We start from the raw sequence: 72,089 nt of genomic DNA, 5'->3' as shown, positions 1-72,089 counted from the left end.
TCTGGCTTTAGGAGGTAACTAAAAATGACATGAGCAATTTAATATCTATCTTGCAGAAAAGTAAATGAGCAAAACTGAAATAAATAAAACAGTGCTGGAACTAAGAACTAAGAAAAATAAATCAGCAGAAGGACAAGAATAATTCCATGTCAGTAGTCATTATAAAACTATGTGCAATTGCCCGGGCTGCCTACTGTAATCTGAAACAAAGACACTGATCAGTTAACAGCATTAGAAAGCATAAAAACTATGGACAGCAATCAACGTGAATACCATAAGCAGTGCAATATATACAAGTAAATGATTATGGCATAAGGAACGTAAAGAAATAAAGCATGAAACTATACAACAATTAACAAAACCTCGGTGTGTACAGGGGCCCTCTGCACAACCTCAGGCAGTCAGCGATCAACCACGAATTGAGCTTATAAACAGAGTCTTCTCATGTATTAAAATGCAGTCATAACACAGAAATAAAGTCACGGCACAGTGGGCTCGTTAACAGTCAATATTACATTCCAAAAGCTAGTTACCATGCGTATGAGAACGCTTTATTTATAACAGAGGATGACATAACTACTTTCCTAAAATCTACGCTGATAAAAGACACGTGAACAACCACGTCCAGAAATCTAGCATTATGGTAGCCGTGAAGATTAAATCTAAGGAGGGTGGTTTTTTATTCGGTTCATGGAGCAGTCCACAGGTGTTGATATGTCCCCTGAAATCTAGGAATGGCCACGCAAGTCTTCACGTGGTGAAAAATAGAGTTTTATCACCGTAGGACTCTTAGGTTGACCACCGCTTGATTATCTTTGACCATGGCCTTCTTTGGTGAATTCGACTGAGCTAATAGGACTCGATCCATGTCCACGTCATCTGCAACTTGCCCATCTGGCCGGATTTGCGTGAAGACACCTATAACATAGACTTTAACAAAAAGGCTGCGGAAAGTTGAACTCGCTGCGGAAAGTGACAAGATTCCGCAGCTGAATGAGCAAAAATCTAATTCAAACAGCAGACACAAGAGATAGTTAGGAAACCACTTTATATGCTCTTTTTAAACTAATATGCAATGATTTGACAGCGTAGGAAGTCCAGGTAAATGGAAAAAGGCTAGAAAGGTGTATAGGGAAGATGCAAGTTTGGGGCTCAACATACCCCCACTGTGAAGGTGTTGCATGTCCTCATTCAACCAAAATTTTTATCATCCTTCCTTTAGTTCATGTGCTCTGAAGCTTCTGCCAGTATAGCCAGCCTTCTCCTCTTCTTCTTTGGTGCTGCCAACATCCTTGGCTTCCTCATTAAACATCTGAATTTGAGGTTGACCAATGCCCTACTCAACTTCCTGCACTTTCTCTTTAATTTTCTGTTCTTTTTCTGCCATAGTCCCAGATGTAGCATAGTATTATCATGAATGATCTTGTCCAGTGCACTTTGTTCCTTTCATGCTTCATTTTCTTGTTTAATGTGTCTATTGAGGACCTCTAATTCAAAAATTTCCTGCATCAATGATTAGATTTGGATGTCCTGTGCTGAATGAAGCTGGATGGATGAAGTGCTTGGACCTGTGGCTCTCTTTTCCAAGTTTTCTATATAGTCATACATCTCCTATTGATTCAGATCTACCTCGGGTGAAATTTTCCTTGGGCTGTCCTCAAAGTTTTGTTGAGGAGAGCTGATTTCAAAGTCTGGCCGAGAAGGACTTATGTCAACATCTGGAGGACTGGTTTCAATATTTGGCTGCTGGAAATGAGGTGGGCTACGGTTAGCTGGAGGTTTCTCCAGTGTGTCCCCACCCAAGTCAATAAAATCGGGTCCTTTTATTTGTGCTTTCCTCCACCTTCCTTTAAGCCTGTTGCTTCTTCTTAAATGTTGTGGGCTAGTGCTCTCTTCTTCTATACTCTGTTTTCTTTTTTCTTTCTTCTTGGCTGTAGCCGCTTGTTTTCGAAGATGCACTAGTCTTCAGACAACACTTGATAGTCTTCTTCTAAAGATGGTTCTGGTGATTGGTAGACATCCTCTATGCTTCTTTTCCCTTTCAATTTTCTCTGTTTTCTATCCTTGGTTCTTTCCTCCCTCTCTTTTTGATCAACTTCTTTGGTTTTACTAATAGGAGGGCCTTGAATTATTGCACTTTTCTCCTTTCTTCTAATCCTTCTTGTTGTACTGCTTTCAGGTGCCTCGGATGGCTCTTGAAAGTAGTTTCTCACCAAAAATCGTTCCCAGGTATCCCTACTTTTCTTCAATTGGTCCTCAATTAGAATTCTCACAAGCCCATGATGATATAAATGAGGTTCTATGTCTTCTATGTTCTTTTGGACTGTTGTGCACATCTTTTTCAAGCTCAGCAATAAAAAGTAGGGCAGATTGAGGGTTTGGTTCCCTAAAAAGTTCATCAATAGCCGAGTATGATACATGTACATTGCCCCAAAACGGCCTTCACAAGTAATGAACTTTTGAATGATTAACAGTAAGCTGGCCCACTCCTCTTTTAATGCATGAACAGGAATTCCTCTTGTGAATACAGTTACGTCCATACCTGGGTTACGTAGCATGACTCTCCAAGCCTGCTCGTCCAAGCTCTTGTTCTTGAACCAGTGTTCACCTTCCTGGGGCAGGTCTGTAACAGCTGCTATGGATGCCTCGGTGACTGTAAACTTAAGGTCCCCAATTTCCACCACCTGGCCGTTAAAAGACCTTGCAAAAGCTTTTGTAATATCCTTATCATGGTTTAATAACTATGCAAAATTGTGCTTTTGACTACTATTTGAAAGAAATTTTTACTCATACCTTGGAATCTTTGCCATTTGTTTTCCATTAGCCCTTAATCAACTGCTCCTTATTGATGCCTTTGGATGCTCCATGTCTTCATAATATGTCCTCAGTCATACCTGCATTTGCTTTCATGATTATTGAACTTACATCTTGACTGTCGGTTTGAAGAAACAGAGTGGTGGCTGCGGAAACTCTGGCTGCGGAAACTGATTCTAGCTGTGGAAACTGACACAACAACCACTTGGCTGAATGAAGATGGTCAGATAATAACTAACTGAATGAAAATGGTCATGAAAGAGACTTTTATTGATGAAATGAAATGAAATGGATGAAATGGAGTGGGATGAAATAAAATGGAGTGGAATGAAAATGAAATGGAGTAAAATGAAAATGAAGTGGAGTGGAATGAAAATGAAATGGAGTGAAATGAAAATGAAGTGGAGTGGAATGAAAATGAAATGGAGTGAAATGAAAATGAAGTGGAGTGGAATAAAAATGAAATGGAGTGAAATGAAAGAGCGAAAATTTTTACTTTTTTTTTTTTTTTTTTTTTTTTTTTTTTTTCTGGAAAATATAGGGTGTCAGGAGTTCCTGATTTTCACCCTGTATTTTCTGCATAAGACTGCCAATCAGTGATTGGTTTTCAGGCTTATACATTATTATTATTATTTTTTTTTTGAAAAACAGAAAGGAACAAAGGCTAGGCTGGTGGAGAAGAAGGATTCTTCTTCACCAGCCTTATTGCAGAATTATCTTGAAACATTTTGACAAATTCCTCTTTTGAGAGTGGCTTATGATAAACTTTTAATCTGTGGCCATTCACAATAAGAGGAGTTTGAAATTCATCAATGGTTTTGATTCTTACCACTCCATTGTTAAAGACTTTGTCAATCTCATATGGCCCAAGCCAATGAGTCTGAAATTTACCTTTAAAGTCTTTAAACTTGGAATCAAAGAGCAATTCCCAATCTCCCTCTTGAAACTTTTTCTCTTTGATGTACTTGTCATGCCACTTAGCTCTGTGATACTGAACTAGATCAGTTCTTAAGATTGCTTCTTGTCTGATCTCATATAGCTCATTCAACTACTCCATTCTGTGCTTTTGGGCTTCTGATAGATCCATCCTCAATTGAACTGTCATCTTGAAAGTTTTGACTTGGAACTCAATGGGGAGCAGGACTTCTTTCCCATAAACAAGTTCATAGGGAGAATGTCTTGTTGTATTCCTCCATGTAGTTCTGTAGGCCCACAAGGCTTCACGAAGCCTTTCTGCCCAATCTCTTCTGTGTAGATGGACAATTTTGGTGATGATGGCTTCAATGACTTTGTTTGTAGACTCCACTTGGCCATTTGCTTGCGGATGGTAAGGAGTAGATTTTCTGTGCTTGATTTTGTATTCTTCCATCAGCTTCTCCACCATGTTGGATGTAAATTGACTTCCTTGATCTGTCACAATTTCTCTTGGAACACCAAAGCGAGTAAAAATATCCTCATAAAGAAAATGAACAACTGAATTTTCAGTAGCAGCAACTAATGCTTTGGCTTCTACCCATTTAGTGACATAATCAATACATACCAATATATACTTCTTTTGTTTAGATGGTGGATTAATAGGTCCAATGAAATCTAAAGCCCATTTTTCAAAGGGTTCGATGAATACCTGTGGTTGCAATGGCATTTCATTTGAAAGGGTATGTCTCCCTACTCTTTGGCAGCTGTCACACCTTTTGACATACTGTTTTGCATCTTTGAAAATGGATGGCCAATGATATCCCAAATAAAGGATTTTATAGGTTGTCCTTTCGTCAGCAAAGTGTTCGCCGCATGGTTCATCATGACATGCCTTGAGGATGTCAGGCATTTCATCTTCCCTAACACATCTCCTGATCACAAGATCTGGCCCTGTGTTAAACAATTCGTTAGAAATCCATGAATATTTTGAACTCTCCTGAGTAAACTTTCTTCTTTCACTAGGAAATAAATGTGGAGGTAGTTTCCCTGTAACCAAATAGTTAGCAATATCTGCATACCAAGGGGTCTTAGTAGTTACTGCAAATAAATATTCATCAGGAAACTTGTCCTCTACAGGAGAATCTTCTTTAATATTTTGGATCCTAGACAAGAAATCAGCTACTGTATTTTGTTTCCCTGGTCTATCCAACACAGTAATATTGAATTCCTGTAAAAGTAAGAGCCATCTTGTAACTCTGCCATTAGTAACAGGTTTGTTCATTAGATATCTAATAGAAGAATGATCAGTATGGATAAAAGTTTCATAGCCTGTTATATAATGTCTAAACTTATTGATTGCATGAACAATGGCTAAGAACTCTTTTTCAGTCACAGTATAATTCAACTCAGTGGGAGTCAAATTTTTACTGGTATAGTAAATGGCATAAGGAACTATTTCCTTTTGACCCAACATAGCCCCTAGAGCTGTATCTGAAGCATCTGTAGAAATATGGAAAGGAAGTTTCCAATTTGGTCCTCTCAAGATGGGTGCTTCAGATATTCTTGTTTTCAAAGTTTCAAAAGCTGATTGACAATCAGGATCCCATTTGAATTCATAGTCTTTAGTAAGCAATTTGAAGAGTGGAGATGCTATTTTAGTGAAGTTTTCTATAAATCTTCTATAGTACCCAATAAATCCCAGAAAAATTCTAACATCTCTTTGACAATTTGGAATAGGCAACTTGGAGATGACTTCAACTTTTGATCTATCAACTTTAATCCCATCCCCTGAAATATGATGTCCTAAAACAATGCCTTCAGTAAACATCATAAAGCATTTTTCATGACTTAACGAAAGGTTTGTTTCTTTACATCTTACAAGTACTTTTTCCAAATTCTCTAATGCCTCTTCAAACGAATCACCATAAACTGTAAAATCATCCATATAAACCTCTACACAATCATGGATTAGATCAAAAAATATTCCTAGTAATGCCCTTTGGAATGTTGCATGTGCATTACATAATCCAAAAGGAAGCACTCGGTAGGCAAAATTTCCCCATGGACAGGTAAATGTGGTCTTGTCCTGATCTTCAGGTGCTACCTGAATTTGATTATAGCCACTAAAACCATCCAGAAATGAAAAGTACTTTTTGCCTGCTAGAGTATCTAATACCTGATCGATAAAGGGCAAAGGAAAGTGATCCTTCAAAGTTGCTTTGTTCAATTCCCTGTAATCAATGCATACCCTCCATTTACCATTCTTTTTAGGCACTATAACCAAAGGAGAAACCCATCGGCTATCTGAAATTGGATAAATGAAGTTTACATTGAGTAGTTTTTGGAGCTCTTCTTTCACTATCTCCCTAAGGTTTGGATTCATCCTTCTCTGAGGTTGTCTAATTGGTCTACTGTTTTCCTCAATGTAGATGTGATGAATGCAAGTCTTAGGGTCAATACCTTTCATATCAATATACTCCCATGCAAATGCAGTAGAATGTTTTTGCAAGATTTTGGTTAGCTCTCCCTGTTGTGACTTTTCCAAATTTTTGTTGATATTCAATGTTTTTCTTGGAAAAATCTCAATGGTAGAACTACCAAATTCTTCCATAGAGTAAAGAGACATTTGTCTGGATGATAGATACTCAATGTCAGAATCTAACTGAAATTGTGTGTGGTCATATTCTGAAGATGTTTCAAAGTTTTCTAATGTGTTCATAATTTGACTATCTTCACTAATTTCAGAAATGGTAAAGACAGGTTGTATAGTGTCCTCATCATCGACCCATTCATTGTCTCCTACTTCTGTGATTGCTTTTGCTGGAGGATACAAATTGAATTTCTTTGTCGAACTACCATCAGAAATGTACATATCCCCTGATCTACAACTAATGAAAGCATCAGTTGTGGCTAGCCAAGGTCTTCCTAAGATAAGTGGATGCCCTCCTAAATTACTCTTGGGAGTCAAAATCATGAAATCTACTGGATATTCCCAAGAATCTAAGGAGACTGAAATATATTCTAATACACCATCTGGTTTGATTATTGATCTATCTGCAAGTTGCAGTAAGGTAGGTGTAAAAAGAAGATTAGGAAGTTTTAGCAGTTCCATAGTCTGTCTACTCATAATGTTGATAGCAGCCCCTAAGTCAATCAAATTATTTGGAATTTCTACCCCATTTATATGTGTCTTGACAATTGGATTACCGGGATCTACATACTTCTGCATGGTAATTTTTCCCATCATGATATCTGCACTTTTTCCTACCAGGTGGATTCTTCTTGTATCTCTTGGTTTCCTTCCTGGTCTTTTGAGACTCATCTCCTTTATTGTTTTTGCTAGAATAGGAATCTCTCTAATGGCTTGTAGCAAGGGAATATTGATACAGACATTCTTTAATTCATCTAGGAAATCATAGTCAGGCAACAATATTTGTTTTTCCACCCCTTTGTCAATTTGTAATCTTTCAGGGAAAGGAGGTGTGGATGAAGATGCAGGTTGCTCAACTATAGGAGTTGTGGGGGTTGACTCTTTTTCTTTTTCTTTTTGAGTGTTTGGGTTTTGAAGAGATGCTTCAGACCCTTTATTAGCTTCAAGAGAATCTTCCTCAGAAATACTTTGCTTTTGAGCATCTATAGAAGGTTTTTCTAAAACTCTACCAGATCTGAGTTGTACATCATTGAGAGGAACAATCATATAGGTAGGAAATTGTTGTCCTTCTACCATGTAAGCATTCTGAGGAATTTTATTATTGGGATTTGGCAATGGCTGGGATGGTAGTTGATTTGTCTTTTGTTGGAATGGAAGCAAGAGTTGAGAATTTTGTTGAGAAGGTTGTTGTTGTTGTGGAAATGGCAATGCAAGTTGTGGATTTTGATTTGGAAGTTGTGGAGCTTGTTGATTTTGAAAAGATGGAGGATATTGATAAAATTGAGCAAATCTTCCATAAGGATTTTGCATACCTTGTACCCATGATTGATATGGATTTTGAGGTTGGGACCAAGGTTGTTGCCAAGGATTCCAATTTGGCGGGGGTTGAAAGTTCATAGGATTGTTAAATCCTTGATTTTGTTGCCCCTGCCAAGGTCTCCTTGAAATAAAACAGAGAGACTCTACTGAATTTGGATCTTCTTGAAAGACAGCTTTGAGCCCAGGAATTGAAGGACAATCCTTGGTCTCATGGTTTTCCGAGCAAATCACACATGTTTCTACAACTTTTGCATCCAAGGGACATTCCCTCAGAGCATGTTTCTTCCTACATTTTGGACAAAAGATGGCCAAAGCTTCAGCTTCTGCTTTCTGCTTGTTTTGTATTTTAAGGGTGTCTAGTTGTTCACTAAGGCCCCCTAGAATATCAGTTTTGAACTCATCAAGCATATTGCCAATCTTTGCCCTACTTACTGAACTAGTTGCAGATTTGTTTGCTCTAATCAGAGAGGGATCTCTAGGCCCTTTTGTAGTTTTAGATTTTCCTCTTGAGAGATGGACACATAGTTCTGCTATGTCACGAAGTGGAAGTTGAGAGATGTCTCCCTTTTCCATCATGTTTAAAATGTCTATCCATTCATCTCTAATGGCTTTCAATAGAAGGGCTTTCAAGGTTTCCTCATCTAGATTACTCATTTTTGCTCTCTTTAAGTTGTATTGAAATCTTTCAAGTAAATCCTCCAAGTTTTCATCTTCTTTTTGCATCATCTTGAATACCTCATCCTTATGATTGGTGGGCATGCAATAGTCCAGGTATCTATCCAAAAATGTTTGTTTCATATCATTCCAAGTACTAATAGACTGAGTGGCTAATCCCATGAACCATTTCAAAGCAGCTCCTTTCAATGTTGAAGGAAACAGTTTGAGTTTTTGAGAGTCTTCCATATAATCATAGGTTCGACACAAGACTTCAAACTCAAATAGAAATGTTTTGGGATCCTCACTTCTCAACCCATGAAAGTTTGGGAGGACAGATGGTGAAATGTTTTTCATTGTTGTATGAGTTTCCTCATCGGCTATAGGGAATCCAAATGAGTTATCTCCATCCCTATTTCCTCCGTTGTTACCTCTGCCTCCTCCATTGTTTCCTCCTCCTCTACCTCTACCTCTACCTCCTCCTCCAAATCCGTTTAGTACTTCCTCTGTCATGATAGTTTCCTCAGAGATTTCAGAATCCTCTGGTTCTTCTACTAATGGCAAATGAGGAGGAATTTCTCCCTCTTCTTCAGGTGATTCTACTTCTTTAATTACAATATGTTCCCCTGTAGAAGTGAAGAAAGGTTCTTCTCCTAAGTCAGATTTGGTGGATAGTGTGGGAGAGTCTCCTAATTAAGCTGTTGCTCCTTGAATTCCAGGAATCCTAAGGCTGGGAGTGTGAGTTGGAGATGATGGAGGTGTATCTTGTCTATGCCTTGAAGTAGATGGAGTTGTAAAAATCAAACTCTTGGCCCTAGCTATAAACCTTCCCCTAGAATCTCTTGCTCTATGCATGTCATTTTTTATTTTTCTTCAAGTTGGGCTAATAATTCTCTTTCTGATCTTCCAAATCACTCTAGGTGGAAGAAGAGAGCATACTCAAGAAATTATTGAACCAATAACTCTCTTTTCTGATCCTCCAGATCACACTAGGTGCAAGAGGAGAGCATACTTTGAGAAGCTATCAATTTTTACCTTCCTTGAAATTTTTCTGTTTTTTTTTTTAAGAAATTGGCTACCTAGTTTCACTTCCTCGGCAACGGCGCCAAAATGTTTGGTCAATTTAGAGTGTCCTAAATTGCTATATTAATTGTCAATCTGGGAGTTGTAAACTGCTGAAGTGAGGCGCACTATATATGCAAGATAACCGATTTCTTACTTTTTGTTGTTTTTGATTTTTAGTTTGTTTTTGGGTTTATCTTCGTTGATTCCCAAATGTGAAATGGCAATTCTAAAAGACAAGTATGGATAAAAACGTTCAAAGCAATGATGTCTTTAAAATGATTTCCAAAACTTCAAACTTGCAAAAAGGTTTTAAAACATGCAATGATGAAATTAATTTCGAAAAGAGAATGAAAATATGCTACTATTCTAATTAAACAAACAGTGAGCTAGTGATCATGAAACCCAGTATCCTTGCTGCTATAGAAATATAAAAGAAACTGAACTCAAAGAAATCCAAAAATTGCAAGCAAAGTAAACTAAAATCACATTACATCAACTCATATTTTGACCCCTCACCATTTGACTCGCTCTGGCTTTCGGAGGTAATCATAAACAACTTGAGAAATCTGATATCAAAATTGTAGAAAATAAAACTAATATTAAACTACACACTCATTCTTCAATCCCTCACCATTTGTCTCGCTCTGGCTTTCGGAGGTAACTGAAAATGACATGAGCAATTCAATAACTAACTTGCAGAAAAATAAACTAATATCAAACTACACACTCATACTTCAATCCCTCACCATTTGTCTCGCTCTGGCTTTAGGAGGTAACTGAAAATGACATGAGCAATTTAATATCTATCTTGCAGAAAAGTAAATGAGCAAAACTGAAATAAATAAAACAGTGCTGGAACTAAGAACTAAGAAAAATAAATCAATAGAAGGACAAGAATAATTCCATGTCAGTAGTCATTATAAAACTATGTGCAATTGCCCAGTCTACCTACTGTAATTTGAAACAAAGACACTGATCAGTTAACAACATTGAAAAGCATAAAAGCTATGGACAACAATCAACGTGAATACCATAAGCAGTGCAATATATACAAGTAAATGATTATGGCATAAGGAACGTAAAGAAATAAAGCATGAAACTATACAGCAATTAACAAAACCTCGGTGTGTACAGGGGCCCTCTGCACAACCTCCGACAGTCAGCAATCAACCACGAATTGTGAGCTTATAAACAGAGTCTTCTCATGTATTAAAATGCAGTCATAACATAGAAATAAAGTCACGGCACAATGGGCTCGTTAACAGTCAATATTAAATTCCAAAAGCTAGTTACCATGTGTATGAGAATGCTTTATTTATAACAGAGGATGACATAACTACTTTCCTAAAATCTGCGTTGATAAAAGACACGTGAACAACCACGTCCAGAAATCTAGCATTATGGTAGCCGTGAATATTAAATCTAAGGAGGGTGGCTGTTTGATTCGGTTCATGGAGCAGTCCACAGGTGTTGATATGTCCCCAGAAATCTAGGAACGGCCACGCAAGTCTTCACGTGGTGAAAAGCAGAGTTTTATCACCGTAGGACTCTTAGGTTGACCACCGCTTGACTATCTTTTACCATGGCCTTCTTTGGTGAATTCGACTGAGCCAATATGACTCGGTCCATGTCCACGTCATCTGCAACTTGCCCATGTGGCCGGATTTGCGTGAAGACACCTGTAACATAGACTTTAACAAAAAGGCTGCGGAAAGTTGAATTGGCTGCGGAAAGTGACAAGATTCCGCAGTTGAATGAGCAAAAATCTAATTCAAACAGCAGACACAAGAGATAGTTAGGAAACCACTTTATATGCTCTTTTTAAACTAATATGCAATGATTTGATAGCTTAGGAAGTCCAGGTAAATGGAAAAAGGCTAGAAAGGTTTATAGGGAAGATGCAAGTTTGGGGCTCAACAACAACACTGGCAAAAAAAGGCCACAGTTGCCCTGATGTAGGCCTATGGGAGTGACTAGGAACCCATAGTCACATGGAGGCCTTGAAAAGGGAGAAAATGGGGGTCTATGTTAGGGAAAAAGTGAGTTTTCTCATGGCTTGAAAACCAAGAGGGATTGGGTTACTCCTGGACATCCTGTGCCACCTGATGGGAGTTAGTAAGGTCTTGTTGTGTCGACTCCATTTCCTTAAGGTCATATAGGAGGTTGAGTCATATCATAGTAACCCCTCATCTCATGTTTAACCTGGGTAAGCCAGTGAAAGTGGGTAGATGTGAGATGAGGTGACGTTACATTTCCTTTCCCCTCATCTTGTCACCATTTTCAACTTTCCCTTTCCACTTTCCAATAGAGGAGAAATTTTCTTCAACTTCTAGGGCATCTGTTTGAATTTGCTCCAAAGTATGAGACTCTATTTATCTGAGGACAAACCCAAACTCTGGTCCAAAGGTTCCAGCAAAAACCACTTTGGAAGCAACCTATGTAGGTTAAATTTCAACAGGAAGATTGTTGTATAATTTATTAAATCTCCTTATAAATTATGAAACATCTTCATTGTGTTTTTGTTCATTGCATTAAATTATGTAAGAATATAGCCTTAGTCCCTTTTATCACCCCATTTTTACATGAAAGCATTCTCCATTTCCTCCCAGATATTAATTGAAGCATTTGGTAGAGTCTTGAACCATTTCCTGGCCTCTCCATCCAAGGCCTAAACAAAGAGTCTCAATGCAACATCCAAATGTTCTACATTCATATTCTCAACAAAGATAGAAATTCTCTATATGTTTTTGGGCTGAAATATCATGCTATCTAGTGAACCTTGTCATATTTTTAAGGTATCCTTGTGGCATCCCATTCATAGGTTGTGATAAGTTAAGTGGAGCATATATATTAAGTAGGAAACCATGGACAACCATGTTTTGCAATGGAGGTGGTAGGAGATTTACCCCAGGGCTTGGTTGAGATGTTGTATGGATTATCATAGTATGGAGCTAGGATGGAGTGCTAGCAATGCTTTGAGTGGGACTATTTATGAGGATATCTTTGACTTCTTCAGGTTTTGGGAAGGTATAGAATATGAGAGGAGTAAAACTAACAAAAGCTTCTTCAGATTTAACTTTAGAGGGAAAAGAGTCAAATAGTGGGCAAATTTCTTCTGAATATTCAAATGATTTTAAAGAGGACTCAGAGAAATTTATCATAGCTCTCTGAGAGCTAGAAGTCGACACTTTAGGAAACTCTCCCGGATATGATTCTTTCAGGGTCAAGTACAGGAGGGGTTTTTTGTTCGAAAGTATTAGAGAGAGTATGAGGCCTTTTGAAAGCTAGGATGGTCAAAAAGAAGATTTAAACAATGGAGTCGCCAAGATGAGAGATCTTCAGCCCACATTTCCTTCGCTCACCTCACAAAAGGAATGTAGAAAATGTCATACCCAGGGAAAATATTCTGTTTCGTCCTCGACAATGGTGGCAGAAGATGTTGGCAGTCCTAGCAACAACCCTCGATTTGAGGAGAGGTCAGTGCCTAGCACATCTTAGTCTCTCTTGAAGATAATTCATTGTTTCTCAAGAGATAAATGTAAAAATGATTTTAAATCTGGTTCAATTACCTTTCACAGAGGTAGATTCAAACATACACATAAACAATATAGATCATCCCAAGGATAAATTTCCAAGTCTGGTGGCCTACACAGAGTGAATGCAACTCAATTTATCGTTGTAGTAAGGATGGGAAGGAGAAAAATAAGGAAGGATTTTAGCACTGAGGGTTGGACAAACCCATAATCCTAAGCAGTAAATCCCAGTAGAATCATGAAAAAATAAGGAAATGAAGTGAAGAAATTATGGAGCGCATTTTAAGGTTTCCAACTCAATATTTCATAGGTACTTTCTGCTACAATATAACATAGTAAATTTTCAATCTCACAGGTATTGTTTTCTACAATATAACATAAGTAAATTCATGATTTATGAGTGAATCGAGCAGCTACAACCTACACAATTTCTGATGAAGAGAAATATATATGAAGTGACATACAGAGGAAGAACACATACTACACATTACTATGATTGGATTCACCAAATCTTCTTCATTAATATTCAAAAATAGAATCCATATCATAGGCTCAAACTATTGAAATTGGCATAACAATTACCACCTCATGAACAAGCAATTGAACAAAAAATTGGAACCTCTCTCTGAAAACAAAACACATAATCGCTAAAAATATAGAATTCAGACCCATGAGAACATAATTTCATAACCATTCTAATGATTTTCCTCTTCCATTTTATAGGGAGAGAGATCAAATAATAGTTACAAAATATCTTCAAGATGTTATAGTTGTCTGAACTACATAGATGTATGAGTGTGCGACTAGCCTAGTTTTCTTAATGATTATAGAACATACTCGATTCTTTTCTTGACAATGGAAAATTAACAAAACTTTAAAAAATAGGAGGTGTCATGATTGACACGGCAAAATATATCCAATGTCGATTCCTCTCATTTCCTGAAGTGGATACCTACCACTCTTCCTGTCACTTTCTCCCTCTAACTACTTGTCCCTTTTTTGGAACTGGCCATGGTTGTAGTGGCGTTAGAGGAACTCTATAACTTAGCTTCTGATTCATCCACCCTCCATATTCTATGTATGTGGTATCAGAGCTCTATATATCTCTTAACATACCCATAGTGTGACTTCAGGGTCAAAACACCTTGTACTCCATTTAAAACAAGCATTACGAAATCCTAACATTCTGATGCCTCTAACCCTTTTATGCTTAGACCCCTTTAGTTTATCCTACCATAGTGCCGCGTGCTATGACTGGACGCCTTCTGTATGTGGTCGCGTATCTCATAACTTTTATTAAGATTAAGTTATGATATTACAACGTCCCAATTGGCCCTTAGCTCCTTGTTGCTTAGCCCCTCTTCCTATTTCTCCTCCATGGGACCAGGTGTTGTGACCAGAGACTTGGTGCTCAGGTGTTAAGGTCTTTAAGAGCCTGTCGGGGTCCTATCTCATAGTGTGTTTTCTCTTTCCCCCTGGTTCTTTGGGATTTCATAACCAAACGCTATTCAACATCGGAAGCACCTCTCACCGTAACTTTTTTTAAATGCAATTATAAAGGGATTTTGAAAGCTCCAACCTTTGATATTCTCTATAGCACTTAGGTGCTAGACCATCTCTTCTCTAGTTTCTTTGGATTCCTTGTGACCAAAAGCCACTCAACGTCGAAGCCCCTTCATCAGATTGAATATTTTTATGAAACAATTTGACACGAGCTACGAAAACTCCAGCTTCCAAAAAACTGACATTCGAAATGGCGTCATATCGGCATCATCATTTCCACATGGCGCCACCTGAGTGGTGACACTTGTCACCCAAATTTTCCCCATTAGGCCCTCAAATATGTCGAAAATGACTGCCATGTTTCCACCATATGACGACATCACACCGAAGTCATCTTCCTCGTCAGCATCTCAGAGCCAATTAATTGTTGGCATGTGTCCTCCAGAGGAGAGAGAAGAGGTCCTTGGGGTCCTTGGTCTTGTGATGATTTCCTTTCTATTTCCCCTACTCCATGGCCTGCGGCGCTTTGAAAAGAGTTACGATTTATAAGGAGTTATGAAACTCCGATGCTCCGAAGCTCTGAAATGATTGACCCTCTGAAATCCATGTTCTGATGTGTTGAGTTTGTTCTAAAATTGGGATCCATATGGTTAGCCTTCACCTTTTGATTTTGGCTTTGATTTTCAACTCTGCTTTGTTTTCAGCCTCCGATATGCCAAAATTCAGATTACGTTGTCTATTGATCCTTCCGATATCAGACCCCGACGGTCAGCGATCCATTTTGGCTTTCAGAATTAGGCTTTCCCTTTTGGGTTCTCGCTTTGGATTTCAGACTTCGTCTCTTCCTTTGGCTAACCAAGATTTCACCCATCTTTTTTGTATTAGGGATGGAAAATAGGACCATTTGATATAATCACAAGAGGGAATGACAGGTGACAACACCTACCTTGGCTTACCGTTATGATGACATAGGGATGTACAAGGAAATTAACTAGATCAATGTTGTACAATACTTTATTCGTGGCTAAAAAGGAAGCTAAAGTGGATGTTAAAAACAATGCCATAACAAGGAGAAAAATAGTATGCTACACAAGAAGATAAAACAAATGTTATAAAGGAAAGTAAATTGGACGCTAAAAATAATTCCATAACAAGCAGAAAAATAGGGTGTTACACAAGAAGCTAAAATGGAAATTAAAATGAAGCTAAAGTGGACGCTAAAAGAAATTCCATAATGAGGAGAAAAATATGACAACACACAAGAAGTTATAGATGAAGCTAAATTAGGATCTAAAGAAGAGGTTAAACTAGTTGTTTACATCAGTGCTAAATTTGACGTATTTAGTGCTGGCTTTGGCACCGACTAGCTATGATCAGTAAAATAAATGCCAAAAATAACATCAGTTTTAAAAAAAAATGTGGATAAAAATACACTAAAATAGTAAGTGGAATAAAAAAAGGGAGCTAAATAGGAACCTAATCATATGGGATTTGTTGTAGTGAATAAATTCATAAATTGTTTCACTGCATAAGGCATTCAAATTCAACATATTTTTCCATGTACACCACAACAATATGGTGTTTTTGAAAGAAATAATTTTACACTAAAAGAAATGGCTAATTGTATGATCCAATCTAAGGGATTAAGACTTCATTGTTTGGCAGAAGCCATCAAATATGAAAATTACATTGTAAATCACACTCCCACAAAGTTTTAAGAAATATAGCATTGGAAGGAGGATGGACTACAATTAAGCTAGATGTAATCCACTTCCATATCTTTGGTAGTGTAGCATGGGCTCACATTCCAGATGATAAAAGGAAATATTTACAACCTAAAACTGAGAAGTGTATTTTTGTTGGATATTCTGAAGATGTAAAAGGTTATATATTTATTTAACCTCACTCCAATTAAGTAATTATTAGAAAATATGTTAAAGTTGATGAAATTCTCTTATCCTACACTCCTAATTCGATGATTGTTCCCTCTTCGTCCTCTGAGCCATCTTCAACATTTTTGCCACCTTCTCTTCCTATTTTGGTTTCTTCTTCAAATTATGACACTAAGGATGAAAATCCACCTCTGCCTACTCACATTCCTCTAGATGAGTCCATTGAACTAAACCTGCACCAAGACCACAACTTCCCAAATGGGTCCATTCAACCTGTGAAGCAATCAGTGACCATGCCAGTGATCCTACAGATCAAAATCATACTTGTTCAAAGTCCCAACGAGCCTCCTCTATTTTAGCTTGGTATCAGGGACTCGTGATTTGGAAACATTTACAAAAGCTTCAAGCCATGCATATTGGGACACAATGATGAATGAATATTATCGTTCCTTAATGGCGAATAATACCTAGGAACTTATACCTCTTCGAGAAGGAATAAAACCTATTACATGTAAATGGGTATATATAACTAAGTATGCATCAAATGTAAGTATTGAAATATATAAGGCCCAGTTAGTTGCTAAAGGGTTCTCTCAAGTTGAAGGAATTGAAGACACTGAATCATTTTCCCCTATTGCCAAAATAAATTCTATCCACCTTGTTTTAGCCCTTGCTACCTCACATGGGATGGAGGTCCATCAAATGGATGTTTAGTCCACCTTCTTGCATGGGGATCTAAAGGAATAAATTTGCATGGAACAACCTCTTGGCTATGTTCAGAGTGACTCTAGCCTTTTTTGCCACCTTAAAAAATCTCTTTATGGTCTTAAATAAGATCCTTGCGATTGGTATGAAAAAAATCAAATTTTCTTTCTTCTTGACATTGAATTCTCTAGATGTCTTCACGACTCCATTTTCTACACCAATAAAGTAGGAATCCATCTCATAATACTTTTTCTTTATTTTGATGACCTTGTCCTCATTAGTAGTGACCCTAAGATTTAACCCATGAGAAATCAAGCCTTAAGAAGAATTTTGAAATGACAAACTTAGGATATTTTAATTATTTCCTTGGCCTCAAAGTATTTCTCCCTTTTAGGTTGGAGTCAAACTTACTGCTACTTGCACTACACCCAAAGTTTATGCCACTTTGTACCATCAATTAGTTGGTAGCCCCTTATATTTGACTCATACCAATCCTAATATTTCCTTTGTTGTTGGTTTTGTTGCCTTATATATGAAAACACCACATGGAAGTCATTGGAAAGAAACAAAAATAAAACTTGGATATATTCGGGGAACAATTTAATTTGGGATATAATACAGTTCATGAGGGACTCCTTTATTGGTTGCTTTTACTGATTCAGATTGGGTTAGCGACCTTGATGATCAGAAGTATACTATAGGTTATGTTTTTAATCTTGGTTCTGGACTTGTCACTCAAGTTTTTAAAAACTAATAGGCTATTTCACTTTCTTCAATAGAAGTAGAGTACCGAGTAGAAGTTAATGCAAGTCAAGACATCTTGTGGCTTCAACAAATCCTTTCAATGTTTGGATTCTAGTAGTAATAATGGACCACCCTCGGGTGCAACAATCAAAGTACCATCAATCTCACCAAATAACCCATTCATCATGAGTGAAACAAACACATTGAGCTACAAATTCACTTCCTCAAAAAACTCATTCATGATCGAGTTATTTAAGTGCACTTTTTACCTACAAATGATCGAGTTGTAGACATTTTCACAAATTCTCTTACAGAAGTGAAGTTTTCTAAAGTTTGATCTATGTTAGGAGTTAAGGGATTTGTTAGTAAGGGGGGTAGGCTCTAATGCCTTTTTCCTTCTCCTATTGTGTCACCTTTGTAAATCCTTCAATCCTATCCCAAGTTATTCTTAAGGGGGGGTGTAAGGATATTTAGAAATTTAGGAGTTAGTTAAGTTAAAATTGGTCTAATTTGTTTATTATGTAAAAGTGTGTTTCTTTTGTATGCATTAGTTGCATTGTAATCTGATGGTCATGATATGTTATAAACATAGAGTGATTCAACAACTCATATTCTCATCGATACTAATGACTATTTATTTGTGGCTTAACACTCGATTGGTCCATAATCTCTATTTAAAGGGAATGGAGGTTCATGACCAATGATTGATTATGAGAACTCTCTTACGTAAAATATTTTATTTTGCATTAAAAAAAATTCCTCAAGTGGTCACGTTGGCTGGGGCCATGGGTTGTTATTAGGAAAAATACTAAGAGGGGGGGTGACTCAGTATTTACAAAATTTTCATTTCATATTCTGATTTATGTACGTGACTTTACTGAAAGGAACCCATGTGTGTACGCGATTGTTCTTAAGACAACTAGCATACATCTAGTAAACTTATGTTTCAGTTAATTCATCATTTGTTTATCTTCAGCCAGTGAATCAATACTTTATTAAACATTAGATAGATAGTAACTTTGTGCAGTAAGAACAAAATAAACCATCACACATAAGCAACAAAAATGAACACCAGGATTTAAGGTGGTAACCCAATGCGGGAAAAAAACCACCTGTTGTTGTCATCTTTGTCTTCTTTTAATATAGAAAAAAAAATTCTACTATATTGTATTGGCACAGACTCATACCAGCACGTAGGCACCCACTTGCAAAAGGCTACAACCTTCGCTCGTCATCCAACTCATACTAGAAGGGAGCTTCAAGTCCCTAGCTTTTGTACTGGCGTAAACTTGTACCAGTACACAACACCAACTTGTTGAAGGCTACAACCTTCACTTAGTCTCCAACTGCTACTGGAAGAGAGTTCCAACCCCTTCATCTGATTTACCAGCTACTGCTGGAAGGAAGCTCCAACTCCCTCAACTCAGGGGACCGCGTTTCATAGATTTTCATACTAGATCCACCTACTACAACACATCACACCTTGTAGGCCACGTTTCATCAAATTTTTAGACTGGACCTACAACCAAGATTTAAGCTCAATATCAATCATCAAACTATAACTCATCACTATAACTCAATTATCAAACTCTAACAAAACTGAATCAACCAATGACTGAAACCCAATCAACTGAAGCTCAATCAAAACTCAACCAATCAGTCAGATCATTGTAACTAGAATATCAAACATCATACTACACATCACAGGAACCAGATCCTGTTACTGTAACCCTGATAAACCATCTGTCAAAATGTATACACTACTTTACAGTAGAAAACCCATGTGTACGTGCCTTTCATAAATTATACCCACGCACAAATCTTAAACCTATGAAAACTAAAAACTAAACAACTGCCATTCTGAAATAAGAATTGAATCATACTCAGATCTACTACAACATTCTAAACCAATCACGTAACTTTATATGATCTTCAATTTCAATCAACAAGTAACTTAAACATTCTTCAATTAATCAATCCACAATCAGAGCATCACTATTTAAGAACAGATCGTTAAGAAGACTTCATTGACAGACAACAGAAACACATCAAAAACTGATTAACTGATAAGACATTCTTTTTCATCAAAACCCTAGTTTTTGTACACACTTTCCTCAAAGCATATTCGCGTGTGTACACACGTTTTAGGAACCAAATCCGCATGTACGCGACTTACCAGTAACACATCCGCGTGTTTATGTGCCTTGCAGGCTATAAAACCCACATACATATCTGCAAAATTCATATTCAAACCCTCACTGCAACACAAAACTTCAAACTTACCCAGATCTCGGCATACATAGAAAAATCATGTGTTTAACACACAAAAAAATCATCTCTTAATCATGATTGTCAACTTAGATCTATTGGATATGATCCATCATCGAACTCCCAGGTGCATACTTAGTTTAGATCAAGCAAAGCATCAATAGCCCATAAAATGCATATTTCCTTCAGATCTAACTATTCATACGATTTCCATTACTTGCACACATTTCACTATATGTCACATGTTTGATCTTCATCATGTTATATACCTTATCCTTTTTCAATACCACACATCAAAATCATACTCCAGCCAATGGTTTTCTTAGACAGGATCAAAACATCTATTACTGGGCTCAATACCACAGGGAAATACCATGGTAAGGACCCTTGGTATTTAGAATACCATGGTGTGAAAATTGTATGTGCCTTTTCTTCTTTAAACTCACGTGCGTACGTGGCTTTTCTTAACTGAACCCGCGTATACTTCTTGAACTTTCAAATTTATCATACCTCTTCCTCTGAACTGCTATGCCTTTGCCAAAACACTCTATCACATCTGTAAAACACTCGATCACATCCTCTTTACAATTTCAACAAGTAGGTTTCCATCAAGAGACTAATCATCAAGTAGGTTTCCATTCATCAGGCAGGTTGTCATCAAGGACAACTTATCAAGTAGGTTGCCATCAAGGACAACACTTAGTTCATAATGCCAACAATCTCCCCCTTTGGACTTGATGGCAACCACTTTGGTGTTTGGTCACTACAACCTGTAATACATCATGCCAAGCACCAAAATTGTCAAACACCAAACTACTCGCCAACACCAAGCTACTCTCCCCCTTTGACATCAATGGAAAAGGGCTAACCAATGATGAATGAAGACTTCCAAATCTGAACTGTTGAGTATGAACTCTGATCATGCTCCCCCTAAGCACATGCTAAAGTTTCTAAAGGATGAGAATTTAAGTACATGACTCTATGACTCATAAGTATTTTCCTAACACCAAGGACTCAAACTTACATCAATTACCCAATCACAGTGGGTTTGAAATCATTATTAAATCAACTTCCCAAACATATTGGGGTTACAAATTACATCATATGTCCAAAAGGACTTGACTACAATACATGACTGAATTTTACGATGAGTACATCATAGGTCTTTACATGAACTTTACATTAAATGATAGATAATGCATTCATAATCAAGACCAAAGACCCCAAAAATACCATGATAGTCATCAACAACTATCATACACCATATATGATATGCACCATAGACATCTGTCAGCAACAACTCATCATCAATTATAAGATAGAACAATGTAGCTTCAATATCATCAACCTGTGACCTGGTATGTAGTCACAACATCATAAGTGAGAATCATCATAAGATAGGACAATGTAGCATCATTCTTCAATATTACATGTTTCCAAGTATCATTCAACAGATGTAGCAGTAGCATATGACCATGTCTTCACAACATCATTTTCTTGGCCCAAATTCTTCATAAGAAGATTTATCACACCAACACCACTTCATCAATATGCAACATAATCAACTGTTCATCATAGAAAATTCATCATTCAAGAACTTCATCAACATAAGAAACAACACCAAAGAATCATTATGTATGAAGCAAACATAATGCCAACAATGCATTATTAGAAGCATAACAAATGTTCCCCATGAACTTGTGTCAATTTTTTCACTATCAGATCTGATCATATCATTTCATATATTAGTAAGAATCATCAAGGCATCATCATCAACCAGTCATCCATCAAGTCATAAAAACTTATACAAGCCAAAAGCACTTTCAAATAGCATCAACAGATTGTAACCTTCAACCATCAGAACATAAAAGGCAATTGATAATTGACTTGAAGCATATCAAACCCTTTTTCTGAGTTTGTCCCACTATTTCTTCATCAAACCAAAATACATGCGACTGTGTATCTTAGAACTCGCATATAAACGTGTCTTTTCTACATAAGATCCGCATACAGAAAGTGAAATACTAAAATTTCATACTTTCAGCTCCCCCTGAGTTTGTTATGTCTGTACCTGTTTACTGTTACTTCACCAGAGACACTGTCAGTAGTATAAGCAGCAAGAAAATAAAAAACAACCATGGGAGTCATCATCAAGTCACATATTTATTACTCCCCTTGAACATGAAGAATCAACTGAGTGATAAAGAAGATACCATTCCTAATTTATGTCTGAGATATTCAAATGCCTCACGTGGAAGAGGTTTTGTAAAAATATCAGCAACTTGTTCTTTTGAGGGAACATATTCCACTTTAAGCTTTTGTTCAAGCACATGTTCTCTTAGAAAATGATATTTAATTGGAATATTCTTGGTGTTGGAGTGCATAACCAATTTTTTTGAAATACTAATTGCACTTGTATTATCACATAGAATGGAAATGGGTGGAGAATAGTTGATTTGAATATCTTGTAATGTTTGCATCATCCAAAGAAGTTGTGTGCAGCATGAACTGCAACTACATATTCTACTTCTGCAGTAGATAAAGCAATCGAGATTTGTTTCTTGTTGAACCATGATACCAAGCAGGGCCCCATATAGAATGCTCCTCCACTAATACTTTTTCTGTCATCCACATTTCCTGCCCAATCGACATTTGTATAAGCATGAAGAGTAATATCTGCATCTTTTGGATACCATAAACCAAGGTCTTGAGTACCTTGTAGATATTTGAAGATTATTTTGACCACCTAAATATGATTTTCCTTTGGATTGCCCTGAAATCGTCCAACAATCCCAATTGCATGCATGATATCTGGTCTTGTTCCTACAAGATAAAGTAGACTTCCGATCATGGATCTGTACTCTGGTTCGTTGATTGTAGGAGAATCATCATGTGAATTGAGACTACATCCTATCACCATGGGTGTGCAGACTGGTTTACAATCTTCCATTCCATATTTCCTTAGAATTTTCTTAAGGTACTTTGTTTGTGAGAGGAAGATGCCATTATTTTCTTGTTGAACTTGTAAACCAAGAAAGTATGTTAGTTCACCAAGTAAAGACATTTCAAATTCTTGTTGCATGACAAAAGCAAACCTTTGACTCATGGATTCTTCATTACTACCAAAGATGATGTCATCCACATAAACAATAACAATTAAAAGTTTACCATCATCCACCTTTATATATAGGTTGTTATCTGCAGACCCCTTAGTGAAGCCTTATTGTTGAAGATATTTGTCAAGACGATAATACCATGCATGAGGGGATTGTTTTAGCCCATATAATCCCTTCTTGAGTTTGCAAACAAGTTTTTCATCATTACCTAGAATAAACCCTTTAGGTTGTTCAATATAGACTTCTTCTTCTAGGTCCCCATTAAGAAGTGCATATTTAACATCCATTTGATATACTTTGAAATTATGAAAGCTTGAAAAGGAAAGAAACATTCTTATGGCTTCAAGTCTAAATACAGTAGAAATTGTTTCTTCAAATTCTATTCCTTCTTGTTAAGCATAACCTTTGCAAACCAATCTTGCTTAATTTCTAGTTATTTCACCATTCTCGTTTAGTTTATTTTTAAAAACCCATTTCGTCCCAATTACATTCTTATCATGAGGTCTAGGAACTAATTCCCAAGTTTGTTTCTTTTCTATCTAGTCAAGTTCTTCATGCACAACATTAACCCAACATCCATCTTTGCTACCTTGATTAACATTTTGTGGTTCAATTGTGGATAGAAAGGCTAGATGACTAGCATTTCCACCAAGATTTCTTCTTGTTTGTATTCCAGATTCCTTACCACCTAGAATTTGATATTCTGGATGGTTTTTCTGAACATACCTTGATGGATCCTTTTTTGGTTCTTCTATATTGTCACTTCCTTCATCTGATGCTTCATTGATTATTTCCTCCTCATTATTTTGGCTAGGTGTAAGAGGATCTTCATCATCTATTGGTGCTTCCCTTTTGATACCCGTGGATGCTTCATTAATCACAACATCAATGCATTCAACAATATTTTTAAGTCTTTTATTGTAACATTTATATTTTTGCTTCTAGCAGAGTACCCAAGAAGAATTCCTTCATCATCTCGAGCTTCAAACTTTCCAAGTTTATCCTTATTATACTTTATATAACACTTACTTCCAAAAACTTTGTAATGCTTAACAGTTGGGCGTTTACCATACCAAATATCATAAGGCATTTTATCATTATTCACACGAATATGAGCTTTGTTAAGAATATTTACAATTGTATGTGCTGCTTCACCCCAGAAGATACAAGATGTCCTAGAATTATCAAGCATGGCAGATGTCATTTCTTGAATTTTTCTATTCATTTTTTCTTTTACCCCATTTTTTTGAGGAGTCTTAGCTATAGAAAATTGCCTAATATTGCCATGTTGTTCACAAAAGTCGAAAAAATCGTTTGATATGTAATTTTCTCCCCTATCAGATCTGAGACATTTGATTTTCAAGCATAACTCATTCTATACTAAAGATTTGAAGACTTTAAATTTATTAAATGCTTCATCTTTATACTTCAATAAACCAATCCAACACATTCTGGTAAAATCATCAATAAATAAGATGAGATATTGTTCACCTCTAAGTGAATTTTTCTTTATGGTCTGGCATACATCAGTATGAATGAGTTCAAGAGGCCTACTTGCAGAACCTTCTTTGGCATTGAATTGTACCAGTGTTTTCTTTGAATATGGTATTTTCTGGTAGAGAGATGTTTGGAAAATCGTGAAATGCTCCTAGTTTTCTTGACTTATGTAACTGACTGAAGCTTAGATGTCCCAATCTTTTGTGCCATAACAAACCTTCTGAGTTTCTTAAGTAACAATATTCAAGACTGCCTTCTAAGACATAGACATTACCTAGAGTTCTTGTTCCTTTTATTATGGTCTTTCTCTATATCGAGACTTCGTACTACATAATTCTTTGATTTGAAAACAAATTCATTCCCTTAATCACACATTTGGATGACACATAACAAGTTATGCTTCAATCCATCAACAAATAAAACATTTCCATCTTTAACATTTTCTTTTAACATATCAGTTCCTTTTCCTTTGATAGTAGCAAGAGTATTGTTTCCAAAGGTTACATTCTTTTCTTTATTTATTTCATTAAAAGACATAAATTTATCTTTATCACCTGTCATGTGTTTTGAGCATCCACTATCAATGTACCACATATTTTCTTGACCCCCTGCATATAAATCTAGTCCAAAGTTCTCAGATTCAATGGTTTTCTTCTTCCATACCTTGGATGTTGTTTCCATTTGTTTATCCTGAGATATAGATTGTCCTTTTCTCCTGCATTCAGATTCCTTATGCCCAAAGTTATTGCGAAGGGAGCATTAAATTTCATATTGAAGAGGAGAGAAAGCATTGTGATAGAACTTTTCATTCTTTTGTTTTCTTGCTTCCCTAGTCATAATAGTTTTGTAAGCAACACATTGAGCAACCTTATAACCAAAATTGTGACAAGCAAAACATTGTCCATTGAAGTAGAATTGTTTGGGAGCATAGTACCTTCTAGTGTTGTCATTTTTATTGAACCGAGAAGAGTTTACCTGGGAGGTATTTGGTCCTTTATTCTTTTGTCGTAGTATGTAGTGATGTTGACTACTTCATTTTACTGCATTGAATAACTTCTTGTGTTTGTAGAAGACTTTGTAGTTTTTTATGTTTCTTCACAGTATCCAAGACCTATCTTTATAAGAGTTGAGCATTGAACCTTGATGATTGTTAGGTCCCTATACTACTAGTGTAACCCCTTATTGTTATTAGTACAACTCCCTTATTATATTGTTGTGCCCATGTAGTCCCCATATTGTTATTATTGTGCCCCATAGAAGCCCACTATTGTTATTATTGTGCCCTTACACTATTATTGTTATGTCGGCTATGATTATATTATGACCCCTTAGACTCCTATATATAGAAAGGAGGTCTTGTCATTTGTATCATCCAAGAATTGTTCATTTATGTAATGTAAAGGAGGTTGCCCCCTCAAAGAGGGTGAATTCTAAGGCGTTGATCTATCTTTTCTATCTTTTCTTGAGCTGGTTTCATAACATTTGGTATCAGAGCTGTGGATTCTAGGGTTTCGCTGCTCCGAACAGATCATCGTGGGATTTTCACTATAACTATTTTGCTACGAAGTTTCAGAAGCTAAGAAAAAAACCCATTTGAGACAAAATCTTTCTAAACCTTAGCTCCGAATTTCAGATCCTGTCTCGCTATATTTTCGGAGATATAGTCTGAGGAAGTTAGGGTTTTGGCAGACCCCCAAATTACATTCCAAACAGGTGACCCGTGGAAAATCGTCATAACTTTCTCTCTGAGCATCGGATTGAAATTTCGTCAGAATTTACAGAAATAGGACGGACTGTAGTTTCTTGTGTACATTTTTTAGATCCAAAGGTCGAAACAGTGACACGTGTCACGTCATACAAGTTCGCTCTACTGAACTAGTCTATAATCAGGTCACCGTGGGAGATTTGGCATAACTTTTCCTTGGAGAATCCAATTTGGATCAGACTAGTGGCATTGGAAAGAGGACGCAAAGGGCTACTACAGGACGTGATTTCAGAACTGGAAGATCCGAAATTACAGAGTTACAGTCGTTTCAAGATCGAGCTCCTAAAATCAAGAAAAAACGAGATGAGGAAGTTTGATGGCAAGGATCCGGAAAATTGGATACTTCAGATGGAGCAATATTTTGACCTACATGGTGTACCACTATTACAAAAGGTATGTATTGCATCTTCATATTTAGAACCGAATCAATTTTTATGGTATAAAGGGCTTTGTTCTCGTAAACCACTTGTCACGTGGTCAATTTTCGTGGAGGAAATGATAGCACATTATAAGGATACAAAGATAAACTCCTTCTTTAGCCAATTGATAAATCTCAAACAAAAGGGTTCAATGGAAGAGCACATTGAAGACTTTCAAAAATTGAATAGAAGGGTAAATTATATTCCAGAGAAGCAAAGGATTGATGTCTTCATAGGGACTTTAAAGGATAACGTTCAACATGAGGTTCATTTTTGGGAACCTGATTCATTGGAGGAGGCTTTCGAGTTGGCAAGAAATATTCAAAGCGAAATTATGAAAACAAGGAATCCCACCAGTCATGACTATAATTATGGAAGTGTTTCTTCTCCTAGCCTTCCACAACCTACAAGGCTTACACCACAACAATTGGAAGAAAAAAGAGAAAAAGGGCTTTGTTACAATTGTGATAGAAAATGCACTAAAGGTCATAAGTGTGCTGAGAAGAAATTATTTTACATAGAGTATGAAGAGGAGGAAGAAAAGGATCAAGAAACATCAAAAGAAGAGGATATACGCCAGGACCCAACCCCAGAGAAAGAAGCAATGAATCCGACCATATCTTGTAAAGCGTTGGCAATAATTACCACTCAAACTCTCAAGATAGAAGGACATATCAAGAAGAAAAAGGTTCAAGAAGTGAAATATCACATCGAGAAAGAAGAAATGAATCCAACCATATCTTGTAATGCATTGGCCGGAATTACTACTCCTCAAACTATCAAGATAGAAGGACATATCAAGAAGAAAAAAGTTCAAGAACACATTGAGCATCAAGAAATGAATCCGACCATCTCTTGTAAAGCATTGGAAGAAATTACCACTCCTCAAACTCTCAATATAGAAGGAAATATCAAGAAGAAAAAGGTTCAAGCAGTGAAAGATCACATCGAGCATCAACAACAAGTTCTCCAACTTTTAAAGGATAACACCACTTTGGTGCATAATCGAATGAAAAAACAGGTAGATCAACATCCCAGTGAAAAATGTTTTGATGTAGGTGATTGGATATTTTTACGGTTACATCTCAAGCAAGTTATTTATGAGAAGGAAATGTTGGCAATACTACATGCACTTAAGAAATGGCGACCTTACCCAATGGGAAGACACTTCAAGATAAAAATGGATCATGATAGTCTTAAATACATTTTAGAACAAATATTATCATTAGAAGAACATAAAAAATGGGTCACAAATATGTTGGGTTATGACTTTGACATCATCTATAGAAAAGGGAAGAAAATTTATGTTGCATATGCACTCTCAATAAAGGATGAGGATGTGGAAGCATTGTTTTGTGCTATTTCCATTATCCAACCAGATTGGATAAACGAAGCAAGGGATGAATGGAAGAAGGATGAAGAAGTGTGGCCACTCATTCAAAAGTTGCAAAAGATCTGAGTTCAAATAATATTGCCAGAACTTGACGAGGAAGGAAAAATCATATTGGAACTTGGAGCAGTCACAAAAATAAGAAACTGACAGCTACGAAATCGATCAATTTCAGAGTATCTCATCAAATGGAAGAACTTACCCGCTGAAGATTCCACATGGGAGGACAAGAATTTTATACAGAAGCATCAAGAACTACTCAAGAGTTGAGGACAAAACTTTTTGAAGGAGAGGGGCATGTTAGGTCCCTATACTACTAGTGTAACCCCTTATTGTTATTAGTACAACCCCCTTATTATATTGTTGTGCCCATGTAGTCCCCATATTGTTATTATTGTGCCCCATAGAAGCCCACTATTGTTATTATTGTGCCCTTACACTATTATTGTTATGTCGGCTATGATTATATTATGACCCCTTAGACTCCTATATATAGAAAGGAGGTCTTGTCATTTGTATCATCTAAGAATTGTTCATTTATGTAATGTAAAGGAGGTTGCCCCCTCGAAGAGGCTGAATTCTAAGGCGTTGATCTATCTTTTTTATCTTTTCTTGAGCTGGTTTCATAACAATGATTTCATCCAAGTTTTCATATCCTTTATAAAATCTAATATTAAGATGTTTTGCTTTCTCAAGTTCTTTCCTTAGACTGACTATTTCGTATTCTAGCTTCTCATTATGTTCTTCTTTTTCTACAATTTGTTTCTTCAAGTTTCTTCTACTAATTTAGCTTCTTCTAAACAAATCTTAAGTTGAGATATTTCTTCAATAAAAATATTTTTTTCTTCTAGGGCATTCATGAAATTATCATCAAACTCATCTTCAAATTCCATATGTAATTGACAATCTTGATCAAACTCATCTTCTTCATCACTATAATTTCTTCATAGACAAGGAAATGGATCACATTTAGAACAAAAGTCCATACCTGATAATGCTTCTGGATATCTTCTTCCATTTACTATCTTCTTTTCCTTCTTTCCCATTGTCTTGACGGATCTCCTTCAAGCGATCAAGATTTTTCCATCGAACTGGCTATGATACCAATTGTTGGGAAAAATACTGAGAGTCGGGGGGGGGGGGGGGGGTTGAATCAGTGTTTAAAAACTTTTCATTTCATATTCTAATTTATGTACGTGACTTTATTAAAATGAATCCGCATGTGTACGCAATTGTTCTTAAGACAACTAACGTACATACTTATTTTTCAGTTAATTCATCATCTGTTTATCTTCAGTCAGTGCATCAATACTTTATTAAACATTAGATAGACAGTAACCATGTGAATTAAGAACAAAATAAACCATCACACGTAAGAAACACATATGAACACTAGGATTTAAGGTGGAAACCAAATGCAGGAAAAAAATCACCTACTGATGCTGTTGATGTCTTCTTTTAATATAAAGAAAAAAATTACAATCTTGTACTAGCACAGACTCATACCAGCATGCAGGCACCCAACTGTGGAAGGCTACAACATTTTCTCGTTCTCGAGCTCCTACTGGAAGGGAGATTCAACCCCCTGTCTTTTGTATTGGTGTAAACTTGTACCAGTACGCAGACACCAACCTGCTAAAGGCTACAACCTTCACTCGTTCTCCAGCTACTACTAGAAGGGAGCTCCAACCCCCTAATCTGATTTACTAGCTAATACTGGAAGGAAGCTCCAACTCCCTCAATTTCAGGGACAACATTTCATAAATTTTCATACTGGATCCACCTGCTACAACACATCATAACTTGTAGGCCACATTTCATCAAATTTTCAGACTGGACCCACTACCAACATTTAAGCTCAATATCAATCATCAAACTGTAACTCATCACTGTAACTCAATCATCAAACTTTGACACAACTAAATCAACCAATCACTGAAACCTAATCAACTGAAACTAAATCAAAACTCAACCAATCAGTCAGATCATTGTAACTAGAATATAAAACATCATACTGCACATCACAAGAACCAAATCCTGTTACTCTAAACCTTGACCAACCATATGTCAAAATTTATACTCTACTTTACAGTAGCAAACCGCATGTGTACACGCCTTTCATAAATCATACCCGTGGACAGATCTTCAACCTCTGAAAACTGAACAACTATCATTCTGAAACAAACACTAAATCATACTCATATCTACTGCAACATTCTAAACCAATCACACAACTTTCTCTGATCTTCAATTCCAATCAACAAGTAACTTCAACATTCTTCAATTAATCAATTCACAATCAGAACATCACTGTTTAAGCACAGATAATTAAGAAGACTTCATTGAAAGACAACAGAAACACCTCAAAAATGGATTAATTGATTAGACATTTTTTTCATCAAAACCCTTGTTTATGTACGCACTTTCCTCAAAGCATATCTGCGTGTGTACGCATTTTTCAGGAACCAAACCTATGTGTACGTGACTTACCAGAAACACATCCCCGTGTGTATGCACCGTGCAGGCTATGAAATCCGCGTACATATCTGCAAATTCAGAGTCAAATCCTTGCTGCAACACAAAACTTTAGACGTACCCAGATCTCGACATACACATAAAAATCACACATTTAACACAAAACATATCATCTCATAATCATGATTGTCATCTCAGATCTATTGGATCTGATCCATCATCAAACTCTCGGGTGCATACTTAGTTTAGATCAAGCAAAGCATCAATAGCCCATAACATGCATATTTGCTTCATATCTAACTATTCATAAGATTTCCATTACTTGCACACATTGCACTATATGTCACCACTTTGATCTTCATCACCTTATATAGCTTAACCTTTTTCAATACCACAAGTCAAAACTATACTCCAGCCGATGGTTTTCTTAGACAGGATCAAAACATATGTTATTGGGCTCAATACCACAGGTAAATACCCTGGTAAGTACTCTTGGTATTTAGAATATCATGGTGCGGAAATTGTACGCACCTTTTCTTCTTTAAATTCGCATGTGTACATGGCTTTTCTTAACCAAACCCATGTATACTTCTTTAAATTTTAACTTTATCAAAACTCTGCCTATGAACTGTTATGCCTTTGCCAAAACACTCTGTCACATCTATAAAACACTTTGTCACATCCTGTTTACATATTCAACAAGTAGGTTTCCATCAAGAGACTAATCATCAAGTAGGTTGCCATTCATCAGGTAGGTTTTCATCAAGGACAACTTATCAAGTAGGTTTTCATCAAGAACAACACTTAATTCATAATGCCAACAGTTGTTTCCCTCTCAGAGGGTTTTAATTACATAAAAGTATTGGAATTATGATCTTTGATCTGGTTGTGTGAGTGGTTTTTGAAGGTGTTCGTCTTATACGGCATACCCTATTTACCTGAACAACCAAGAACATAAAGAAGCTTGAGTGGATAGTTGGTTATACATAGTATGGATAATACATGGGTGATCGTTGGAGTCAATGACTCTCGCAAGGTTACCTCATCCGGGATCCCCTAGAAAAAATATCAAGTTATCCTTTGATAAACACTTGATGTATTGTATTCCATCAATCCTTCAAGAAAAATGTGCTAAAAGGAAAATCGATGCCATAGATTAGCCCCATCATCTCCACCCTATAAGATCTATGAGATCACCCCAAGATTGTTGAAGGCATTGAGGGGTAACCAATTGACCATATACCCACTTTTATTCATGGAATGGAGTGCATTAGTTATTCAATTCAATTAGATAGAAGGGTTGGAGAAAGGAAATCAATCTTAAGATTAAAAGTTGAGAGAAAAAATGGGAGAGTTCTCCATTCTCAATTCTCTTGTAACTAGATAACCTAGAACTATAAGAATCCCTAAAATGAAATTTCAACTTAGTATCTTTTGGAAAAAGTTGACGTTTGGAGAGCACAATATAAATTTTGTTTAAGGAAGAATTATTAAAACTATTATTAGACTCTATGGCATATCTTTTGGGAAAATCTCAAAGACAATAATTCACACTATGATTACTTTTAGTAATTAAAATTCACTTATATTCAACTTATAATGCTAACAATATAATAATATAACAACAAAAAAATTCTTCTTATTTTTTTTCTATTTAATAAAACCTTAAAATAACTTAGCTTACAACAAGAAGATTCAAATGACAAAGGGCTGGTAAGACATACCCAAACACTTAATGGTGAAAAAGAGATGGTAAACCTTGAAATTTGTACCTTATGCTTACCTCAAATAAAGCATACAATGGCTGGTAAGACATACGAAACACTTAATGATGAAAAAGAGATGGTAAACATTGAAATTTATGCTTACCTCAAATAAAGCATACAATGGTTGGTAAGACATTCCCAAACACTTAATGATGAAAAAGAGATGGTAAACATTGAAATTTATGCTTACCTCAAATAAAGCATACAATGGCTGGTAAGACATACCCAAACACTTAATGATGAAAAAAGAGATGGTAAACATTGAAATTTGTACCTTATGCTTACCTCAAATAAAGCATACAATGAAACTTTTGTTTAGTTGATCAACGAAATTAAGGTTTTTTAAGAGTAAGGAATTCAACATGGAAACTATGAGATCGATATCAATCCGATATGAAGATACCAATTAAGCATAATAAATGATGGTTTCAAGGGTGTCAAGAAAATTATGAATTGGATTTCAATATTTTATGACATGAATTGGAATTGGATTTCAATCTTTTATGACATGATTTCCGTGTTATAAATGTTTAATTCATTATAGATTTAAGAGTCGTTTAAAGATAAATACATTAATTAAGTGTTATAAATGTCTATTTCATTATAAATTCAAGTGTTATAAAGGTCAAGCTCACTAAAATTTTGTATCCGTACATGGAGTTAGTGTTATAAATATCCACCTTGTGTGCCATCTAGATTTAAGCATCATAAATGTTGAGTTCACCTTAAATTTTGTGTTTTTAAATAGAGTGAGTTGAACTTATTAAAAAAAATATTAAATTGATTAAAAATATTTGTGATTTTATAGGATTGTGTTATTTATTTTTATTAAATGTGTAGTTTAATATATATAAATAAAATAGTTTATTTCATAGGAATTTGATTATACAATTTCAAGTGAGATTGTAATTTTTTTGAATGTATAAATAGATTTAACCCTCTCAAAAACTTTTGGGGCACTCAAATTCTACGAATTAAACAACTTGAATTCAAATTTCTATTAGATTTTGATTAAAATTAACAAGAAAAAATACTTTGAAAAAGGTCGTTTCGTCTATAAGTTAGACTACGCCTTTATTAAAATAATTTTATTTATGTTGATAAATGTTTAGATTTAGTAAAATACTTGTATTTTTATTATACATTTAAATATTTAAAAAAAATAATTATTTTAAAACAATAAATTATAAAAATTATAATTATAATTATAAGTTTTATAAATTAGTTAATTTGTGTGGGATTTAGTTTTTATTAAATTTTAGGATTAAGTATCAAGGGAAAGGTTGAGCGTGGAAGTGAATTATGGGAAATAAAAAAAATGTTTCAAGAAGCATCTAGGCTAACAGAGTTGGCACAATCCTGTGGTGAAACCATTCCATAGTTAGACATATCCTTGTATTTAGATCCAATAAGTTTAAGTCTCAAAAAAGGAGTTGAGAGTGGAAGTCAATTCCGGGGAACAAAAAAGTTCTCAAGAGGCATTTGGACTTGACCTAGTCTCACACAATCATATGGTGAGAACATCATAAAGTTAAATACATCATATTCTATCCAAAATGTGAAATGACCACTAAGATCTTTTATAAATCCTATATTTAATAACAAATAAATTGTTCTTACAATACAGATTTGCTAGATGAACATTAGTGCACTTATGAATCATTTGATTTCTACCTTCTAGCTAGAGAATTATATCCATTTCCAATAGCATCCATTATTACTAGATGCCAGTGATATCCATCGCCATTGCATTATATGATATGATCTTAAATGCTTCTACCCATCATCATTACATGATATGAAATGCCCATAAATGCTCTTAAATGTTAAAGAATGACAACAATCATTGGTATTAATGTAATTAATTTAGTAAATTTAGTTTTACAGTTCAATTAGTTTTGTAACTAGAGGAAGTTATGGAATGAATTTGTTCATATTAAAATTGCGATTGTCCGAGAGGCTGAATGTACATTGGAGAGTCATTTTTGAACTAGAGAAATAATAATTCCAATCTCTTGCCCCATGGAGGTTTCCTTGACACACTGTCAAGGTTTTACCATGTAAATTCTTTGTGTGTCTTGTTGTGTGATTTAGTTTCTATATTTTATGCATTTCTTTCTTATTTGAATGTTAATGGGCTCAAATACCAACAAGTAGTATCAGAGCTTGGTTGTGAGGGTCATGAGATAATTAAAGATTGCAAGTTTGTATTCTTACCACCTACTATCAGAGACCTGTTGACGCCATTGAAAGTTAAAGTAGAGTCGTCATCACAATTACAGAGTCGCTAGTTATGTGCAGCCATAGAGCATAGCCATGAAGTCATGTCGGGGAGTCTATCTGCTGACCCAGAAAAAGAGTTAAATAGTAGGGCTCAAAAAATAAGAAAAAATTTAGGGCGACATATAATAAGGGAGCTGCCTTTTTTGTTAAGCCGTAGAGAAAATAAGGGAGCTGCCTTTTTTGTTAAGCTGTAGAGAAAATAAGGGAGTCAGAATGAGCCTTTGCGTATTGACATCCCTGGAGTAAAGCAAAGAGACCCTATATGAGGGCCACATTCTTGGAGGAGTCGTGTTTGTAGCCCAAATAACAAGTTAAGAAGTCGTTTTTCTGGAAGACCAACACTGAGAAGGTGCTGGCCAAAAATAAATGAAACTCGCTACTTCCGCCGCTAACTGAAATATGAAACAATGACTACAAAATGAAATGCACTGTTGTTGACTGGTGAAAGAAAATGGTGTATTTATTTTTCGGGGTTTAGAAAAGACACAAGAAAACCATTGTTGATTGTGCTTTGTTAAGCCACCAAGGAGTGACCTTCAGAAGCTGTCACAGGACCTTCCAAGAGCCACAAAGATTATATGCACAGAAAATCGAAAACAAAGCTATCGGGTACTGCATTTTTTTGGTAAATTTTTTTCATATATATATATATATATATTAAAAATTGTTTGGAGCACATTTGGAGAATTGGTTGTTCGATTCAAATTGGCTATTGGATTTTTATTTTTTTAATTTGGCTTTTGAAGATTGAAGTCATTTATAAAGGGAAAAGTTTGGGTTTACATTTTTTTTTGTTTGGATTTCTAAGAAGCATATTTTAGAAGCCTAGTTGAAAGGAGAAAGGAAACCCAAGTAGAAATTTGTTTTGAAAGAGCATGTGTAAAAGGAAATGGCTAAAATGACTAATGCTAAATTTGAGCTGGAGAAGTTCACCGACAAGAATAATTTTGCATTGTGGAAACTGAAAGTAAGGGATTTGTTGGTGCAACAAGGGTTTCACAAGGCTTTATATGGGGTTAAAAAGAAACCTGTTGGCATGACAGATTTGGATTGGGAGGACTTAGATGCCCGAGCTCTCAGTACCATCAGGTTGTGCTTGGCAGATGAAGTTCTCTTCAACATTGTTGAAGAAATCTCAGCATCAGGTTTATGGGTAAACTTTAAAACACTATATATGATCAAATCTTTAACCAATAAAATTTATTTGATGAGGCAAATGTATAGCCTTCATATGAAGGCGGGTAATAAAATTGCAGAACACTTAAATGTTTTTAATACTATTATTTTCCAATTGTCAGATATGGAATTTAAGTTTCAAGTAAAAGACAAAGATATTACTTTGTTATGTTCCTTTCCTGAGTCTTGGGATCACTTTGTGACTTCTATCAGCTTGAGAACAACTGAAACTTTGGAATTTGGTTCTGTTATGAGAGCTCTGTTATTTGAAGAAGTACGAGGAAGTCCAACATTGAAACTTTCGGACTAGGAGACATGGCAGCCAGAGGTCAATCCAAGGAAAGAGGGGAGAAAACAAAAAATTCTTCTAGATAAAACACAAAAGGCAAGAAGTGTAAATCCAAATGATGGTACTGCAACAAAATAGGACAGCTCAAGAAAAGACTGATGGAAAAGAAAGGAGTCCGTCGAAAACCAAAAAAAAGAAGAAAATCAAGTTGAGTTAGGTATGATTGACGAATTTTTATCTGTTGAATTAGGCATGGTAGATGAATCTTTAACATTTTTCAATGTCTCTTAGAATTATGAAAATTGGTTGTTAGATTTTGGTGCTTCTCATCACATGAATCTTCACAGAAATTGGTTCATGTCATATCAAGCTATGAATGGTAGTTATGTGTTTATGGGTAATAATGTTTATTGTCAGACTGTTGGAATGAGAATTGTCAGAAGTAAAATGTATGATGATACAATTAGAACATTAACTTATGTTATACATGTACTTGATTTGAGAAAGAATTTGATTTCTTTAGGATATCTGGACTTGGAAGGTTACAATTTTACAGGTCAAAATGGAGTGTTAAAAGTTTCAAAGGGCGCTCTGGTTGTTATGAAGGCATAGAAGATCAAAAATCTTTACAGACTTAAAGGAAGTACTTAGGTCAATGAGGCAATGATTGTATCTAAGAAAGAAAAAGAAGATACTCGCCTATGGCATCAATGGCTAGGTCACATGAGTGAAAAGGGTCTTCAGGTACTGATGAATCACAAATTTCTTCCTAATTTGAAATCCTTGAGGTTGTATTTTTGTAAACATTGTGTTTATCGAAAACAATGTAAACAGAGATTTAAAACTAGAAGTCATAGTAGTAAATAAATTTTTGACTATATTCATTATGATCTTTGGGGACCATCTCCTACTGTATCTTATGGAGGTGCATTATACTTTGTAAGATTTATTGATGATTTCTCCAAGAAAATATGGGTCTATATGTTGAAAAGAAAAGCTAAAGTATTTAATATTTTTAAACAATTTAAAGTTATGGTGGAAAACAAAATAGGAAAATCAATTAAATGTTCAAGAACTGATAATGGTGGTGAATTTAATTCCTTAGAATTTGAACAATATTGCAAGGATGAAGGGATTGTTAGACATAAAATTGTTGTTTATACTCCTTAGAAAAATGGCATTGTTGAACGTATGAATCCAACTCTTATGGAAAGAGCTAGAAGCATGATCAATGATGCGAACTTGCAAAAGGAGTTGTGGGTAGAAGCAGTATCTACTGCTTGTTATTTAGTAAATAGATCACCTTCAATTGCCATTAATTGTAAAATTCCTAAAGAAGTTTGGTCGGGTCACTCTTGTGATTATTCACATTTAAGAATTTTTGGTTTGGATTCCTATGCTCTTATTCCAAAGAATCAGTGTTCAAAGTTAGACCAAAAGAAAAATGTTATGTCTTTGTTGGGTATGACTATGCAGTGAAAGGGTATAGGTTCTAGGATCCTTCTTCGCGAAAAATAGTCATTAGTATAGATGTAAAATTTGATGAATCCTCTCTTTTAAAATAAGATGTTCTAAAATTTGAAGAGGAATAGGTATCGCTGAATCAACAAATTCAGTTGGAGGCTAAACTGTTTTTAGAAAGTAAAAAGGAAGGAGAGACTTCTGAAGAAAAAGGTGAAGAATATACGAAGGAAAATGTAAAATTTCAGGAACCAGTTCAATAACTAGTCATTCTAAGGAGGTCTACAAGGGAGAGAAGAACACCCAAAAGGTATGAAGATTTTGTTTCTTCTATTGCATTGATTACTAAAGACGGGGAACCATCTTATTTTCAGGAAGAAGTGGATGATGTGGATAGAGAATTTGGAAAAGGGTTATGGACGAAGAAATGGATTCCTTATCCAAGAACAAAACCTAGGATCTTGTAGAACTTATGGAAGGGAGAAGTGTTGTCGGATGCAAATGGGTCTTCAAATTTAAGAAAAATGTTGATGGAATTATTGAGGGGTATAAGGCGAGCCTGGTAGCAAAAGGGTATTCTCAGGTTGAAGGTATTGACTCTCATGAGATTTTTTCACCAATTGTAAAAAATTTCTATTCGAATTATGTTAGCACTAACTACATTAATTGATCTTTAGTTAGAACAATTACTTGTTAAAACAACTTTTATTCATGAAGATTTGGCTGAAGATATTTATATGGAACAACCAGAAGGTTTTGTACAAAGTCACAACAGAAGATTAGTTTGCAAGCTCAAGAAATCATTGTATGGCTTGAGGCAGTGTCCCAGGCAATGGTACAAGAAGTTTGACTCCTTCATGGTGAGTCAAAACTTTACTAGAAGTGAGTATGATCATTGTGTGTACTTTAAAAGTTTCAATGTCATATTCATTATCTTGGTCTTGTATGTTGACGATATGTTTATTGCGAGCAAAAGCATGGAAGAGATCAACAGGTTAAAGGCTTAAATTTATAGGAAGTTTGATATGAAGGATCTTGGAGTGGAAAAACATATCTTGGGAATGTAGATACACAGAGACAGAAAAAATGGAAATCTTTGGTTATCATAGCAGAAGTGTGTAGAGAAAGTACTTGAAAAGCTTGGTATGAACACTGTGAAACCTGTTAATGTTCCATTAGCTCCCCATTTTAATCTTTCTTCGGTTTTGAGTCCTAGAACTAATGAAGAAAAGAAATATATGTCTTTTGTACCATATGAAAATGTAGTAGCCGACTTAATGTATGTGATGGTATCTACAAGACCTGACATTTCACGGAGTTATCAGCAAGTTCATGGAAAATCCAGGAAAAGAACATTGGCAAGCAATGAAATGGGTGCTTCGGTATTTGAGAGGCACAAGTGACCACTATATAGTCTTTAATGGTAGTGAAGGACCAATCTGCGGATATGTGGATGTTGATTATGCAGGTGATTTGGACAAGTGAAGATCTACTACAAGATATGTCTTTACTCCTGTAGGTGGAGCAATTAGTTGGATGTCAAAGCTTCAAGAAACAATTGATTTGTCTACCACTGAAGCAGAGTATATAGTTTCTTCAGATGCCTGTAAAGAGGCAATTTGGTTGAAAGGTTTACTTGATGAGATTGGAAGGACGTAGGAGAAAGTGAATGTATTTAGTGACAGTTAGAGTGCTATTCATTTGGCTACAAATCCAACTTATCATAGCAACACTAAGCACATTGATGTAAGGTACCATTTTGTATGATATGCGATAGATGGTGGAAAAGTAGCTCTCGAGAAGGTCCATACATGGGAGAATCGTGTAGACATATTCATGAAGCCGGTTCTAGTAGATAAGTTGCGATGGTGTTTGGCTTCTCTTGGCTTGCAGAAAAGATGATGAATGGGCATGGGAAAGGGATTAAGAAAATTGTTGTCAAAGTGGAGATTGTTAAAGAATGACATAAATCATTGTTATTAATGTAATTAACTGAGTAAATTTAGTTTTACGGTTCAATCAATTTTGTAGCTATAGGAAGTTACAAAACTAATTTTTTAATATTAAAATGGTGATTTCCCAAGAGGTTGAATGTACATTGGAGAGTCATTTTTTACCTGGAACAATAAGAATTCCAATCCCTTGCCTCGTGGAGGTTTCCTTAACACACTGTCATGGTTTTACCACATAAATTATTTGTGTTTCTTGTTATGTCAGTTTCTATATTTTATGCATTTTTTTTTTTTTTTTTTTTGTAAGCTTGGTAGGACCTTCTCATTTTCGAGTTTTTTACATGTCCGTTATTCACCCCATTTTCGGTGAGGGTAGCACAAGAATCGAACCCAAGATCTCTGGTTCAGTGAGATTTCATTTCCACGGCCATTGCCACTTGAGCTACCCCATTTCCACGGTCAGTTTCTATATTTTATGCATTTCTTTCTTATTTGAATGTTAACAGGGTCAAATACCAACATTAAATGTCAATTTGGTTTTGTAGATCTTCCCTTGTAGTGGGATCCTATGATTATTGTTTCTGACACAAAAGTGGTTTTTTGTCTTTTTATTTTTGACAATTTTGTAGTCTTGGCCTGTGTTAGGCAGTTGATTGGCATGCAACTATAATTATGATCCACGTCTATGTAAAACATTCCTGGATTTAATGAAGGTATGTTCCATTTTTTTCTTCAGAAAAAATAAATAAATAAAAATAATAAAAATAAAAAGAAAAAGAAAACTATTTTAAATTAATTATTGGGAACCTCATCTTGCAGAATAATTTCTTCCAATTATGTTCCTTTGTTTATAGTTGAGTAAAATATAATTCTTATCAATTAGCTCTCAAACTTTCATATATTCATAATTAATTCATGGAATTTTTTATGAAATTGTTAAAAAGTATAATTACTCATTCTTATCCTTCTTATCCTTACGATTTCAAAAATATTTTAAATTTAATAAGCAAAAACTAACTAATTCAAACAATTGACTATATTTAGATTTTACACTATTCTTAAAATCTATAATCAAATTAAGTTCAACCAACTAACAATTAAATATATAAAACGAAATTGAAATTTGAATGGGCATAGCCTCTTAGTTTTGGTTACATACTGGTTGAAATAATTTGTTTTGGTTACATACTGGTTGAAATAAAAATTAGTTGAAAATATAACCTCTTCTCCCAATAAATGAATTATGAAAATATCTAAATTATACCTGCAGTTTTTTCCTATTGCATAATTAACATTGAAAGAGAAAAACGCAAATAAAAAGATATCACAGAGGTGTAATGTTATCCTACCTCTTTTTTCCATTTCTTAGAAATTTTGTTGGAAGATCGCTTGCCCTGAAAAGAGACTAACTCCACGTTTCATCAATGAGTGACCATACTTGTGGCTAAGTTAGTGGGCCCTGTGCACATACAAATTTGAAATTATTAAGTCTGCAGACTGCGGTCATCTCCATAATGTTACAGCTCAGAATATGCCACTCCCGGTTGAAATGCCTAGTAATTTGTTCGCTTAATAATAATATTAATGTATTTATTTTGATTTTGAAGAATATTTCAAAATTAAAAAAAAAATTAACATCTTGTTAATCAAATTTCAAAATAATTTCATAATCAACCATTAAAATAAAAATCACTATAAAGCACAAAAATACCAAAACTAATTTCAACTATCATCTCTTAAACAAGTAACCCTACCTTTCACGGTCAAAAGAATTGCATAGAACCAAACCTACCCACTATCACCTATGATCTTGATTTTCAAATCCTTTTATTTCAAGTTGTTTTTATCTGGATTATATTTAGATTTTAGAATATTTTGAAAATTTAATAATATTAAAAATTTGGTAGTCTAATTTATAGATGATTTTTTTATCGGAATTTACCAAAATCCGATAATACAATTTCAAGATTTTTGTTATTTAAAATACATTTTTGAACACATAAATAAATTCAAAACTTTTGAAAATCTCTGAAACACTCAAATTAAATTATGTAGATTAAACAATTTATATTAAGCTTTTAAAAATCTCTTGAATTTTAATTAAAATTAACAAAAAAAAATAATCCTGAAAATAATCATTTAATTTATAAGTTAAACTACACCTTATTGTAATATTTTTTTTTATTATCAAAATACGTTCTAATTAAATAATTTAATTCTTACTTTTCAAAATCTTTTTTTTTCAGAAGAAAAAAACATCATATATTTATATTAAGGATATATAAAGGTCTAGATACAAAAAACTGTATGAGGCTGTTACGGCAGGAAGCCTAGCCCTAATTCTTTACCTTCATGAGAAATGCCTAAGCATCATTTTCAGAATGACCGAAATCGAATTCAGGACAGCGACATAAATAACACTGAGAAGAGACAGAACTTCTCCCAGATTTTGAGACCCAGAAACTTTTACAACACTGTTATAAAACTGTACCAAAAAACACAGACCACCAAGATGACAGTTGCGCCCAGTCAACTGATATGAAGGAACCATGTTCCAACGGATCATGAGGCATAGAGACATACTGACCAACAAAAACCAGGATCAGATCTAGGACTACAACATCAAAAGAGAAGCATGATAATACAAAAAGCTTTTAATGGAGGGACTCATGACAGGCCAGTATACGCTGGAAGATAGCTGGATAGGCTCCTTTGCGTCTTGAAAAATATGTGCATTCCTCCAAGAGGTCGCTGTACTTTTCAAAATCTACGATCAACGCAAATTGACAAAAATGCATATAGATTTGAAACTCGTTACTACAAGAAACTCATCTCATCCTGCCTTTATGGCATGGGCCCAGAACATGTTCTCCATGATTGACCATGTGGAATGTTCTATGGAACATGGTGTTGACTACAATAAACATGGGGGCGGATCTTCTTATATTTTATTTTATTATGTGTCTTCCATGATGAGGCATGGGAAATGTTGGGGAGGACATCGGACATGGCTTCGCTACATATGTGTGGTTTTCCACAATTAGAGAGACTTGGTGTTACACATTGTTTTTCTAGGGAATGAAAATAATTTTAATGTGTGTATTTTATGATGAGGAAACTTGAAGTTGATTATATGTGTGTTTTTAACAAATTAGAGAGATTTAATGTGAGAGATGGTTTAAATGGGGATGAAAAGAATGTTGAGATATTACTGTTAGTTAAGTGTTATTTTATTTGATTTTGTTGTTTGTTAGGTGTTATAGACCATCGAGTTTTACTTCAGTTTTACTTTATAAGTGTTTAATTTTACTTCAGTTTATAAGTGTTTAATTTTACTTCAGTTATTTATTGTTGATGTTTACAATGTAATCTATTTAACCATTTTAAATTTTGAGAAAAACAATCTCTGCCCATGTTTTTCTGATAGTATCAGAGCACGAGATCGCATAAGACTCCACAAAAGTCTTTCAAAACTTTTGGGCTTGAATAAAAAAGCGTGAAAATCTGATGAGAAAAAAACAATTGTGCGACTGTAAGAGAGGTTAAGCGCGTCGTATTCGCTGCTCAGCCAAGAGGAAACTGCGCACAACGTCTCGTAAAAATTTCGCACCCGGTGCGTTGAAGGACTGCACACATTTGCACATCAAAAAGCACTCGGAGATGGGCACACGAGTTAACGAACTCGGCCAAGAAAAGTCCGCCCAAGAATTCATTCAAAGGTTCAATTTTTTCTTAAACTCACGAAGCCACGAAATTATATGTTGTTTTTCGAATCTCAAAAATATTTGTTGTTTTCGGAATCTCAAAAAAAAAGTTCACACAATACAAAGTCATAAAAAACTGTATTTTAATTCATGATTTAATTAAAAAAAAATAAAATTGGTGAATGTATTTTTTTTAAAAGAGATGTTTTAAAAGTGTTTTTTTAGAGGTTTTTTTTTTTGGGTCTAAACTCAAAGTTAGAGTTGTTCTTTGATTTTTTTTTGTTTCAAGAGGGTTTAAAAAAAAAAATCAAAAAAGGATTAAAAAAAGGAGGTTGTATTTTTTAAGGAGATTTATAAAAAAAGGTTGTAAGAGTGTGTGTAAATTTTTATTTGAAGAAATGGTTTTCTCTAGTGCTTTGTCACAGACCCGGATTTTGCTTGGAAAAAATTATGAGTTTTGGTCTTTGAGAATGAAGATATTCCTGCAAGCCCAAGAGTGTTGGGATACACTTCAAAATGCCTATGTAGAGCTGACCCAAGAAGCATTGGCAACCATGTCCAATAATTAGAGGAATGCAACTATTGAACTCAGAAAGAAAGAACACAGAGCCAAATGTTGGATACAAAACTCAGTCGATGACTTTATTTTCCACAAGATAATTGGTGCATCCGTAGCACATGAAGCTTGGGAAGTCTTGAAAGTTGCGTATCAAGGTAATGATGCAATGAAAACACTTAAATTACAGACATTGATATCACCACTCGAAACCCTAAAGATGATTGACATAGAAAATGTGGATCAGTTCATGACTAGAGTCGTGGGAATAGTCAATCAGATCAAGCTCATCGGTGAAACCATTTTAGATCAGAAAATTGTTCAAAAATTCCTTTAAAGTCTGCCCAAGAAATATGACATGATTGTAACAGCCATTCTGGAATCCAAATATTTTACAACTTTCTCAGTAGAACAGTTGACTAGATCACTTCTGGCACACGAAACAAGACTCAACTTGGCAGAAGATTCCATGGAACAAGCTTTCAAAGCACAAATCTCTTTTGGCAGAGGCAGAGGCAGAGGATATAGAGGCAGCAACAAGCGAGGCAAAGGCCGAAGCAGAGGCAGATCAGAACATCATCATGCAACAGAGTAGTGGAGACCTCCACAAAACCAAACTCAGAGAAGCAGACCATGGAGAAAATCTAATGTCCAATGTTATTACTACAAGAAATTTGGGCATTATGAACATGAATGTAGAAAGAAACAGTCAGATCAGCAAAGAGGCAATGTCCATCTCTCCAATAATGAAGGAGAATCCTCTGAAACAATGTTTCTTTCCTACCATCTTTCTGAAGACACTCATAATAAGGATATTTAGTTGTTGGATAGTGGCTGCAACAATCATATGACAGGTAACAAAAACACGTTTTCTTATGTTGATGCTTCCATAACATCATAAATTACTCTTGGAGATTATTCTTCCATTAAATCTTAAGGAAAAGGTATTGTCCCTATTCTTACTAAACAAAATTAGCAGAAATAGATTCCTAATGTTTATTATGTTCCAAATTTGAAGCATAACCTCATTAGTGTAGGACAACTGATGGAACATGGTTATGATATAATATTTCAAGGGAACAAATGTTATACCTATGACAAACCTCCCAATAGAAGACTGATAGGATGTTTCCTTTGACTCTTAGAAGTCAAAATCTCTCACAGTCTTTAGTCCACAATGTGTCAAGAATAGATGAATCTCAGCTATGGCATTCTAGATATGGCCATATCCCATTCAAGACTCTAAGTTAGCTTCAGAAACAATCAATCGTCATTGGTCTCCCTACTATGAATGAAAAAGAATGTAATTGTGAAATTTGTGTTATGTCCAAGCATAAAAGAGATAAATTTCCCACATCCTCCTATAGAGAAAAAGAGCCTTTAGAGCTTGTTCATACAGATTTATGTGGTCCAATGCAGACACGGTCCATTGGTGGTAGTCTTTTTTTTTTTACATTCATTGATGATTATAGCAAGCAGACATGGGTGTATTTTCTCAAAAATAAATCAGATACATTCTCAAGGTTCAAAAAATTCAAAGCAGAAGCAGAAATGAAAAGTGGAAAGAATTTAAAAGTAATCATATTCGACAGAGAAGGAGAGTAAAACTCCAATGAATTCAAAGCTTTTTGTCAACAACAAGGAATCATAATGCAGAATACAACAAGATATACTCCACAACAAAATGGAGTAGAAGAAAGGAAAAATTAGTCAATCATGAATATGGCTAGATGTATGCTTCGTGAGAAGAAATTGACAAATAACTATTGGGCTGAAGAAGTTTTGACAATAGTGTATGTTCTCAACAAATCTCTAACAACTAGTCTCCAAGATACAGTACCTCAAGAAGCATGGGATGGTAGAAAGGTAAGTGTATCTCACTATAGAATTTTTGGATCAGTAGCATTTTCACATGTTCCTGAGCAGCCAAGAAAGAATCTTGATGATAGGAGTGAAAGATGTATTTTCGTAGGCTATAGTGAGAATTTAAAGGCCTATATGCTTTATAATCCAGTGACCAAGAAGTTTGTTTTAAGAAAAGATGTAAATTTTTTTGAAAATAAATCTTGGTCTGATCAAGTTAATGAAGTTTCCAATTAGACTTTTTATCCACCACAACCACCAAGATTGCAGGTTGAAGAAGAGCCATACCATTATCAAAATGGTACATCTTCAAGTAGTGAATCCATCAGTGATTCAACATCTTTAGAAGACAATCAGAAAATAAGAAGCATTAGAGAAATATATGAGAAGGAGCATGAGTTTGACCAACAGAATATGTTTGCATTTCTTTCATCTCAACCAACTCATTTTGAAGGAGCAGTTAAAGAAAAGCAGAGAGTAGATGCAATGAATCAAGAAATTATTGCCATAGAGAAGAATCATACTTGGGAATTAGTTGATCTCCCAAGAGACAAAACCAGAATTGGTGTAAAATGGGTATATAAGACCAAGCTAAATGAAAAAGGAGAGATTGAGAAACATAAGGCAAGGTTGGTTGCCAAAGGATTCTCACAACAGTTTGGTGTCGATTATGGTGAAATAGTTTCTCCAGTAGCAAGGTTAGACACTGTTAGAACCATTTTGTCCACAACAGCTCAACACAAATGGAAATTCTATCAATTTGATGTAAAATCTGCCTTTTTAAATGGTATATTGCAGGAAGAACTTTATGTAGAGTAGTGTCCTGGCTCTGAAGTTTTTGGACAAGAGCATAAGGTATACAGATTGAAGAAAGCTTTGTATGGTTTGAAACAAGCTCCAAGAGCTTGGTACAGTCGCATTGATACCTATCTCATCAAAAGTGGTTTTTGCAGAAGCAATCATGAGCCAACTTTGTATACCAAAATGCATGAAGGTAAAATTATTATTGTATTCCTTTATGTAGATGATCTTCTTTATACAGGAAACATGATGTTAGAAGATTTCAAAGCAAAAATGCAAACAAAGTTTGATATGATAGATCTAGGAGTCATGAAATACTTCTTAGGCATTGAAATTCACCAATCTACTAATGGCATTTTTGTTGGTCAACAAAAATATGCCACTGATATCATCCAAAAGTTCAGAATGACCAATTGCAAACCTACAAATACACCAATTGCTCAAGGCACAAAACTAAGCAAAAAGATGTAACATAACCAATTGATTCCACACTGTATAAAAGTATAGTTGGTAGTTTGTTGTATCTAACTGCAACTAGACCTGACATTATGTTTGTAACAAGTTTTGTCTCTAGGTTTATGCAATCACCTAAGATCACTCATTGGAAGGTTGCAAAAAGGATATTAAGGTATATTGCAGGGACAATAGACTATGGTTTTTTCTATACACATTTTGAAAATTATGCACTTTTAGGTTATACAAACAACGATTATGTAGGGAGTTTAGATGATCACAAAAGCACTTCAGGGTATGTTTTTCATCTTGGAACCAATCTAATTTCATGGGAATCCAAGAAATAATCACTCATTTCAATATCTTCTGCAGATGTAGAATATGTAGCAGCAAATTCAACAGCTTGTCAAGTTGTGTGGTTGAGAAGATTATTGAAAGATATTTCAAATATTCAAAAAGAGCCAACTCCTATCTACTGTGATAACAATTCAACAATTTATTTATCAAAAAATCATGTTTTCCATAAAAAGAGCAAGCACATTGACACCCATTTTCATTTCATTCGTTAGCTTGTCAATGATGGTGATCCAGATTTAAACAGGAACACAACAAATTACAAAAATAACTATAAATACAAAGATGCAACAGAAATAATACTTCATTTCATTAATGTAAAATACTAAAATATGCTTACAAATAGAAATGGAAATAAACCAGCTAGGGCGATGATAGCTTATCTCTAAGAAGAGATGTGGTGGCTACATGCCTCTGAATTGTCTTACAATGAGGCTCGAAGACCTATTTATTGTTGAGAAAACCCCTAAACATCCAAAAACCTAACCCTAGGAGATGAAACACCAAATTGTGGGCCCCGTTTGGGTAAATTGGTACATCAACTTCCCGAGGTCGTAACTTTGGCATACGATCTCTGTTTGACGCGCATAATACCTTGCTAGAAAGATCTATTTAAGGACTACAACTTTCAAGTGAGCAACATAGATCTATAACTCATTTTGCTCCCGATTTTCCTAAAAAAATTCGTTTAGGGCCTCAAAACGGCTTCGGAAGTTTAGGATGCAAAAAACTGCCAAAAATAGTAAATTGTGCTACAATTAAGGAAACTGAAAAACTGAAAGAGACAATTGTGAGGGGTCTAAGTGGGATAGGTGGGTGGCCACCAACATCCAACTGGATCATTCCTCCCCCCTTAGGAAGCAATGGTCCCCATTGCATTGAGTTCCTCCATGAGACGAGGAAACATCTGCTAAACTTGGTCCCTGGTGAGCTGTTCTGCAACACCTGATGTGTCCAGTAATGGTGGGAAGCATGGTTGAGGGTGGTCCACATTGAACACTCGGTGTAAGCGATGGAATGGGGGAATGTTGTGATTCAAAGCATTGTTTCCCACAACCTTGGTAATGGTGTAAGGACCATATCAGAGTGGTTTGAGCTTCTGATGGGCTCTTGTAAGGCCTTCTTTCTGCAAGTGCAACCAGACTTTATTGCCCACCTGAAACTTGTGTGGTAACTGATGTTGATCATGTCGTTGTTTGTACTTGGAATTTTCCAGAATGAATTCCAAGTGGGTGTGGCTAAAAATAGTGAGCCCGTACTTTCATCCTTCTGCTCGCAGTAGGTTTCCCACCAGTCTTTGACATGGGGGGTTGCTTTGAGAAGTGCGGAAGTGATCTTTTGCTGGCTGGAAAAATCATGAATAGAAAAATAACCATCTAACAGTTTTAACCATTTATCTACGGCATTTACATCTATCTGACCCTCGAATATGGGGATTTCAAAATTAACTTGTACCTTAGAGGGTGTGGCATTTCCAGTGTAGCTGTTGGAAGCAAATGCATCGCCCTTAGGTAGCAGCTGAAGGATCTGGGCAAAGTAGTCCATCATCGCGTTCCTTTTTCACTCGAGGGCTTCTTCAAGCAAGATTTTGATAGGACCTCTTGTCCCCTCATCTTTCTTTTCATCTGCCATGGGAGGCCATTGGGATTTGTGATGCTGGTCTTACAAAGGTTCGACTAGTTCAAGCCCTAACTCCTTATATCCCGACCTCGTTGGCGACATGCAAAGAAAAACATAGAAAGAGCAGACCGCTCTGATACCACTGATCCGGATTTAAACAGGAACGCAACAAATTACAGAAATAACCATAAATACAGAGTTGCAACAGAAATAATAATTCATTTCATTAATGTAAAATACTAAAATATGCTTACAAACAGAAATGGAAATAAACTAGCTAGGGCGATGGTAGCTTAACTCTGAGAAGAGATGTGATGGCTACATGCCTCTAAACTGTCTTATAATGAGGCTCAAAGGCCTATTTATTGTTGAGAAACAATGGAAAACCCTAAACATCCAAAAACCTAACCCTAGGAGATGAAATGCCAAACTGTGGGCCCCGTTTGGGTAAATTAGTACATCAACTTCCCGAGGTCGTAACTTTGCAATACGATCTCCATTTGACATGCACAATACCTCGTTAGAAAGATCTATCCGAGGAGTACATCTTTTAGTGAGAAACATAGTTCCATGACTCGTGTTGCTCCCAGTTTACCCAAAAAACATCGTTTAGGGCCTCAAAACGGCTCCGGAAGTTCAAGACCCAAAAAAATGCCAAAAATAGTAAATTGTGCTACAATTAAGGAAATTGAAAAACTGAAAGAGACAGTTGTGGGGGTCCAAGTGGGATAGGCGGGTGGCCACCAACATCCACCTAGATCATTCCTCCCCCCTTAGGATGCAATGGTCCCCATTGCGTTGAGTTCCTCCATGAGATGAGGAAACTTCTGCTAAACTTGGTCCCTGGTGAGCTGTTCTACAACCTCTGATGTGTCCAGTAATGGTGGGAAGCATGGTCGAGTGTGGTCCACATTGAACATTTGGTGTAAGTGAAGGAATGGGGGAATGTTGTGATCCAAAGCATTGTTTCCCACAACCTTGGTAATGGTGTAAGGACTATATCGGAGTGGTCCGAGCTTCTGATGGGCTCTTGTAAGACGTTCTTTATGCAAGTGCAACCAGACTTTGTTGCCCACCTAAAACTTGTGTGGTACCCGATGCTGATCATGTCGCTGCTTGTACTTGGCATTTTCCAAAATGAATTCCAAGTGGGTGCGGCTGAAAATAGTGAGCCCATACTTTCATCCTTCTACTCGTAGTAGGTTTCCCACTAGTCTTTGACTTGGGGGGCTGCTTTGAGAAGTGCGAAAGTGATCTTTTCCCGACTAGAAAAATCATGAATAGAAAAATAACCATCTAGCAGATTTAACCATTTTTCTATGGCATCTGCGTCTATCTGACCCTCAATATGGGGATTTCAAAGTTAACTTGTACCTTAAAGGGTGTGGCGTTTCCAGCGTAGCTGTTAGAAGTAGATGCGTCACCCCTGGGTAGCCGTTGAAGGATCTGGGCAAAGTTGTCCATCATCGTGTTCATTTGTCGCTTGAGGGCTTCTTCGAGCAAGATTTTGATAGGATCTCCTACCCCCTCGCATTTCTTTTCATCCACCATGGGAGGCTGTTGGGATTTGCGAGGCTGGTCATGCAAAGGTTCGACGAGTTCAAGCCCTAACTCCTTATATCCCAACCTTGTTGGGGACATGCAAAGAAAAATAGAGAAAGAGTAGACCACTCTGATACCATTGATCTGGATTTAAATAGAAATGCAACAAATTACAAAAATAACCATAAATACAGAGATACAGAAGAAATAATAATTCATTTCATTAGTGTAAAATACTGAAATATGCTTACAAATAGAAATGGAAATAAACCAGCTAGGGCGATGGTAGCTTATCTCTGAGAAGAGATGTTGCGGCTACATGCCTCTGAACTGTCTTACAATGAGGCTCAAAGGCCTATTTATTATTGAGAAACAATGGAAAAACCTAAACATCCAAAAACCTAACCTAGGAGATGAAACATCAAACTGTGGGCCTCGTTTGGGTAAATTGGTACATCAACTTCTCGTGGTTGTAAATTTGGCATATGATCTCTGTTTGACGCGCACAGGACCTCATTAAAAAGATCTATCTAAGGACCCATGTTGCTCTCGTTTTTCCCAAAAAATGTCGTTTAGGGCCTCAAAACAACTTCGAAAGTTCAGGACCCAAACACTGCCAAAAACAGTAAATTGTGCTACAATTACTCCACTTTCAGGGATGGACGGAAAATGCAAAGCTCAGTTTATGAAATGAACATCACCGCTGAATTTGTGGCATAAAATCATGTCAAATGACTATAAACTTTTCCCCTTTCTGACACCATAAAATTATGGACCCTTGGGAATCTCAAAGATTCACCCAAAGGTTCCTTCGTGGAAATGGCCAAAAAATCCACTGCTTGGATGAAAATTCTGAGCAAACCACTCTACTCCCCATGAAATTATGTGAAAAATGACTATAAATTTGGCATCATTCTGCCTCAGTAAAAAATCAGCGTCCAAGGGAATCTTTTAGATTCCACAAGATTTTGCAAAGATTCCTTGCTGTTGGATGCCTGGATTTTTGCTGCTCATATGGGGAAACAGACTGCACGGTTGGACTCCTGGTGAGAAAACATGCAAAAATGACTATAAACCTGTCAAAATATGACACTGCCACCTCTGGCCCTCTAAGGGAATCTTTTTGGCATCTCCAACATACGCTCACCTATGGTTCTACTATGCAGGTCACTCCTGGTTCTACCACTTCTCCACCATTGGGCTCCTTTGAATGGCACATATGGGTTTATATATAAATTTCTAGGTAGAATCACCAATGTTGGTCCTTGACTCGTTGGTGAAACCTTGGTAAGTGGTTAAGTGTGTCGGGGGTTGAAATCCCCACCTAACCCATTATAGTGCAGGCTTAATCGTGGCACGTCGTTTTTTTTGGTGGCGTGGTTATGCCATATGGAGACAGTTACATATTATGTGGGGATGCCCAATGGGGTTCAACCCACGCGAGTCGAGTGGTTTCAATCCCCCCTGATCCCATCGTTACAATATATATATATGTGTGTGTGTGTGTGTGTGTGTGTGTGTGTGTGTGTGTGTGTGTGTGTGTGTGTGTTGTTTTTTTGACCGGTGGTCGAGCGGAATCGTCGAGGGTGGCCCACCCACCACATTCTTTTCTTTTAATATATTATACAATAATGTCGAGTGGCGGGGTTGGTGGCCCGCGACCCAAAAACTATTTTTTTTAAATAAATAGGCCAAATTTTCCCACTGGAAAATAAGGGTCACTTGGAAAATTAAGTACGCAACAAATTCACCCATTCCGGTAGCCGGATTCTGTGTGCCGGGATGCTGCCAAATTGTTGCCTCATTAAGACTGCCACCTGGCCAAGTTTGACCCAAAATTTGACCAGTTATAACTTGAGCATACAAACTCGGATTTGAGTGTCATTCACACTATTAGAATCGGGTGATGAGCACTACGATTTGGTACTGGTTTCACTTCAATGTTAGGACTTTGATTTTTGAGATATTTCAAGGCTACTTCTGAATTATGAGTGTGTCTAGAACCACCTAGATCATTCCTCCCCACTAAGGAGCTTTTGTTCCTCCAAAAGCATGAACATAATCTGCAAGTTTTGTGTTACATTGTTTACACCACAAGTGTCTTGACAAGTCACCCTTCCTTCTCCTTCACACTTTTCCTTTGGAGCCGTAAGTGATGAACCAACACTTGCATCCTTTGCAAACCTGTAGTACTTATTTTCAAATTACGTGCTCAATTAGTTGACTAATAATGACCCAAGCATCCCCATACTTGCCAAGAATTTATATGGCACACTCTTTGGTTAAGTTTACATCAGAATGGAAACCAATACCCTAGTTATCAATAAAAGGCCAAAACATCATCATTGCTTTAATAAGCGATGGAAAACATATCATCACTTTTACAATTATATTGAAACACATGATTTACAAAATGCGGCCATGAAAAGCTACCATATCTAGTAAAACCATCTCTTACTCAACCAAGTGAACCACCAGGAATGTGGTGGATTTGCTTGTTGAACATATTCACCAACTAGTTCCCGCATGGGCACTTTGTCCTTACGAAGTTGTTCTAGATGGAGCCTCCAACATGTGGCTCTTTGATGTCCACCTTTGTTGCAATAATTGCAAAAATTCTTATTCCTCGAGACTTGCTTAACCTGCTTCCTTCCCTGATATGGAGAAGGTCTTTCATGCCTTACCCTCTTTCTTGCTTCCATTCTCTTCTAGCACTCAACAACCACATGGTTATGCAAACCACAAAAACTACATAGTTTTCTTTGCCATTATTTTTGTTCATCATTAACATGCTTGTAATCAAAATGAACTTTAGAATACTGAGATTGTTTATACCTCTCTTGACTATCTTTGGTGCAATCTTGGCGATGAGAGCTTTCCTTAGCTCTTCCTCTGCAATGTGCACTGTCATGGGAGGATTGTGATGTGTTCCAGTAATCCTCTTTCCTTGATAGTTTCGACAATTCCTTAGAAGATTTTGCGGCCTTTGAACACTCTCCTTGAGTGTGCCCCAAACCTGCAAATCAAGGTCTTTGCACAACCTCCAATGGCTGAGTCATTCCTTGGCCATTAACACCAACTCCTTCTCCTTTATACCCCATCTTGGTAAAGAGTCTCATGCCAGTTCTTGATATGGGTACCTCCATGTTTCCAATAGAAATAGTGTCATGTGAAAGTGAAACTAAAGAATGATAAACACTGTTTACCTCAATTGTCAATTCTGAAATAGGTGATAATGCCTTTGCTAAGCCTTTGTCGTGCTTCAATTTTTCCAAGGCCTCTTCTGTGGCTGTAACTAAAGTTTCAATCTTTGCTTGAAGGATATGATTGATCTACGCATTTGAATGATGAGAAGATGATGAAGAAGATGAATGTTCACTCGAGGGGGTAGATGGAGCATCGTCCTCTACTCTTTCTTTCTCTTGTTTCTCTATTTCCATTTTCTCTTTATAATATGCATACATTATGTCCACCATGCGTGCCATCTTGAGGAGGTCCTCGTAGAGATATTTGTTTTTCTTCATTTCCCTCATTTTTTCATGTTCAATCATTCACACTCACAATTCACATAAGTGAGAAGATCGCTTTGATACCAAACTTGATCTAGATCTCTTCAACTACCGAATTAAACCAATATCTTTTACTTATGTGATGTTAGCAGAATTGCATATGAAAGAGCATGATAAACCACATGTGCATACTGTAAATAAGATGAAACATAATGATGACCATCAAATCAAATCACAAAAACACATTGATAATGGAGTTCACCTAGTGTGGGTTATGTCTTCGGGCCCTGGTGTCAAGAGTGGGGAGGTCACTTCATTAAATGTTGCAAGATGACAATGACTACATAGTACATTCTTTGTCATAATTTACAAGGATAAATACCCTCAACTAGAGTGTCATATCTCCCCATGAGACGTTCTCCCTATAAGAAATCTCACTCAATTGGGCCTTCCTTCAGCATGACAAGCTAATAAATTCTCACATGATGTGGCAGAAAAGTATCCTTAGTTAAACATGATGAAATCAAGGATATCAACAACAACAACATCATCTTAGCAAATCAAAAGAAATACATGGCATAAATTCATCATATACCTCCACTTTTGGGGATGGATGGAAAATGCAAAGCTCAACAGCTGAAACAAATATCATCGTTGAATTCGTGGTGCAAATTCGTGTCAAACAACTATAAACTTTGCCCCTTTTGACACCGTCAAATTCAAGACCCTCAGGAATCTCTAAGATTCCCCCAAAGATTCCTTCTTGGAAATGGCCGAAAAATCCACTACTCAGATGAAAATTTTGAGCGCACCACTGTGCTCTCTGTGAAATTCTATGAAAACTGACTATAAAATTGTCATCATTCTGCCTCGGTCAAAAATCAACCTCCAAGGCAATCTTTTAGATTCCATAAGATTCTCTAAAGATTGCTTATTGTTGGACATCTGAATTTTTGCTGCTCAGATGGGAAAACAGACCGCACGAATGGACTCTTGGCGAGAACATGTGCAAAACTAACTATAATTTGATATTGGGACCTCTAACCCTCTAACAGAATCTTTTGGCATCTTCAACATACCCTCTCTCATGGTTCTGCCACATAAACTGCTCCTGGTTGAGTTGCCCCTCCATCGTTGGGCTTCGTTGAATGTCACATATGGGTTTACATATAAATTTTTTGGCAGAATCACCAATATTGGTCGTTGGCCCATTGGTGAAACCTTGGCAAGTGGTTATGTCGGTGGGGGGTTCAAATCCCTATTCGACCCATTATAGTGTGGGCTTAACTGTTTCGTGTTGTGTTTTTTGGTGGTGCGGTTATGCCATGCGACGACGATTACATATTATGTGGGGCCACCCATTGGGGGCCGACCCACGTTGGTCGGGTGGGTTCAATCCTCGTCGGCCCCATCATTAAAATTTGTTCATATATATATGTATGTATATGTATACATGTACATATACATACATATATACATATATATATATATATATATATATATATATATATATATATATATATATATATATATATATATATATATATATATATATATATATATATGCGAATGGTTGGATCATTGGGGCTATGGGGTTAATACATATATATATGTTGGTTTGTTGACCAGTGTTTGAATAGGTCCACCGGGGGTGGCCTGCCCACCACGTTATTTTTTTTTTAATATATAATACAATAATGTCGCGGGGGTGGGGTGGTGGCCTGCCACCCCAAAACTAATTTTTTTATTTTTATTTTTTTAAAATGAACAGTTCAAATTTTCCTGCTAGAAAATAAGGGTCATTGGGAAAATTAAATAGACGAAAAAATCACCTGTTCCGGTGGTTGGATTCTGTGCGCTGGGATGCTGCCAAATTCTTGCCTCGTTAAGACTACCACTTAGTCAAGTTCGACCTGAACTTTGACCAACTATAACTTGAGCATACGAACTTGGATTTGAGCGTCCTTCGAACGTTGGAATCAAGGCAACGAGCACTACAATCTGGTCCTAGTTTCACTTCAATATGAGGAATTTGATTTTTGAGCTATTTCAAGGCCACTTCTAAATTTTCAGCGTTTTTGGAGCCACCTTGATCATTATATGGGATGGAAAGATGTGGTATTATAATATTGATAGAAGCATTGTAAGTCTATGCAATATTTTTAGTGACAATGTACAGTAAAAACTTGTAAAGACATTGCAAACCCATGTAATATTTTGTTTATGAAATGAGATGTAAGTCACATGTTATGAAGTAGATAAATTTTAAGGTATTTAATTAGGTTCCATTTTTTACAAAATTTTTCGATGATGATTCTTCTCATTCGTTTGAGTGACCTACACCTTGGAACAACAATTGAATGCAAGGAACGATGTATAGATGAGATGTGGAATATTGTAACAACTCCCATACATGTCCGTTAGAGACATTAAATCAACTTTGCAAGCTATATTCAAGGAGGGATTATTGAAATTTTCTAAATCCATTTTAACCTATCTCGTTGAGGTGCATATTAAGTGAGAATATTGGGATAATATTTACTTGATTCAATTTTATAGTTTTGGAAAATCCAATTTCAGGCATTCTGAAATAAAAGCCAAGGATATATATAATGAAAGATAATTCCTCGTTCATAAATACATCAGAGCTAAATGTTGGTGAATCTTTAGCAATAGATACAACAAAGCTAAAGAAATTGGTGATTCCCCATTGATAGATACTTTGGAGATAAAATTCAAGGCATGACAATGAGGAGAGAAGATACATATTTTTCCAAACACCAATAACACCTCCCTGATGATCGTCTTGAGACATAGTTATGCAATCTCTAGCCTAGTGACTTCATGAGAGTGGATAACTCTCTATTCGCAAGAATTTAAGCTAACATGCGAGCCACTAGAAAATAAAGGCATAAATACAATTATGATAAATTTCTTGACAAAAAAAGATAAACTATTATCGCCTTAATGAATTTAGGCTTCTGTGATCCATATTAATTTTGAGAAGAATCTTCGGCGAAAAATCACATAGAGATATTTTAGTCGACGCGTTTTGAACCAACCAGTGTGGTTCATTGTCAGGAAAAGTTGAATGAGCAGATCTTGCTATGCATTATAAATAGATCGGGCAAAATATCCCATGACCAAATTTCCAGCTCAAGTAATGGCTAAAATGATAACAGCTAGATTTGACCAGGAAACGGCTAGCTAGACTATGAAGGGCATAATTATAAAAATATGTTAGAAAAAGCGAGTTAATATATCATAAAATATTTCAAGTAATAGAAATTAGTTAATTATATTTTAAAATATAAGTTAAAGGGACATTTAATTCTTAATCTAAATTAAGTAAATACATGAATAAATTAACTAGTTATCAAATAGTTGATAAATATTAATAAGTTGTATAAGCTAAAATAGAATAATCTATAAATAGTTAATTCTATTTTAAATAAGCTAAAATGACATATATTTTATGAATATATCTTAAAATAAAAGGATTAGCTTCAAATTCAAAGTGAAAGAGTAACCCTATATAAAAATATTAGAGAAATTGCAATATTAATTAGTAGTTTTATAAGGGTAAAAAATAGTTAAAAAATAATATATATATATATATATATATATATATATATATATATATATAGAGGAATAGTCAAAGAGTTTAAATAAATAAATATTAGCATATATATATATATATATATATATAAACAAAAATATTAATTTTAATTTGATAGTAAAGGAGTTTAAATAAATATCAGAGAAGATGGCTGGAAGATCAGAGAACATCAACTCGGCTTCCTTTATTGAGGAGCTCAAGGACATCAAGTTGGACTCTGGAGACATTCTTGTCAGTTTTGATGTTGTTTCCCTCTACACGTGCATCCCTATAAATGAGGCCATGGAAGTGATCAACCGTCTAATTGATCCTAATACCGCTTGGTTAGTTGAGATCTGCCTCACTTCGACCTTTTTCAGTTTTGAAGGTGAGTTCTTTGAGCAAACCTGTGGAGTTGCCATGGGCTCACCCCTATCCCCTGTTGTTGCTAATCTTTTTATGGAGGATTTTGAATCCAAGGCTCTGAACTTAGCCCGTCTCCTGCCCAAGCTTTGGAAGCGTTATGTTGATGACACTAATGTCATCTAGTCTCACGACCAAGAAGAGTTAGATCTCTTCTTCGATCATCTCAATAATCAATCCTCGACCATCAAGTTCACTAAGGAATAAGAAGTTGAGGGTTGCCTCCCGTTCCTTGATATTCTTATTTCTAAGAATGAGGATGGTTCTTTCTCCCACCGAGTGTTTCGCGAGAAAACTCATACAGAGCAGTATCTTCATGCTAGTTCCCACCATTTCCTATCCCAGAAGTTGGGGGTTCTCAACACCCTGGCGACTCGTGCCTTAAGGATCTCTGATGAAAAGAGCTTCGAGGAGGAGAAGTCCCATCTCCTTAATGTCTTTGTTGAGAATGGTTATAGCAGACATTTGGGACAAGAGGCTTTCCTCAAAGCATCTAGAAATTCGTTATCCAGAAGAGAACCTAAGGAACGGATTCCTGGTGTCCATCTTCCTTATGTTCAAGGGACCACGGATAGGATTGCAAGGATTCTTAAGAAGCATAATGTCCCCGCAACCTTTAGACCTCTTAACACCATTCGTAAGTCCCTCAGATCTGTGAAGGATCCTATTGACCCCAAGGACATGAAAGGTGTTTATATTATTCCTTATTCTTGTGGGACCCCCTATATCGGTGAGACTGGTCGCTCCATTAACCAAAGGATTAGTGAACACGCAGCCGACCTCAAGCATATGAGAACTAAGTCTTCTTCTTTAGTAGAGCATGTGGAGAAAACTAATCACCATGTCTGCATCGAAGAAGCTAGTGTGATTGCTAGAGTGTCGCAATTCCATCACCAGAAATTTAGGGAAGCCCTTGAGATTGAAAAAAGGCCGAACAATCTCAATAGAGAAGATGGCTGGAAGATGCTGGGTCCCGACCCTCTTCTCCTAGTCGTTTTCTCCCTTGAGTCTCTTTTTTTTTTTTTAGGATGGTAATTTTTATTTTATTTATTTATTTTATTCTCTGATATTTATTTAAACTCCTATTTATTTATTTATTTTTGTTTTTTTAAGTATGGTAATTTTTTCTAATTCTTGAATTCTCTGATATTTATTTAAACTCCTTTACTATCAAATTAAGATTTTTTTTTTTTTTTTTTAGTATTGTAATTTTTTCTAATTCTTTAATTCTCTGATATTTATTTAAACTCCTTTACTATCAAATTAAAATTAATATTTTTGTTTCTATTTTTTTTTTTTTTTTTTTTTTTTGAATTCACTAATTTTTATTTATTTAAACTCTTTAACTATTCCTATTTTATTTTTATTATCTATATATATATATATATATATATATATATAAAATTTTTTAACTATTTTTTACCCTTATAAAACTACTAATTAATATTGTAATTTCTCTAATATTTTTATATAGGGTTATTTTTTCACTTTGAATTTGAAGCTAATCCTTTTATTTTAAGATATATTCATAAAAATATATGTCATTTTAGCTTATTTAAAATAGAATTAACTATTTATAGATTATTCTATTTTAGCTTATACAACTTACTAATATTTATTAACTATTTGATAACTAATTAATTTATTCATGTATTTACTTAATTTAGATTGAGAATTAAATGTCCCTTTAACTTATATTTTAAAATATAATTAACTAATTTCTGTTACTTGAATTATTTTATGATATATTAACTCACTTTTTCTAACATATTTTTATAATTATGCCCTTCATCGTCTAGCTAGCTGTTTCCTGGTCAAATCTAGCTGTTATCATTTTAGCCATTACCTGATCTGGAAATTTGGTCATGAGATATTCTGCCCGATCTATTTATAATGCATAGCAAGATCTACTCATTCAATTTGTCCTGATGATGAACCACACTGGTTGGTTCGAAACGCGTTGAGTAAAATATCTCTATGTGATTTTCGCCGAAAATTCTTCTCAAAATATTATTACCTTAGTGAGAAAAGAAAATGTCTCTATTAATAATTTTAATAATTTTATTAACAAATAAAACATTGTTAAACCTCCCAAAAAAATAACATGGTCACTTAATAAACATAGGTCAAAATAGTCTCTAATGGAAAATATTCTTATAATAAATTTATTGTTTAGCATTAGCCACTCTATGGAATTTCTTCCCCTATGGTATGTTACATTTCAGCATTCTCCTTACTTATATAAGATTAAAAAAAATTATCATTTAAAAAAATATTATAATTTCTTTTACTCACTCCTAAAATCTTATAATAATAATGCATGTATTATTATTATTAGTATGTAATCCTCTTTTCATCCACAATATTAGTAAGCCATTATTAGGTTGCCTTCAATTGTATAAAATATCACTCATAGAATATAAGTGTGCTTATTAATATGTTTGTTAAAAATGCCCTCAAACATCAAAAAGGTGAATTTCATCTTTGAAAATGTTAACAATATAATAATACAATACATTGGATACCACATATGTTAGAATATTATAAAGCCTAAAGGATAATAATCATCCTATAAAAATGTTAACAATATAATAATACAATACATCGATACCACCTATGTTAGAATACGATAAAGCCTAAACGATGATAATCATTTGAATAATTAATATGTACCATATTTTTAATAAGCTCTTATATTAAAACATGATATTAAAGAATACCAAAAAATATTCCAAATCCCACATATATGCTTTTTCATGTAAAATAGTGACCATTTTTATTGTTATACATATCTTCATCATTTAAATGTTAATGGCTATGGGATTTTTTCCAATGAAGTAATATGAAGTTGAAATTAAAAAAAATATTTTTTTTTTTTTTTAAATATCTTTCGTAAAATATTTTATTTAATGTTAATAGTTACTATTAAATAAATTATTTTTAATAAACGAATTAATTTTTAAACTTTAACTTAGTCTTAGTCTTATATTACATATATGAAAAATATAAACACAAAACTATATATAAATTTATTTTATTATTAGATATTAAAAAATAAATAAGAAAGATTATTTTTAAAATATGTAATATTAAATATTTTATTTAAGATTAATATTTATTATTAAATAAAAATATTAAAATTAAAATTATTATTATTATTTTTTTTAAGCTGTGGTTCACGGTCATTGAGTGGCGCTACATCCACAGTAAATATCGGGGCAGTTCCACCCGAAGGGATCTGCCCGTCGGCCAATCTTAACAGGCCTAAGCCCGAGGGCGTCGAGGAGATTTGACCCCATAACCTCCCAACTGGGAAATTGCTTAGCAACGGGAACTCGACCATTTGAGCTATCCCTTGGGGCTAAAAATATTAAAATTATTTATACATCTAATTAAAATAATTATTTTTAATAAATGAAATATTTTTTAAAGTTTAACTTAGTCTTATATTATATACCTAAAAAATATAAATACAAAATTATATATAAATTTATTTTAATATTGGAAATACAATTTACGTGCAATTTTTAGCTTTGTATTAATAGTCTGTCACTACGGAAACTACACCACTAACAAAAGAGAGTAGCCTCTATCCAATATTTATTTGAGAAAGAATTTGGCTAAAAAATTCTGTGATGTAACTAACATTGTTTTCCATAATAATTATTTAAACTATGCCTATAGACACCTAGATAGCCAACATCAACAAAGCTAAAGTCTGGATAACTATGACAATAAACATTTCTATCAATTGTAAACCATGGAAACGTATACAAGAACATAAAAATAAGTGTCAAGAAGTGGAGAAAGTAGCTACCTTAATGGTTCTTTGCTCTGAATAATTGATGTTGCTAGGATTTGCAGAGTTGAGGAGACGAGCTTCCATCCTATCTATTGTAACCATCCGCACCCATATTTACCTATTTTCACTAACTTGCTAAGGTAAACATTAGAGGAAGAGTTACTATGACATGACTTGACCTCCAAGATTTAGTTATGAAAGTGACACTGACAACTTATAGACATCCCTCAAGGCTTACAACACACTGAGGGGCCAAAGAAGCACCCCAGGTGACCAAACCATGAGTTGAAGCTACTTTTCTCACAACTTAACCCAACTGGATGCACAAGTCTGCAAGGGTGCGGTTACAGGGATCCAACCGCACGCAAGACACTGCTTCCATGTGGTTCTAACCCAAAACTTCTAGTTCAGATAGTACGGTTCGGAAATCTGAACTGCAATTCTAGGACAACCTCCAAACCATTGCCCAAAACTATCTAAAACTTTCTAAAATAATTATTAACATAAAAACGATTATCCTAAAATAAAATATCAACTAATACCATAAAATAATGACCCTAAAGTGAAATATCAACTATGACCTTACTTTCAAATCTTCCTAGGTTTTTATTTTTACTATATTTAGAATTTAGAATATTTTGAAAATTTGATATTAAAAAAATCAATCATTTAACTTTATTTATATTATTTTAATGTTTTAACTTCACAATCAACCTACATTCTATCCTTTTGATTAAATAATTTAATTTTTAGTCATACCCCTTTTGATTTTCAAAAGGAGTTGTCTATAATGCGACTTTTTGAAGATTCCGGTGACGGAATCCGGCGAAGAAATTGAGGTCAAATCTTGATTTCTTGCAGTTAAAATGGTTTTTTAACTGCATATTTGGATTCAGCACCCTGAAAAACCCCTGGGACGCTTTCATTGTGCAGAAACTAGCTATCAAACTTGCGATTCCAATAATTCGTGCCGGATTTCGACCGAAAAAATCCGCCGGAAAAACTTTCAAAAAGTCGTGTTATAGACAACTCCTTTTCAAAATATACAATCAACTCACATGGACAAAATACGTATAGATTTGAAATTCATTACTCCATGACACTCATCACGCCTTCATGGCATGGCTCCCACAACATGTCCTCCATGATCGACACTCATCACGCCTTCATGGCATGGCTCCCACAACATGTCCTCCATGATCGAATGTTGTGTAGAACATGGTGTTAACAACAATAAACATGGGGCGAATCTCCTTGTATTTTATTTTACCATGTGTCTTCCGTGATGAGGCATGGGAAATGTTGGGCGAGGACATCAAACATGGCTTGATCACATGTGGGCTTTTCACATATGCTTGAGAATTTACATGTTTTTTTTTTTTTAAAATCTAATAAACTATATGTATTAATTTGAATGCAATATGTATAAATTGAATTAATAAAGTCTAAACATATTCCTATATGTTATCATAACATGCGTACTTCATGATGAGGCATGTGAAATATTGAGGACATGAAACATCGCGTTGAGAGCGTTAGAGATGATTTATAAGGGAATGATATATATATATATATATATATGTGGGGAATTTATAGGAATTTAGTTAATAAATCTCGAATTAACATTGGTTAAATGATCAGTTTCTAAATATTAAAAAAAAATAATGGGAAAAATGTGAAAAAGCATTACTCAGAACAAAAAAAATCAAGGGGATGATGGGATATCTTATTAAAAAAAGTTTAATGGGAAGAATGTTAAAAAGCACTAGTCATGAAAAGAAATCAAGGGGATGATGGGATTGCTTTTGTATTAAATGAGAGAGTTTATGTTTGAAAAGAGTTTTAAAAGAAATAACTAAAAGATATTGTAGGACACATAAGTACATTGAAGAGGACTAAAGGAATATTGTCCTTTCATAAGATATATATTTATTATATATTATATTTATATTCATTGTATTTATAAAAATTTATATTGTAATAATATTTGTTATGAAGATTGTTTTTACATGATTGTTTGTATTTATAAAGTCAAGTTGGTGCCGTAAGTGTCAATGTATCAAACAATAGCATAAATGATGTTGTACAAGTTAATAAACATGGAGTGAATGTTGCAGGAGCAAATATTGAAGATAAAGTTAATGATCCTATCGAAGAAGATGACAATAATATTATAGTTCAAGATGACGAGACAAATGAATTGATCCAATACTTGTTCGCTCGACCGATCAATGATTAGGATGAGGACAATGATGTTATTTTTGATGTACCTCTAATAGAAAAGGCAATGGCACCACTTTATGAAGGCTCAAGAGTAAGTCTTCTCTTCGCTCCATTATTTTTGTGACCTTAAAGGTTTTTAATGGTCTATCAAACACTTGTATGACAAAATCCTAAGGTATGTAATATGTTTCATCACATATTATACATAAAGGTGGATTTTTTTCCTTTTACTTTTAGTGTTAATTAATGTGTAAAATAAGAATGCAATATTTATGATTAATATTCTTTACAATAACTAGTGAGTTTTTATGTTGTTGATTGTTAAGTGAATTTTTGTTATCATCGTAAACAAAATTACCTCGCACATATCAAGATTTATATGTCATTATGAAAGAAATTGGAATGGAGTATCAAGCTATAGATGCATGTCCTAATGATCATATTATATATTATGGAAAACATGCATCGAAAACAAAATGTATGCAATATCAAAGTAATATATATCGAACTGATAAAATAAAAAAAAAAGGTGCCTCAAAAGGTTCTTGTTCATATTCCAATAATTCCACATTTAAAACAATTATTCAAGTGCAAAATCATAACACATTTTATGGATTGTCATTCATGGAAGGAAGTGGAGATGTCATTCTTCGAATGTCTGCAGATGATTATGCATTTGGGGAAACTGAGGGAAAATGGCTATGTTTTAAAGATAAACCTCGTAATATTAGGCTTTTATTGGCAGCTGATGTTAATCCATTTGGAGAGCTCTGGACTATTTACTCAGTGTGGCCAATTTTCATTATCAACAATAACCTTCCTCCTTAGATGTCAATAAAGAGCGAGCACATAAAGTTGACAATGATTGTTCCATGTATTTTTTCACATTAAGTTTTGGAATGTAACATTTTCATTTGTCCCGTTTGTTATGTAATATATTAAATTTATTTATTTACTTATATATACATATCATGGTGGTAATTGTGTGTAATTTCAAACAATTAGGTAAGTATCAAGTTAAAGTAATGAATGTATATGTAAGCCTCTTATCAAAGAGTTACTAAAGTTATGGGTCTACATCACTATATATGACATGTAAACCAATAAGAAAGATGATATGAAATTCAATCATCCTCTTACACTTTGAAAGTTTTGTAAATTTTGGGTTTTGAAAAGTTAACTTAGTTCGTAACTTTTTCAACTGTGAATAGTTAAATTTAAATGAAATTAAAGATGAAATAAAATCACATGAAATCCAACATGGTAAAAATGAAGAAGAGAATAACCAACTAATAACAGAGTTCATCTAGTGTGGACTACATCTCCGGGCCCTGCACCAATGGCTAGGCCATTTCATTGATCTCAGCAACAAAAAGAGTACATTACAAAACTTTGACCCATAGAGTAAATCCCCTTCTCGAGTAGCATTGTTTCTCCTTCAAAGAAACATTCTGCTTCATAGAATTATCACTCATAAGTTGACTCCCTTTAGGAAAGAAATGACGGAACCAAAAGAAAAGGAGTCTCTCATTGAATGTGGCAACAGGTCCTCATACTCATTCTAAGATCAAAAAGCATAAAATTCAACTGCTTCATAATGAAATGTCAAAATGGTCTTACTCCACAATCATACTAAGAATATAGTGAAAAATTGGTTTCTCTAATGAAGAAACAAACATTGCAGATGTGTCTGGAACACCCAAAAACCCCTATGTAGGCTCTTCTTGGGCTCAATAAGGCTGAAAAATGGCTAGATAAGCCTCCTTGTTCCTTTCTCTATTGTTTGTCCTACAAATTCACCAAAAATGGCAAAAATGGACTCTGGCGTATCCACTAGACCAAAAATTCACATGGGTGCCAAAATTCAAGAAATTTGTCAAACAATTAGTTGGACATTATGGTCCTAATTTCCACCTTCAGTTTTGGTCACGTGGAGGTTCATATGGCTAGGGGTGTGTTGGCTTGAGGGGGCCTAACCCATGTTCATAGTTAATTATCCAAACAAATCCTTACACTACTGGCCCTTTCGGCATCATCCTGTGGTGCGTGGATTGAAGTCTCACTCGAAGCAGTATGGGGGGATGTTGGAACTAAGTTTCCACACCCTGGAGATGTTTGAGGGGTCGATTTAGTCCAACTGTGCTTACCTTTGCGTAGGTCACTTTGTGCACTGTCCTGACCTACGAGACCTTCGCAATCTGTTAGGATCGCCTTTCACACAACCCTAACTAGGGGCTGAGATGCTTTCGCGCTGCTAGGGCAGCGATCTGCGCTATTTCCCCAAGTTACACCACGTATCTTACTTATCTTCTTACAATTGTTATTTAACTTCACGTAAATAGATACCTTATCTCACCTTTACTTAATCAACACAGTTATATATGGTCACGCATCATATAGACAACAAAAATGCAATTTATATCCAATATATTCGATACAAAAAACATGAAATAAATACACAAAATTGTTGTAAAAATTCTCTTTATTAATGCTTCAACAATTACAGACTCGACTCGCCCTGTGCACTCAGCTGCAGGGGTCTACGCACTCAACTGCGGACTACTAGGCCTCTGCGCACTCAGATGCAGACCCTTCTCCTACTCTATGACCCAAAGACTCGACTCTACACTTTAGACAAGACTCAATTATTCATCATTCCTTCATTATCTATTTTCTCTTTACAACTTAGAGCCTCGCTCTATTTATACAATCCCATGGTCCACGTACCATGGGTAGATCTCTAAAGCCAACATTACATTACAAAATTGAGGGCAAACGAGCCTATGACTCATTTACAACTTCGCACTCCGCGCCCAGAAAATCCAGAGTCTTTACATTGGATTTACACTTTTTAGCCAAAATCTGGGCTTTAAGCCCCAAAACTTCCCTTGGAGGATCCCTTGCCCAACAGGCCCCCAACACAAACATCGTGGCTCGCTGCAAGATCAACAACGCACTGAGCAACTGTTTGCTGTACCTCCTAGATGCGCTATTGAGTGACTGTTGTAGATGAACTGCTGCCCTGCACCTGTTCCTACATTCCCTGCATCTACACCAACTTGGCTTCAATTGAGGCTATAATGATGAACGCCTCATCGATCCATGGTTGTCTGCACGCCTTCAAGATAGCTTCCTTATGTCGTGCAACGTCTACCTGCTCCTTGAGCACTTTTGCCTACTGCATCCACATGAGCCTCTATGTAAGGGCCACCGTTTGCGCAATCCCGTTACTTCATCGCACTGTTGCTGTAGCTCATGCACCTCTGTTTCTAAGTGCTGTATTTTTGGGTCCTCCTGTAGAGTGGTGAGGACCTCGAACGACTCTTCAAATAGTTTGGTGCAGTGCTTCACTGCACTGCTAATCTCCGCTATTCCTGTTGTAATGGCATTGGCGCGTTGTTCCTTCACCTCAAGCAGAGTTGAAGGCTGTGCCTTCAGTTGCATCTCAACTATCTGAAGGTTCAGCTTGAGTTGAACCTTAGCCATTTCTTCTTTTGCCTCGCGCACTCCTGCTGCTAGTCTCTGGATGTGCGCTTCCACTGGTTCCTCTTCTGGGATGGCCAACTCAGGGACCATCTAGCAGGCTTCCTCAACCACCTGCACTAGCTGTCTATTCTATGTCACGACCTCGTCACGCTGCAAGCTCAATTTTTCAATATTAATCCATTGCTCATTCATCTCCTTGAGTGCGCGGCCCTCCCTGACCCGCAGTTTTGCAGTCACTCCATCCTGTAGCACATAGAGCGTCTCCCGATGGAGTGCAACCATGTTTATCCCAACTCCCTTCAGCGCACTGACCATAGGCTTGTTGGCCTCAGTTTCTGTGACCAGTGCCCCCTCTAATAGCACTATAGTGTTAGCCGTGCGAGCACGCAACATTTCCTCAGCCGCGATCGTTCCTACTGCGAGGCTGGTCAATAGAGTACTATCCTAAGGATTGCGCACCTGCAACTCCTATATCTATGTCCGGAGGGCCCCCAACACCATCTAGTTTTCCTCTGCGAACTGTTGGATGGCCTCTGTGGTGACGTCCCGCACCGTCTCCCCTATGTCATGGAGATACCCCTTAGTGAGGGTGATTAGGCTGAAAGAAATCTTGGAGGCTTTCGACTTCTTCTGGGCCCCACCTGCTCTCTTAGGCTTTGTCGCTTTAGCTGTGTGGACGCTGTCTGTGGGTCGCGCCACCTTCCTTGTTTCTATATCCTGTTCAGGCGAATGCGACTTTTTGGCCTCACACTCCTTCTCTGTTTCCTTTTGTTGTTCTTTTGCTGCCTTTGCAGCATCCCGCCCCTCCTGTTCCTTTTCTGTTTCTGCTTCGTTCCTTCTCTTCTCTGCCAACTGCGACATCTACAGTTTTCTCACCTCCTTCTTCCTCTGTGTAGCAAACTTCTCTGATTTCATCGCGGAGCTGGCGGGAGCGCGCCACTTCGGAAGCCATGACTCAAGCACGATGAATATGACATCGTCCGTGGCCAGGTAAGGTAGCTCATTTCATTTCTTTGCGAGGTCCTTGCGTGTCCTGATATATAAATGATGGAAGTCTCCCTTGAACTCTATGAATCTGTACAGATTGTTATAAACAGTGGGCGATGACCGTGACTTGCGTCAATCCCCATTCTGATGTTCATCTCCATGAACACCCAGAATATCTTTCTATCTCTTATCCTCTATGTGTCTTTAGGTTCCCATAGTGAAGTGTACATCGCTGCCTCCGGAAAATCATTTGTAATCGTTGGGAACTGGCTGTCCTCGGGCAATTCCCGAGCCACCAGCACTATGGATGGCAGAAGCCATGCATAGTGGAAAGTCTTCCTTGTTCTTGTTTTTCACGACAATCTTCCAGGAATTCTCGGCACAAGTAATCCACCCAGTTAAATTGGCCCCCCTCTATGCACTACACCGCAAGTGCAACCACCGGCGTGGGAACCTCATTCGAGCGACACTTCTGCATGACTTTCCTAGCCAATATTTGCGTCGTGACTTTGACCGCAACATTATTGATACTGGAGATCCCGTACCCTCTCTTTTTCTTCTCCAGCTTGAGCCTTTTCTTCATGGCCTCCACGATAGCCAAATCATCACTTTTACCCTCGGATATGTTCATTGGATCCTCCCCTTTTCAAGGGAGCCAAGTATTTCTGTGAATTAGGTGGTCCATGATGGGGATGGGCTCCTCCAGCCACAAACACCCATCATGCACCAGGCAGAGAAGTTTCCTGATGACAAAGATAGTCATTGGGGTGCGACGGTAATGTGGCATTGAGAGCAGGTTCAACAACCCTACTTTCTCTACTCCTCGCAACCACTTGCGCGGCTCCAACTCTATGACTCCTACCGTTGTGATTTTCTTCGACCGCATTAGCTGCGTGATTGCCAGATGTGGGAATTTCTCAGGGTCCGTGAGATCCCAATCTTCAAGTTTTAGAATCGGCACCCGTCCCAAGTGTGCTCCATCAAAAATGATATCATTGGGTAGTAGTGGAGTTTGTAGAGAGCTCTTGCTCTCATCTAGGTCCTTGGGCACCCTTGCTTTCCCCTTCCTCAGAGGAACATACGCGGGCAACTTGGTCATAGGGTCCGCACCATGGGTTTCTTCCTCCATTTCTTCGTCCTCCTCTTCCACCAGGATTTCCTCAAGGTCTTCCTCCTCGTCATCAGCTTCCAAATTGATCGCCTTCCCCTTTTATTCCATTGTAAGTTTAGTTCTCAGCGAGTTTCTAGGGGACACGCGCACTCGTACCATAGGCTACTTATATTTCTTGGGTCTTGGCGTGCGAGACGATTTAGGGATTTCTACGGCTATTCCGATGCTTTCTGGGGCATCTCCTATCATCATGGCCTGCATGGCCTCTTCAGCGGTCATCTCTCTGATATCCATGGCTTCTTAAGATGTTTCCATATTACTGTTCCACAAATCTCTCAACGACTGAGGTAAGTGCTCAAACAATGCCTTCGACTTTAAAAGATCGAACAAATCGAGGTTCATGGATCCTGGGTGCACAATAGCTCAATTCTCAAATGGCCAAGTGTTGTTTGCTAGGCAACCCTTTGCAATTTATAGCACCCAAATCTAGTCCATTAATGCTCCCTTGGTAGTAGATTTTCCCAAATCTAGCCCATAAAGTTCGCCTTAAATGCCTGCCACCCACGCCATTTGGTCTCAAACCAAGCATCACATTGTGAATAGTGACTATATCGGTCACTTTCCATCCAACCCGCATGGCAGGGAAATTACCCTTGCGCTATCGTGGACCTTGTGACACCTTGCTACTGCGCAGAGTCTTGACATCGTACAACTCTCAGGTAGAGTATTTTATAGTCCCGCGTCTCCTTTCAGCTACATGGAGCACTAAGATTATGCTTCCCGCGCCTAGTCAGATGGGTAGGACACTTGTGTAAGGATTCAACCGACTACCATTTATTTTTCCTGGTAAGAGTTCTCCATTTAATTTTACCAATTGCATCGCGCCACTATCTGTGATTTCCTTAATAACATACGGTCCCATCCCATGCAGCAAACTGAGAGACACTCAGTGGTGGTCCCCAAGTCTTTAAATGTAATCGAGCTCATCTTGCTTTATCACTACGGTATTTCTATCAATAAAATCCTTCTTTATTCCTTCCTCAAGCTTCTTGACTTTCGCTTCCACCATTGTGCTTTTCTTCCTCATCCAAACTCTTTCATTCATGAGTTCTTGGAGCCTAAGATCACCCCGTTGGATCTCCTCATTGAGCCCCAACCGTTCATCTTCGAGCTCTTCCAACAGTGCGAGTCTTTCTTCCAGGGCTTCGCGGTCCATTACCCCTGCGAGTGCCACTATGCATGGACTAGACATGATAGACTCCATAGGTATTACGGCCTATACTCTATCGACCAACCGAAAAGGCGTCTGTCCAAGTATGCATAGATCCCAACCACTTCACTGCGTGTTGTGTACCTTGTTCAATGCATTGCACACCTTGTCAAATGCTTCCGCGTGGATAACCTTCTGTGGGATTGTTCTTCCCACATACTGTCTGTCCAACCTTAAGATCCAACTGCACATCTACCCCCCCAACACAAGCTTATTGACCATACCCCTCAGCATGGAGTTCATGCACATCGGCGTAGGTTTTTTTCCATATGTTGGCATCCACCTAACTAGATGTGCGCACGGATTATCCTGCCCATTTTATTTATCTGTCAATCACACTCTAGGATTCCAAAACCATGTGCACATAATTCGCCTGCATTCACGCCAGTGCTCAGAGCTCCCTTTGTGCATATCCCACCACTTTGCGCATAGTCCATAGTACCCAATTCAAGGCCCGGAGTCATTGTTTTTCCGGCACCTCCCTTTCAAATTTGTCCAAGAATGTATCTACCTCACTTAACCCATCATAAGTAGGCAGGTCCCTTACTTCTGTCGATACGTAGTGTAGCGACCTTGTCATCATATTAAAATTTAGTGTAGTCACCTCATGTAACTGATTCTACCATCGCTCCATTTCCTCATCCAAATCCGAAGTACAATAGCTCTCATGCTCCCATGCAAGTTGTCCATCCGCAGTGGATTCACCCAGTCCTGATTTCATGCTGTTATCTTATAGATGCAGTCCAAATCATCATCACTTTCATCGTCTCGCACTGGCTTTGTATAGCATGATCCTTCAGCAGGGTCCAGAGGTATAACTATGTGGAGTGACTTCTTTTCAAAATTCATCTTGCGCTTCTTCAGATTAATCATCCTGTTCATGTTAGTGGCCCAATCAACTCCTAAGAGCGTGGGATAGGGATTGCTGTCATCAACAATCTCTATTACTTCAAAGTCTGCTAGCGCACTCGCTCCCTCAATATCCACAGTGATTCCCTGTAATTGTCCCATGGGTATTTTTTTCTACTAGTTTGCCATTCACAGCTGAATAGGGGACCACTGTAGCGTAGGCCTACCCATGCGCTCCAATGTATGCTAAGGCAAAACATTTGTGTCCGATCCTAAATCCAGAATT

The sequence above is a fragment of the Pinus tabuliformis genome, chromosome 4_1 (assembly GCF_031772625.1).
Source record: "Pinus tabuliformis cultivar Carrire ecotype Pingquan chromosome 4_1, CPIR1, whole genome shotgun sequence".
NCBI lineage: Eukaryota > Viridiplantae > Streptophyta > Pinopsida > Pinales > Pinaceae > Pinus > Pinus tabuliformis.
The sequence above is the reverse complement of the archived record's forward strand: the minus strand, read 5'-3'. Positions refer to the sequence as shown.